This window comes from Meles meles, chromosome 14, assembly GCF_922984935.1.
Source record: "Meles meles chromosome 14, mMelMel3.1 paternal haplotype, whole genome shotgun sequence".
Lineage (NCBI taxonomy): Eukaryota > Metazoa > Chordata > Mammalia > Carnivora > Mustelidae > Meles > Meles meles.
This window is the reverse complement of record NC_060079.1, coordinates 20294208-20366296: the sequence shown is the minus strand read 5'-3', so window position 1 is coordinate 20366296 and position 72089 is coordinate 20294208. Positions and strand designations below refer to the sequence as shown.

General features: G+C 38.7%; 2 protein-coding genes and 1 non-coding gene across 4 annotated transcripts; 2 read left to right on the top strand and 1 right to left on the bottom strand.

Moving 5' to 3' along the window:
• Positions 1 to 22991: 22991 nt before the first annotated feature.
• On the bottom strand, positions 22992 to 33514 carry NHLRC3 (NHL repeat containing 3). Its single transcript, XM_045978189.1, has 7 exons — positions 33232 to 33514; positions 32642 to 32794; positions 32187 to 32334; positions 29833 to 30033; positions 27514 to 27605; positions 24121 to 24233; positions 22992 to 23391 (listed from the first exon to the last, which is right to left on the bottom strand). The coding sequence occupies exons 1-7, from the start codon at positions 33313 to 33315 to the stop codon at positions 23139 to 23141; spliced, it is 1044 nt and encodes a 347-aa protein (XP_045834145.1). The 5' UTR covers positions 33316 to 33514; the 3' UTR covers positions 22992 to 23138.
• Positions 33515 to 34581: 1067 nt separating this feature from the next.
• On the top strand, positions 34582 to 63651 carry PROSER1 (proline and serine rich 1). 2 transcript variants are annotated; one of them, XM_045978238.1, is made up of 14 exons: positions 34582 to 34709; positions 37371 to 37436; positions 39564 to 39632; positions 41625 to 41719; positions 42874 to 42967; positions 44906 to 45016; positions 46725 to 46808; positions 48176 to 48254; positions 48849 to 48944; positions 52989 to 53033; positions 56988 to 58773; positions 59241 to 59391; positions 60365 to 60473; positions 63232 to 63651. In XM_045978238.1, the coding sequence occupies exons 1-14, from the start codon at positions 34665 to 34667 to the stop codon at positions 63291 to 63293; spliced, it is 2892 nt and encodes a 963-aa protein (XP_045834194.1). In that variant the 5' UTR covers positions 34582 to 34664; the 3' UTR covers positions 63294 to 63651. The 2 variants fall into 2 exon arrangements, with proteins under 2 accessions (XP_045834194.1, XP_045834195.1); XM_045978239.1 differs by lacking the exon at positions 63232 to 63651 and having other exon boundaries at positions 60365 to 61730.
• On the top strand, positions 62993 to 63113 carry LOC123925397. The gene has a single exon (XR_006814992.1). It is a non-coding gene; the product is annotated as a small nucleolar RNA SNORA1 (small nucleolar RNA).
• Positions 63652 to 72089: the final 8438 nt, after the last annotated feature.

Sequence of the window (72089 nt, the reverse complement as noted above, 5' to 3'; positions counted from 1 at the left end):
CATCAGCCTGGTGGTGTGCCTTTTCCCAGCTGCACTCCCAGTCCTTGGTGTCTGGCTAGTTAGTACTCTTACAGCCAGTAAGGAGTTACTTTTCCCCAAGTCTATCTCTGTACTGATCTCTAGGGTATAAAGTGACAGACAATTCTGGCAGTTTGGGAGATCTGAGAAAAGCAGATTTTTCTTTCACTCTGTGTTTCTGATGAGACTCCAGGAGCTGGCTATAAAACCAATATAATATAGTTTCTGTAGAAATTCCTGTCCTATGAAAGGGGCCTTGCATCATTTAACAGGGGAGGTTTACAGAGCTAACAGACACCATTAGCAGATATCACAGTTACAATCTCAATCTAGATCTGCTGGGTCCAAATACCCTCTTCTGGGTACTTTTTTACTTCCTGTGATTCGTGGTTTCTATTTTTATGCATTGTTTATGTTTTCCATGCTTTGTGTGACTGCCTTTATGCCTTCCAAAATGATACCAGCAGAGGTGTTTCTGAATAATTTTACACAAAGGAAGGGTGTTATTTAATTGTTTATGAAACCCTAATGCCTAAAGGCTCTGCAGGCACAGAAAATAAAACTTCCACGCAGCAAGAGCACATTTTTTTTTTCCATAGTAATCTGTCACTTCACTAAAAAAAATGAGAGAAAGATGAAGAATTGGACCAAATATTAATCTTTCCAGTCCCACTTGATTAATAAACTGACAGTACAGGGATAGACTCCACCCCCTTTTCTGAAGTACCTAATTGAATACTCACAGGGATCACAAGAAGAGCTATAATATCTTGGGAACTGAACATCGCCAATTCTGTAATACAACAAAATCCTAAGGATTCACTTTAATATAACTGAGTTAACAATAACTTCAATTCTACCGTGTTTGAGATCAAGTCAACGCAGCTTTGTGTGGTGTGAATGAGAGAGTTATACTAATCATCACTATGCCTTTTTTTTTTTTTTAAAGATTTCCTGTTTATTTATTTGAGAGAAGGAGAACGAGCAGGGAGAGGGAGAAGCAGACTCTTCACAGACCTGGGAACCTGTTGCCATGCTCAACTCCAGGACCCTAAGATCATGACCCAAGCCCAAAGCAGATGCTTAACCAACGGAGCCACCCAGGGGCCCCTATACTTTTTATTTAGAACATTTTTCTGCCACAAAATCTCTGTGTCTATAAATGTACATTTCCTCAAAATCTTAAGGTAGTGCAAGGGGATGGGCTCATTGTAGAGAACGAGGTAGGAAGTTATGGGTAGAGAAGCAGGGGAGAAATGAATGTTTTCCCCTTCCTTTATGGTATGCTCTCTCTTACTTTCTCAATTTGGTAGAAGGAGCTTAAAGGATAAGAAAATCTAGGACAAACTCCACTGCCCATTCTGTGGTCCCCCATCCCTTCCTGTGTCAACTATCCCTTCTTTCCAGTTTTTAAATTCTAGTCTCCCCTCAGCAAATATTTACAGTTCTCTCCAGTCTTAAAACCAGATACAAAAATGCATTAAATCCTGGATCCTTCCTAGTTAGCTACCACTCTATTTCTCCCCTACTCTTCTCAGGCAAGCTTCTTGAAAAATTGTACTCTTCATCTCTCCTTCTTCATCTCCAATTGATTTCTCAGCCCACAGCAAATTGGTTCCAATTTTTCCTACTTGCTTAACGGAAATTGCTGTTAGCAGTTACTGAGAACCTCCTCTTGGCTCAACCCAATGGTCATGTCATTGTTTGACCTGTCTCTAACAAGTTTCAAGTACTGACCACATCTTCTTAAAATTATTCTGCTGCTGCTGTAAATTCTGACGCATTAGTCTCCTCTGGATTTCCTCCCATTCTTCTGGTTGCTCCTTCTCAGTGTCCTTAGCTAACTCTTCTCACTGACTCTCCTCTTAAAACTTGTTGGCTTGAGACTTCCTCAGTCTTCTATTGGTCTTTCCACTCTGTGCGATCTCACCTGTTGGCTTGTTTCCATTGCTGCCTAAGCAAAGATGTCTCCCAAATCCCCATCTCAGCCCAGACATTTTGCAGAGCTCCAGGCTGGGATATCCAACTGCCTGTAAGAAATCTAATGTTAAATATACCATAAGCATCTCAACTTCAAACCATGTCCCAAATTAAGTTCTTTGCTTTTTCCTCAGAATCTGTTGAGATTCTTTAGCTTCCTTTTCCAAAAATCTCAAGCTAGAAATCTGGAGTCATTCTTAACTCCTTAGTGTCCCTCGCTCTCCTCATCTAGTTCTAGGGAATCCCAGTACCATAGACTCTAAGGTCATATGATTCCTCACTTCTCTTTCTTCCTTTATACCAGACTGCTGGAGGAGGTCATGGAAAGGATGTGACCACCTGCTGGACCCTTGAGCTGAACCTGGGCAATTGGAGGCTCCTCACTTCCTCTCCCATCCCTGAAAACATTCTGCCCACCATTTTCATACAGGAAGTTGCCACAGGGATGCAGTCTTGAGAGAGTACAGTGTTATTGAGACTACCTGGACTATACATAGGACTGAACCCCATTAAGACCTCTATATGAATTCTTTAAGATTCTTGAGGGCAGTTATGGAGATCTATTCATTTTGTGGCCACCCAAGACAAGCCTCATATGTCATTTCCCTTGTTTATTAAAACTGTTACATACCAATCTGGAATGGTTTCTTTCTTTGGTCTCTCCTTGCCTTCCATGTACAGGGGCCAGTTTCAGATTATACCTGGGACTTCTAAGGTTGTGAACCAAAACCGATTGCCGTAGATCCCTTCATACCTGACCTCTATTACTTCAAGGACTTGGAGAATCCTCGCTATTGGTCATCTGTGCCCTTTATCTTCCTTCCCAAATATCCTCCCCAAGGTAACCACTGTGACTTTCCCAAAGAGTAAATTTTACCTTGATGTTATACTTCTGTTGGATACCTATCAATGTCTTCCCACATCAACAGTCCCTAAACATGCATTCAGAGATCAGTGCTGGGCTGTATTCATTAACTTAATTTGAGGGATAGCACGGAGGAGAAAGAGAAATATGTTTGTCTTTTTAAATTTTATTTATTTATTTATTTATTTATTTATTTATTTATGTATTTGAGAGAGAGAATGTGAGCCGGGGGAGGTGCAGAGGGAGAGGGAGAATCTCAAGCAAACTCCTCACTGAGCACAGTGCCTGATGTGGGTCTTGTCCTTTAGGACCCTGAGATCATGACCTAAGCTGAAATCAAGAGCCAGACATTCAACCAATTGAGCCACCCAGGTGGCCTGAGAAAATGTATTTTTTAAAAGCTGCCCCCAGAGTATTCTAATGCATAGACAAGTTTAAAATTCTCAGAGGAAGAAGCTGACTCAGAATCACATGGCTGAAAGGAGATTAACCATTTTGGATGAGCCACTCATGCTAAGGGGATCATGAACCAAGCGGTACACTGGATACTCAGGACTGTTGAGGTAGAATCAAATCAAAACTCACCTGGTACAGAGCATGCCCTATGACCTGGCCCCTGTCTTAATTCTCTGTGCAATCACCCACCTTCCCCAAGAATCCTTTGTTCCAACAACATCAAGCTATCTGTAGCTTTCTGAGGCTTTCATGCTATTTTGTATCTATCTATTTGCAGATGCTTTCCCTAGTTCTGGAACATCTTTCTTCTGCTTTTCTACCCAGAAAACTCCTACGCATCCTTTAGACTGCCTTTAAGCTTCATTGTTAAATCTTTCTACACTCAGAAAATCAGAGCAAATCACTTCCCATTGATGTCCATATTCTTCCTTGGACATATTTCCATCATTGCATTTACATTACATTTAACTTTTTGCTTATATGCCCATGCTACTTATTAGCCTGTGATATCCTTAAAGACAGAGATAATATCTTAGACATATTTAAGGCATTGGGACCTGAAACAATACGTAATCTACATATATTTGTTGAATGAATGAATTCCTTCAAAGGGGGTCTTTCTAAAGTATCAACTGCCCAAATATTAGAAAATGAAGCTAAATGGCAATAATTAGCCTTTGATCTAAATTAGTTCCAATAAGTGAAGAGCTTGATGACATCAGTCACCAGGATCTTTTAGTTCCTAATCTTTACTTTTCCATCTGATGCTCTGATCCGTGGGTCATTTTCTAAGGGGTATAGCAGACCCTGGAGAGCTTAGTGTTTAGAGTACTTATTTATCCAGGGATGAAACAAACAAAAAATTTGTTTGTGATTTCCATCAAGGATCAACTATTCTCTCTTGAGAACCCTAATACAAGCCAGGGATTGTACCTGCCATTGAGCATACAAAGATTAAATACAGTGGAGTTATGCCCAAAATCTAATGGGGCACAAAAATGTATTTGATTAATTTCTGCCTAAAAGATTATACCCAGTGTGTGATTTCACAGAATATTAGTTTATAGAAACTAAAAGGTGATTTTTATTTTATTTTTATTTATTTTTTTCATATATTTTTATTTATTTATTTGACACAGAGAGAGATCACAAGTGGGTAGAGAGGCAGGCAGGAAGCAGGCTCCCTGCTGACCTGAGAGCCCAATGCGGGGCTCGATCCCAGGACCCTGAGATCATGACCTGAGCTGAAGGCAGAGGCTTTAACCCACTGAGCCACCCAGGCACCCCGAAACTAAAACGTGATTTTTAAAGATAAATGGTTATTGTTCACAACAGAACTTGTACAAACAACATGAAAATAATGCATTTATAATAGCTGCCTGGATGGGACGGGGCAGGATGGGAGCCCAAGCTGTGTTAGATACCCAAAGTGGCTACAGCAGACTGTAATGATGAATTATCCAGTGGAGACACTGGAGTAGTTGTTTATTAATAGGCTTAATTATTTTTTAGATCAAGGAGAGCCCTATGCCTTAATTATATTTGGCAATGGGTAAAACTATTGACTGACCCTGCATTCTGGTTGTGTAAGTAGAAATCACAATGTAGGCTCTTCATCACTGGGTCATGTCAACTTTAAGGAAGGCAGGATTTCATATAATCTTATTTTCTTGGAAAAAAGAAAGCCCATTATTTTATACAAAAGGAAACTGAAACCCCAGAGAGATTTCAATAAATGATTCAAAGGAACATACTGGCAGCTGATTTCATTTTAGACTCCAAGCCCACTCTCTTTCCACTGCACCCAAAATTGGATTACCATAAATAATGGGCTGGATTTACAACACAAGTGTAAACTGTCACTGAATTTACTTAACTGATCATTTCTGTTCCAAATATGCTGTGGCCCAGAAAACGGTGCACCAAATATGAAAAGGGTACATTCCATCAACACTCTCATGTCTGAAGCCTCTTATTAGATGTAATACATGAGTAACTCAGGAGAAACTGTAATTTTTTCAAGAGTACCGGGAGACAAAAGTTATGGTTTAAAATTTCAGGCAGCTTCAAGAGGAATCAAGTCAGTGAAATTTCTCATTCTGATTTCCGTCTTCATGTGGTAGAGCTTATGACCTAAAAGATGAAAAACATGTCAAGAATTCTGCTTATTAGGCACATACTGGCCAGTAGTGGGAATAGCCAGGCTATAGAGGCAGTCAGATCTTGAAACCTGGCTTGGTCACTTCTATCCTTATAACCTCAGCATTTGGCTTTGTTATATAAGTGCTAATGCTACCAGCTGCCTTGAAAGGTAGTTGTCGGAGTAGAGGAAGGAACGTAAGAAAAGGAAATTGGTATGGAATGTTCTTAGTGAAGCTTAGTGTCCTTTTTTGTGTGTAACCCCAGGATTATTTCTCAGGCTCCAGTTGGTTCCCCCAGCCCTTCCCTTCCTCCCCAAATTGGGAGTAGGATGAGGTGAATGAGGCACTCAGCTCAGGCATAAAATTTAAGGGGTTTCCAAAAGTGCAGTCACGAAGATAAAGAAATACATAAATGCAGTATTTCTAACACTCATCTTGCATGACTTGGCCTCAATTGCTTCCCCTGATAACATCCTTGTCAGATCCTGTCTTTACTTAAAAGTTTGACATTTTCTTCTTCATGGGTTTCTTTTTCTGCCTTTTTAAAAAATTTTCAAAAGTATCTTATTAAAATATTATTTATCTTGATTACTGAGTATTTTGGTGAACCTTCAATTGTATATCCAAGCCAAATGGCTCTCTTGCCTCCTCCTAATCCTAAACCCAGCTCTTCTTTCTCTCCAGTCACAGGTCCCAGCAGCCTTTCCATTCTCAAAAGCCAACATTCTAGCCTTAGGGCTCCTTAATTCTAGACTGGTGGTGCAGTGGGAGGCAGGCTTTTCAATGCTCCCCTTCTCTTGACTCCCAGAGGCAAGAAAAGAGACTTTTGGTCTCATGACCCACTTTGAAGAGAGGAGGGAGAAAACATGTAAAACTTAGAAGGTCATTTTACCTATTAGGAGTCATGGCACAGAGCCTCAAACCAATTGAGCCTGGTGGGTACAATAGTAGAAAGAATGAGAGCATGGTGTTAGACCAGCTGCGTTCTGTGACCTGGGGAAGGTACTTAATCTCTGCCCCTTACTAGCTTTGCCATCTGGAGAAGTTACGTGAGGTCTGCCAGTTATCAGTTGTGCCCCTTTAGACAAATTCCTTTAGCTCTATCCCTTCCCAAATTTGTCATCTTCGTCAAGTAACTTGAGCTCTGTCCTTACTAGTTGTGCCATCTTTGGCACTTGCTCAAGCTCTACTCATCACCAGTCACGTCATGTTCAATGTACGTGAGCTCTGCTCCTTACTAGCTATGCCATCATGGGAAGTTGCTTAGGCTCTCTGTGCCTTGGTTATTCTCACCTGTAAAATGGAGGCAATAGAGGTACTATCTTGTTTTTTTTTTTAAATATTTTATTTATTTATTTGACAGACAGGGATCACAAGTAGGCAGAGAGGCAGGCAGAGAGAGAGAGGAAGGGAAACAGACTCCCCGCTGAGCAGAGAGCCTGATGTGGGGCTTGATCCCAGGACCCTGGGATCATGACCTGAGCCGAAGGCAGAGGCTTTAACCCACTGAGCCACGCAGGCGCCCCAATAGAGGTACTATCTTGTGGTTATTGTGTTGATTAAATAAGTTAAGGCTCATAATGTTTACGATACAATATCTGGTGGGCATTAAGCACTCAATACATAGCAGCAATTATTTGAAAAATGTTTCAGACTTTAAAAAAGTGTTCAAAATAAGAAAAATGTCAGTAGTAAAATTATACATATTTTCAAAAATGTTATAACAATTCCATTTACTTGAGAATTGTTTAAGATGATGTGTCTTGAGGCACCTGGGTTTAGTTGGTTAAGCATCTATCTTCAGCTCAGGTCATGATCTTGGGGTCCTGGGATCAAGCCCCCATCAGGCTCCCTGCTCAACAGGGACTCTGTTTCTCCCTCTCCTTCTGCCCTACCCCCAGCTTGTTCTCTCTCTCTCTCTCTCTCTCATCTCTTGCTCTCTCTCAAATAAATAATATCTTAATAAAACAAAAAAGATGGTATGTGTTGGGGGTCTTCCAAATAAGAGGCATGCAGTTCTTTCAAGCTCCTACAACTGACTTGAATTCCAGGAAGTTACAAAGTTTGTTTCAAGTTCTTCAAGTGCAGTATTTCAATGAATCCTCATGACAACCTTGTGAAGCAGGAACCATTGTCGTGATCACAATTTAGAGGAGGAGAGCGGTCCAGAGAGCTTGAGTGACTTGCCTGAGATCACACTGCAAGAGGAGGGTGGAAAGAGGGCCACCATTCACTGCTTTTCCAAATTCCTTCATTTTAAGGTGAAGGACTCTGAGACCATGTTGCTGATTCCTACGCAGAGGTAATATGACTATTCTGTGGATGTACGTTGTTAAAACGAAAATGTTTACTTCAGTGTATCCCCAAATACAGAGATAGCCATTTTCAAAAGATTCTTCTCATTTTGGAGAAGTGCCTTTAGGGCATTTCCTTTTCTTTCCTTTTTTTTTCCCCTTAAGATTTATTTATTTAAAAGAGAGAGTGCACACACCTGTGCATGAGCAGGAGGAGGAGAAGAGGGAGAATTAGGAGAGAATCTCCTGCAGACTCCCTGCCAAGTGTAGAGCCCATCACAGGGCTCAATCCCATGACCCTGAGACCATGACCTGAGCTGAAACCAAGGGTCAGACACTTAGCCAACCAAACCACCCAGACAACCCCCACTTTGGGCATTTCCTGCTCTATATCTGTGTGCCTGGAATATATCTGTATGACTGGAAATTTATTCAATATGCACGGACATTATGCAATTCAAAGGTATAGAGGAGCGACTTGGAAGAAGGCAGATGACATATCCAGTAGGACATTACATCTGGGAATTCCTCACTTCACCACTGCATCCCATAATTCACTGTATTAGGTGGCAGCATTCCAGGTTCTGGAGGTCCACTGATAGAGAAGAGAATATAGGTGAGCAGCTCATGCTATTGTCAATTTTCAATTTTCTCCTGATGAGAAAGGTTAAGGTTTTTTACCCTTGTATATTCACATAGGGGAAAAAATGTTAACCTGTTTAAGGTTTTGTTTCTGACTTGACAACAAAGGGCTCCTTTAGACCTAACAAGTGGCTCCTTAGGTTTTGGAGGAAGAGCCCTTCCTTCTTCCTATGCTTGCACCAGCCACAGTGAGAGACTCTCCATTGATATGCCATTGTTGTTCTTGACTCGGCTCTGATACTAGAAATCCTGCGCAACAGCTCTCCTATTCTCCCCATTGAAGGATCTTGGAATACAGGTATGATTGTATTAATTGAGCATTTATTATGTGCATTATGGGTGAGGCATTACAGAAGATAACAAAATTCCATTCTTTATTATTTTGCAAGCTTCATGGAGGTCAAGGCATATAGAAGCAACTGAGAACAAGACATTTAAGTACAAAACTGCTATATAAACAATAAATACTTTAAGAATTGAAAGGGGAGAGGCCAGTCCAAGAGGGGAGTCTTCAAGAAAGATTTCAAAAGCTATTAAAAAATTAGTCATGATCTTGATAGCTGATGTCATGTCAAATGTTCCTTTTGACAATTCTTTTGTTTCAAACTTGCCTTTTCTATGCTCCTAGCCAGGAAAAGTAGTGGTTATTGTTATTATTATTATTATTAATTATAAGCTGTCATTTCTACATAGACACTCAGAGGTCTGACATACCCAATTGGTGCAGGTAATAATCTTTGTGTGCACTTTTCAAATTAATTTACGATTGAGTTTAAATTTAATCTCCAACCATTTCTTGAGGAGTCAGATGCTTTATTGATGAGCTGTAATCTCTTTGTCCTCTTTTTCTTGGTAGAAATCATCCATCATCAGCCCTATTAAGGCCCTGGGAGGCTAAAGCCATTTTAGTCCATTTTTTGTCTACAGCGAACTTGTCTTCTGCTTTTAGGAGTTGTAACTTAGAGCATGCCCTGCATTACAGACTGTAAAACCCGCAACATGCTGAGAGACTGGGCATAGAGTAATTCTTGAAAGAAATATGTCATGGAGAGGATGTGAAGGAGGATGTGAAATACTTTACTGTCAAAGCTACAAGTTGGTAAGTATGATGTCCACTGAAATTATTCTCTACAGAAAGGAGAGGGACTTTTTATAAGTCAGTCTGGTAAAGGTGTTTTATATTTTCAAAAGCCTCAGCTTAAACAATTTGGAAAGCTTATGTTGCATTATGTATCAACTAATCATAGAAAGTAATTTTTCTTAGTCCAAATTAGTCTTACCTTTCACCTATCCTATCTTTCACACATGCTCAACCTCCTCTTCATAACTTACTCCTACTCCTTAAACTATGTAGCCCTATCTAGGTTGCTTTTCCTAACACTGTGTACTTACTGGCCATATGTGCTCTGCAATTCCTAATCCTCAGTAATGCCTACTCACTGCTCTCTGGAGGCTGCAAATCATGCCTAAAGAAACTAAAGGAAATGAAAATACCTGACATTCAATATTCTTGCTCTCTGGTTTCAGCTGGCAATGAATTTGCTCATTTTGTGTTTCCTGGCATCTGCTATTCAACAGCTGTTCACATTCTTTTTAACCTCTCCTTACACCTAATCACTTTCTCTCACTCACCAAATGTACTGGGGGGTCAAGGTTATCGAATAGGTATTCTCTCACATATCATTCTTCCATCTGAAAGTCTCTTTCCTGTTGCTTTCATTCTCCACTTTCCCATCTTCTGTTTGTTTGCATTCTCTAATCTTCTGTTTTATTTTTTTAATCAAATCTATCGAGGTTTCATTTACATTCATACAACACACCCATTTAAGTGTACAGTTTGAAGAATTTTGACAGATATATAATACCTATGAAACTACCACCAAAACGCAGATGTAGTTTTTCCATTATATGAAAACAGTTGCCTCATACCACTCATAGTTAATCACCAACACCCATCATGGCTTCAGACAAACACTGATCTGTTTTCTGTCACTATAGACTACTTTTGCCTTCTCTAGGATTTCAGATAAATGAAACGATACAGTATGTATTCTTTTATTTCTTGCTTTTTTGTGCTCAACATGATCTTTTTCAAATTCATCCACATCCATGATTGTGTAATTTTTATAAATAAAGTTTTGTTTAAACACATCAACACCCATTTATTTACACATTGTCCATGAGTATGTGAAAAGACCACATGGCCCATGAAGCCTAAAATATTTATCGTCTGGCCTTTCATAGGAAAAGTTTGCCAACTCTTGATCTAAGTGGCAAAATTTCATGGTATGGAGTTTTTAAAATTTCTTTATTATTCTTTTAATGTCTATAGGATCTGTAGTAATAAAACTACTTTCATTCCTGATATTGGTAATTTGGTTTTTTTTTCTTGATCAGTATAGCTAGAGGTTTATAAATTTCATTGATTGCTTCTAGTGTCTACTTTTATTTCATTGTTTTCTGCTCGATTGATTTCTATTTGTTTTCTTCACTAATCTTTGGTTTAATTTGCTTTTCTATTTCTTTTCAAGGTGGAATCACAGACCAGTAATTTTAGATTTTCTTCTTTCCTCACATACATATTTAAAATTTCAAGTGTATTTCTAAGCACTGCTTTAAATACATTTCTTATATTCTGACCTGTATTTTTACTTAGTATTTTTTATTCTTTCTGTGATTTTTTCAGTGATATGTTACTTATAAAAATAACATTTACTTTTCAAATATTTGATGATTTTTCAGGAGAAAATATGTTATGATTACAAACTGATTGAATATATTAAGACTTGGTTTATTGTCTAGCATGTGGTTTACCTTAGTGTCTGTCCCCTGTGCATTTAAAAGGAACGTGTATCCTGCGGTTGTTGTACATAGTATTCTATAAATATCCATTTGGTAAACTTGATAGTATTATTCAGATCATCTATATCATTGGTTTTTTTGTGTGTTTTTGGTTTTTTTCTGTGTCTAGTTTTTCTATCAGTTGCTGAGAGATAGGTTTTAAAATTTTCAACTTTGAAAAAAATTTTTCAGCTTTGATGGTGGATTTCTCTATTTCTGTTTTATTGTTAATTTCCCCTTTAATCAATTTCCAAAATGTTACTATTAATCATATATTCATTTTGACTTTTAGCTCACCCTGACAAAAACAGATCTTTTTGTCATTATAAGCTTTCTTATCTGTGTTGATATTTCTTATTCTGAAGACTACTTTGACAGTAATATAGCTACTTCAGCCTTCTTATAATACTGTTTATAATGGAATCATCCTTTCACTTTGAATTATCTTGTCTTCATATATAAAGCTTATCTCTTGCATATTTTTATTCAGTCTGCCAATCACTGAATATTAACTGGAGTATTTAAGCCATTTACACTTAATGTATTATCTAATTATGACAGGGTTTAAATCTACCATCATGCTGCTTTCGAATTTGTCCCATTTGTTTTGTTCCATTTCCTTCTTTTTCAGGCTTCTTTTAGAACTGTCTATTTGTATAGCCTTTTACCTTTTTCTACTGGCTATTACATATGCAGTTGTTTCATTTTGGGTTACACTAAAAGTTACAATACTCTTCTCTACATTGTCAGACTCTATTTTCAAATGACATTGCATCATTTCTCATATTCTTACAATAGTATGTTTTCATTGCCTCATCTCATCCTTTATATTTTTATCATCTTTATACTTCTACATGTCATACAAATTCATCAACACACGTTATTAGTTTTGCTTTAAACAGTTTTCTTTAAAATAAACTTTTTTAAAGAAAAAAAAGGCCTTTATATTTAGCCACAAATTCTTCAGTTCAAGCCCTTTTTATTCCTTTGTGTTGATACAAGTTTTCAAATGGTATCATTTTCTTTTGGACTGAAGATCTTCGTTTAATATTTCTTATAGTATAGACTTGATGGCAATGAATATTCCAGCTTTTGTTTGCTTGAAATATCTTTATTTTTCTTCAATTTTCAAAGAAACACTTGTTGGATACAGAATTCTAGATTGACCTTGTTTTTTTTTTTTTCAGCAATGTAAAGATATTCCATTGTTTTATGATTTGTAGCCATTCTTACATTTGTTCCCACTATATAATACATATCCCCCTCCTCCAGTTTCTAAAAACATGTTCCTCATTTTCTTCTGAGGCTTTACTAGCAACACTTTTAAAATTCAAATTTCTGCTAACAATCTGTTTACAATATACACATTCTCTAAGATGATATAGGCTTTCACCACTGTGCTCAGTTTCTTCTGAGCCTTCAGCAGTTAACTTTGTCATACTTCTACCAGCAGTCTAAAACAATCTAAGCTTTTTTTTTTTTAAATCATACTCTCCAAATTTTTTCCAGCCTCTACCTATTGTCCATTTCTATGCTATATTTCTACATTTTTAAAGTATACTTTGCAGCATGACCCCCTTTCCAGGTAGCAAATCAGTATTAGTATCCTGGAGCTGCTGTAAAAAATTATCACCAACTTAGTGGCTTTAAACAACAGAAATTCACATTCTTTCACAATATTGAAGGATAAAATCAGTATCACTAGGCTAAAATCAAGATCCAGGCAGGGTCATGTCCCCTCTGGAAGTAGTAGAGAAAAATCTACTCCCTGCCTCTTCCAACTTCTGGTGGCTGCTGGCATTCCTTGGCTTGTGGCTGCATCACCAAGCTCCACCTTCATGGTCACATTGACTTCACTTCTATATGTCAAATCTTCCTTTTCCTACCTCTTACAAGGAAACATATGATTATATAAGGGTCTACCCAGATAATCTAGGATAACCACATCTCAAAATCCTAATGTAGTTACATCTGCAATGTCTTTGTATTTTGCATGTAAGGTAACATTCACAAGTTCTAGAGATCAGGACCTGGATATACTGGGGATAGTGTGGGGTGGGGGGCATTTTTCAAACCACCTGTTTTTTTCACAGGAAATGTCATCCCAGCTTCACTGAATGTCAGTTGGATATATAAAATTCAGCAGTTGTGAGGAAATAACCTTCAAAAGTAGATTTATGGGGAGAAACAACAGAAGAGCAGGTTAGAGATATCTGTGTAAAATGTAATATAGAATACAGAATATTTCTGAAGTTTCTTTTAAAAGTCACAGTGTTAAAATATAGTGTTTCAGTATCTAGGAAAAGACAAAAACTTCTTGTATATAACTGAATGATGAAGAAGAGGAAGATAGCATAATAGTCATACCTTTGCAGAGAAAAATAACTAATAAAGATATCAATAATAGTTTATGGTTATAAGGTAATGCAAGCCATTCATTTAGTCAACACTTGACATGTATTTGACCACCTACTATGTGCCAGGCACACAGAACACAGCAAAGTCATCCCAGCCTTGTATTAAAGCTTATATTCCAGTGAGGGGAAACAGTGAAAAATTAAATGAGCAGTATCAGAGAATTACGAAAGCTACAAAGAAAATAAACAGTGTAAGAGAATAGAGAATGACAGGAATAGATGCTTATTTAGAACAAACAATCAGGATATACCTCTTTAAAGAGGTGGTATTTGAGTAGAACCTCAAAGAATATAAAGTTTGAGCCAAATAAAGATCTGGAGTAAGTGTATTCCAGATAGATGGGAGAGTAGCTCAATAAATAAATGGCTGTATTAGCTCATCTGAGAGTGGGAGAAAGGGAACAAGTATCCATTTTGGATCTGTTAAGTCTGAAATAGCTGTTACATGTCTAAGTGGAAATGTCAAGGAAGCAATTGGGAATGCAAGTCTCTAGCACAGAAGAGTACTTTGAACCAGAGGTGTTAATTTGGGCATGACAAAGGTACATACCACTACCTAGGGAAATCTTGCCACAAAAATAACCAAATCTTTATCTGACGAAGCCTCTGGAACTAACTACCAATTTATAGAACTACAGAAGACAGAATAACATGTTTAATGAATCCACAAGGATGAAATCAACAAAATCCAGACTCTGGGAAACTGGAACTGATGACTGCTTTCTTCAACAAATACCTTATAAGGGAAGAGAAAGCAAGACCCAGAGCTGGAACCACAGAGAGCAAGAAAAAGAGGAAGAGAAAGAAACTCCAGATTAAATTTAAGAAACAAATAAAAAAACAGAATTTATTTCAACTCTGGAAATTTAAAAAATATGTGAGATACTGAGGTAAAATCAGAACAAGGACAATGTTTAATGGTATTAAGGGACTACTAATGTTAAAGGTGGTTATGTTAAAAAAATTATCATTACATTACAGGAAACATGCTGACTTAGTCAAAGAAATAATATGATGTTGGAGATAATACAAAGTAATCAAAGGGAAGAGGGTAAATATACAAGGGTATCAATAAGATGACATTGTCTACAAGTTGATAACTGTTGAAATATTTCACTAAAGTTAAAAAAAATGGTAGTAGAATTATTTAGAATTTTATTATCTAAGCTTTAAAATACAAATAAAGATGGAAACTAATGCAGTCATTAGTAAAGATGTAATAATTCAACTTTACCAGTAATGAAGCTATGATTGCATTTTATTACCTTTCAACTTGATTTTTAGGATGTCTGAAACAATTACGGCAAATACCTCTGTGGGACACATAAAAAATCTACATGAGAAGTTTCCATTGAAACGTTAGCTGCAGCATGTGAAAATGGTTTCAAGTAAAAAAAAAAAAAATGATAGAAAAACAGGTATGTTCCCAGAGATGAACTGATAAATAAATACACACAAACATAAATACTTAAAACCTTTGTAACAACCATTTTCCTTCCTTCTTCACAGACTAACTTCGCTATCATTTGGAAAATATTTAACAGAAGATTCAACAATTTAATATTTTGATGTGCATGAAAATGTTTAATCTTTGAGTTAGGTGGAATTATTAGAAACACTGCCAAAAGGTCACACTACAAAGAAATCAAATTATATAAGTGAACAATGAAATGGAATAAAAACAAATTGTTGGGGCAGCCTGGGTGGCTCAGTGGGTTAAAGCCTCTGCCTTCAGCTCAGGTCATGATCCTAGGGTCCTGGGATCGAGCCCCACGTCGGGCTCTCTGCTCAAGTGGGGAGCCTGCTTCCTCCTCTCTCTCTCTGCCTGCCTCTCTGCCTACTTGTGATCTCTCTCTGTCAAATAAATAAATAAAATCTTTAAAAAAAAAAAAAACAAAAAAAACAAATTGTTGGTCATTCTTATGAAAACCTAGTCACCTGCTATGTTGTCTAATACAGTAGCCAATAGCCACCTGTAATAATTTAAATTTAATTAATTAAAAATAAAGCTGAAAGGGGCGCCTGGGTGACTCAGTCATTAAGCTCCTGCATCTGACTCAGGTCATGATCCCAGAATCCTGGGATTGAGCCCTGCATCGGGCTCCCTGCTTGGCGGGAGGCCTGCTTCTCCCTCTCCTACTCCCCCTGTTTGCGTTCCCTCTCTCACTGTGTCTCTCTCTGTCAAATAAATAAATAAATAAATAATCTTAAAAAAAAAAAAAAAAAAAACCGAAAATTCAGTTCCTTAGACATACAACCTAGATTTCAAGTGCTCAATGGCCCATGTGCTCGGGGCTACCATGTTGGACAGCAGAAATTCAGAACATTACCACCATCATTTCTATCAAACCCTGACAAAGACTGTGCATTCAATCAGTGGTGTATACACCAAATAAGAATACTTAACATTTATTGAGCTACTGGATTAAAGACCCTATCCCTTTCTCACACCTTCCTTGATTACATTTTGAGAAGTTTCTTCGTGTTACTTTTTTAGTCGAAAATATATTGTTTCATTTCACCTATAAAGATCCATGCAATGAAGAAGGAATCTATTTCATTTTATCCAATGAAAATTAAATATGCACATTTCCTTCTTTGCCATGGCTATCAGAAAACTCAGAAGTAAGTTAATACTTAATTGCCATAACTATTAATCCAGGTTTTGAATAAGTGTATTTTCACACCCCTCTATGCAATTTTTGATATTACTCTATTTTAATGTATTATAAAAACTTTATTGTAAAGAGGCTCAAATTCCTTTTGGAGATGGGCGGAACCTAGTCAATAAATTCTACATAATGGCACTCTACTGCCCTCTTTCTTTCAAGAATAAAAGTTCCAAGCAAGAAATCATTAGCAAGTAAAGTTTTTCCAACAATAACCATAAGGAAAAAACCTTTAATTAATCAACATATCGATGCCAAAAGCTATTATAAAATTAAGTAGTAATTATTAATAAAATTCTGAGATTAAAAAAACTACTTAAATATGAAAATTACCAAAACTCAATAGCAAACATCATATAATTGGTAAAGTACCAATATTTCCATTAAAATCAGAAATAAGACAAAGATCCTAGATATACTATCATTTAACATTGTTTTGAACAATGTAGCTAATGGATTAAAATTTTAAAAAGCAAAGAAGCAATAAATAATTAAAAGATGCATAGTTACCTTTATTTTCACAATGGTATACCTAGAAAATCTGAAATCTATAATAGCTAATAAAAATTAGTAAGAGTTGGGGCACCTGGGTGGCTCAGTGGGTTAAAGCCTCTGCCTATGGCTCAGGTCATGATTTCAGTGTCCTGAGATCAAACCAGCAGGCATCAGGCTCCCTGCTCAGCAGGGAGCCTGCTTCCCCCCCACCCCCCACCTCTCTGCCTGCCTCTCTGTGATCTCTCTCTCTGCGTCAAATAAATAAATAAAATCTTCTTTAAAAATAAATAAAAGTAAAATAAAATTAGTAAGAGTTTATTAAGGTGAATAGAAATGACATACATAAAAGGACTGATACCTTTTCTCTATGCCACCAATAACTAATTTGAAGTGGGGAAAAAGGGGTACCTAGGTGGCTCAGTTGGTTAAGCATCCAACTCTTGACTTCGGCTCAGACCATGATCCCAGGGTCATGAGACCCCCAAGTTACACTCTGAGCTGAATGTATAACATCTCTTCCTCTCCCTCTTCCCAACCCCCACCCCACTCCATGCTCTCTTTCTCTCACAAAAAGAGGGCAGGGAAATCCTACCCTAATAGCTACAATGAATAAATGCAAAGGATACATTTGACATAGGAACCTAAATGTGACTCAAAAGAAAGGCACAGAATCTAAATTGAAAAAATAAATAAATAAAATCTTATCAGAGGACAGAAGATAAGACATAAAAGCAGAGTAACTTATTTTCCTGGTTATAAAATCTTAAAACTATAAAAAAAAATCCATCCCAAACTAATGCAGGTTAATTTAATATTGAATTTCTTAGGAATGTTTTTTATCTACAAGAAGACACCTAACTCAAACAGTGGCTTAAGTAACTAAAACATTCAACTATCTCACATAAAATATCTGGAGAAAGTAATTACCAAGCCAGTACAGTGGTTCCCCAATCATAAAAATCCAGCCTCCTTCAATCTGCCTGCCTTCTTTAAGAATGTTACGTTTGTTGCTTTACAGTACCACAATGGCTGCGGCAACTACAGGCATCACACTCAAGTTCAAGTCAGTCAAGAAAGGAGAATGCAATGGTGCTAAGTATACCTACCTTTTTTTTTTTTTAATAAAAAAAAAGCAAATGATTCTCCAGAAATCTCCCAGTAGACTTCCATTTATGTTGTATTGGCCAGAACCACATCATGTGACTACCCCTAATGCTAGCACCTCACTCTTCCAATCTTCAAGGTGGTGTAAGATAAGAGGAGTCTTCTCTTCTCTTACCTTATCCTTACCTTACCTTATTCTACAGGAGTCTTTACCTTGCTCACCACTATATTCCTGATAGCTAAGGTATCTGTTGGATGACTAAATAGCTTTAGTGCCAACTGAAAATTTGTTTTTTTAAAAGTAGCCATTTCTAGGGGCACCTGGGTGGCTCAGTGGGTTAAGCCTCTGCCTTCGGCTCAGGTCATGGTCCCCGGGTCAGCTCCGCATCGGGCTCTCTGCTCAGCAGGAAGCCTGCTTCCTCCTCTCTCTCTCTCTCTGCCTGCCTCTCCAACTACTTGAGATCTGTCTGTCAAATAAATAAGATTTTAAAAAAAATTAAAAGTAGCCATTTCTAAATGATAGATGACTTAGTGTATCACAACTCTATCTTTAGTTTCCAATAGTGGGACTAAACACAGACTCATAGAACAGGGAGGGTCAATCTGGTTGCATCATTCTCCCGGAGTTAAGAATTTGAGCCCAAAGGTGTCACCACTGCCCATCTCTGGCGTACATACCACAAAAAAGGCATGGTGAGTGTCTACTATGTCAGGACCTAGGTGTAATGCTCTACATGCATGACTTCATTTCTATTCACAATGATCCCATGAGGAACATACTATCATTTCCACTTCATAAAAGAGGAAAATGAGGCAGTCTCAAAATAACACAGCAAGTAAGTGGCAGGGCCTGGGTCAGAACCCCGGCCAACCTAACTCTAGACTTCAAGTTCTGACTCACTGAACTTTACCACTTTCAATATGAACACAGTCTGTCCCACTGTTACACAGCTCTTTGCTAGAATGTTCTTTCACTAAGCTGGACCAACTGGCCACACTGTTATTTCTACTCTTTATCTTCATTCTGGAGGAAAGCTCAGTAAGTCTGTTCATGCTACTATATGACCCTTTGAAGGTCTCAGAATTCGTTTCAAACCTTGTTATTTTGGTCAACTGTTTTTGGATTAGAGTCTGTAGGATTCTCTCTTAAATGTAGTGTCCAAAAGGAAACTCAATACCACAAATCTGTTTACCAAGGTCATAGACTATTGTAGGGGCTAAAAACAAGCTGCTCCAAGATGGGCCACTTTGGCCTAAATTACATACAAGCAGAATTAAATCATAACAATACCGTTGGGCGGCTGGGTGGCTCAATTGGTTAAGCAGCTGCCTTTGGCTCAGCTACTGATCCCAGGGGCCTTGGATCGAGCCCTGCATCAGGCTCCCTCCTCAGCGGAAAGCCTGCTTCTCCCTCTCCCTCTGCCTGGCGCTCTGCCTATTTGTGCTCTCTCTCCACCAAATAAATAAGTAAAAGCTTTAAAATAAGTCAACGAATGAATGAATATATCTTAATAATATCCTTTCATTGTTTACAATGGAAGAAATGAAAGTTTCAAAAAGTGCTATTTCTCACTGCTCAAATTCCACTCAGTTCTTACATACAAAGGGAGTATTTACATGTCATTAAATATCTAAAGGATTAACTTACCCTATAAACTTATGGATTCTACAGGTGAAGTGTCTGGTGGAGAAATTACTGGGCCTCTCTGTACATACTCAGTTTTTCTTATTTATAAAAGAGTCAGCAACCACAAGGCAAAATTGTTTAAAACAAACCAAAAAGTCTAGTAAGGATAAAAGGAATAATTTTCTGTTAATGTGAATGCATTTTCTATTGTACTAAACTCAAATCCAAGTTATAGCTTAAAATGAGTTATTCACTTCTGGCTGTTAGGTTTTTATTGAAAATTTGTTTTTTTTTAAACATGGAAATGTTCAATTAAACAGCAAGTTTCCAATAACCCTTGGAAAATATGTCACTTTTAAGCTAACTTCCTCAAGATATACAAGCTAAAGAAAAAGAAAAATTAAAAGTATGGTTAACCTCAATTTTTTTTTGAAAAATCAAAGTATAAAGAAGGCCATAGCTGGGTTCCAGAAATGCTCATAAGCAGGACTCTACTGCCCTCTCTTGTATCGAGAATGTACCACAATGCAAGTGCCTAATATGGCACCTCCCAGGATGAAGTGTTCTGTGGGCTTGTTTTTCCAGATGGATGGTCAACTACCAGGGCAGAGTCCATTTCCCTAAGTGCCTTCACACGTTTGTTGTTTCGTATGTTTTTGCTGAATAAATGAGTGTGAGTTGTTCTGCCTTTTCTAAAAAGTTTTTTGTGTGTTTACTGCTGAAATTTTAGATTCAAGAGTAAAATAAAGTCATACATACATTCAAGATTTTTTTTTTTTAAATAATTCTAATGGATTTGGTGAGTCACAGGAGCAAAAAATCTGACAGCTTCCAGTTGTCCTGTGGCCTCTCCCAATCTATCCTGCTTTCAAATCCAGTGTTTAAAAACCAACAAAACCGAAACAAAGTTGGGACTTGAGTGCCTTTGTTTAGCCCGACAGCCACATTGCTTGAAGCAGTCTTTGAATCTGTTAAGTGACGGAAGCACAAATTATATGGGTTTTCTAAACTGACCATCAGACTGCACACAGGTCTTCTCTGAGGACACAAACATTCCACTGTAGAGACCTGATGTCACAGTGGAGGCTGGGAAGATACCTCCAGCCTTCCTTCGGTTTTCCAATTTAGAAGCCACCCTACCCCTAACCACCCCCACCCCATCCCACCACACACACCCCTCAATAGATTTCGAAAGTGGAGGCACAAAGCGGTTCCATTTCCAGTGCAAAAATATGTGGAGTTAGCTAGTAACACTATCATTTGTACCCAGCCCCCATCTCAGCCAGGCTGTTTTTGCCAAGACTTCCATGGGACCTCTAACAAAACGCACTCAGCCTACACTTTACATACGAATGAAGGAGGATATTCTCTTGGTGCCAGCCTGTGACTCAGGGTTGCTGAAACTCTTCAGCCGGGTAATAAGTTATAAACTGCTTTTATAACAATAGAATTCAACATTAATAGAGAGCCAGAGAATATTGCCTTTTCTTTCCAAAAAAATTTAATTTGTATCTTTTAAATGACAAGAGAAGACATTTTCTCATTTAGTTAATTAATCCAAAGGAAAAAAGTGAAATACTATGATTACAGGAATACTGTCATATGTCAAGCAAGACATATGGCAACAAAATTTTCAGCAAGTTTTATAAGCCACCGGTATAAAACATGGTTAAATATAACATTTTTAAAAGGACAAGATCAGCTAACCTAACCTGCATTCCTAAGAGACATTTGGATTTCTTGTCCTTGCTTAAAGACAAAACAAAACAAAACCCTCAAATCACTTTCTTTTATACAAGTAAATTTACTACAATGGTTAAGCTGCATTAAGTTCAGGAGAATAAATTCTGAAAAAAACCAATAAACGCAAAATTAAGGCAGACTTGATAGTTGGTATCAGGTAAATGGCACATTTAGAAGGAATTCTTAACTTTGTTAAGAATTTCGAAGCTATTATTTCGGAGTATATATATAGTCTGTATTTCAGAGTACTCTACTCTGAAGTACTCGAAGCTATATATTTCAAAGGGCACATTTGTCTCTGTTGTACATCTGATCCTAACAGCATTCCTGGAGGAGGAATTTTTACTAAAAACGAAGATGACTCATTTAAGATCATACAGCTTGATCAGTGGCACAAACATACTTATCAAAGGCCTTGGAACATGGAAAAGTTTCCTGTTGGCTGATTTACCTCCCTAATTGCACCAAGATATGATCCAAGCATCTAAACAGTCTGAATTCCCTGCGGTCTGCAAAACAGACAGCAGCCATAATGAGTGATGGGAAAGACAGCTCGGGATTTCTCATATGCTTTATGACTTGCAGGCAAGATCAGGATAAAAAGGGAGATGGATAAAAGACACTGGGAGGAATGACCCAAAAAATCATATCGCGAGTTTCATCCAAAACCGAGAACAAACGAGAAAAAAACTGAAAAGATGGTCTTCGCTGGGGAGCAAATATTAAAACCAAAGGGGCAGAAAGGTAAGAAATTATTCACCTTAATAGTGTTAGGTATTCAGTACACATTCCCATATAAATAATTCCAAAACTTCTTTGAGGTAGACAGATGTCAGGAATGAACTGAGTACATGTTTAACAAAAAGAAAAGAAAAAGAAATAAAAAGAAAAATGGAAAGAGACACTGAAGACAGGCCCTATTTTTAATGCTACCTTTAATAAAAAAATAAAATAAAATAAAATTGCAGTAAGTACTTGTAAAGATCCCTTTCAGTAAAGTGCTTAAATGCCTGTTGTTTTATTCCGACATTAAGAGGTTGAGATTAAGTATCTCACAGCTAAAGGACAAAAGCCAAGATGGGCTTTTAGAAGAAAGCCTACCAAAAGCTCCCAGCAAGTCTGCAACTTTTTAAGACTCCTCCACTTGGCCCACCTTGTTTTCCCCTCTTCAGTTTCTCAAGTTGGATGGAGCTCAAATGGACTTTCCTGGCAAAATCTCCAAGATTTCCTCAGTCAGAAGTAATATTCCTACTCCCAAAAGTCCTGCCACACTTAAGCCTTGCTGTCACTGTTAGAGCAGTTTGCACCCTTGTCTCCCCACTGGACTATGAGCTTTCGGAAAAGGCACACAAATCTAACCCTGCTGCTTCATCTCTGCATCTTTAGGAGCTAGCATCCTGCGGGTCCTCGTTAATCAAGAACCCATCGGACTCGATCTCTCAAAATGTACATTTTGTATAAGGTGAACAAATTGGAGGTCTGCAGTTCTTCACATGAAATTCAATATATCCTACAAAACCCGTTTTTATTTCTTTCCCTCTTCCCCTCAGGGAAAATAAGTCTCCCAGGGCAAATACCCAGGTTACAACCTCAGTCCTTCTTTTTTACCTCATTTTTTTAGTGTTACATTTCCTTCGTTAAAACATCCTTATGCACTTAGAAGTAAAACCAAGTCACAAGAAGAGCAACAAAACATGTCTTCATGATATAAAAACAAATTTTTCTCATCGCCAGGTCACAGAAAAATAAAGAAACACATTCTTATGCTTGAACATTATTTGTAAGGATTTAACAATGAATTTGAGAATCTGAACTTCCACTTGAAAGATCTCCACGAAAGGAAACATTATGAACCGAATGAAGGAAAATAGCTATTCAGAGGGACGTATTTTTGTACTTGTTTTGCTCCAATTTCTGCTACATAGATTGCTCCTGTCTTTCCACTGACATCTAAGAGATGCGGTAAAACCTGATCTGCTAGTTGGATTGTGCTGATCACAGAACAGTTGCCAATGCTTCCCACTGGAGGCGCCGCTGCCAGTAAAAGCCTGCTAAGGTTCAGCTGGGCTACAATCACGTACTTTCCATCAGGAGTAAATCTAAGGAAAAAGACATTTACGGAATAAATGTATGCAAAACCAATTAAAATGTTGACTTTCTCAAAGTTTTTATCCCCTGTGGCGCTAAACAACACTAGACTCCTCTACTTGGTGAAAGATGCTTTCAACGAGAACTTACAGATTTGTGATAGAAAACACAGCCAATGAGCAGTTCCAACAAACAAAAAACAATACCCGAGAACTGCCCAAAATGAAATTAATGGAGAGTCTGTGCTAGGCTGGCACTCCAGACTCAAGATGTCTATTTTCATTCTATGTTTAAAAAATCATCACACGTATCTCAAGGGTGAAGGCTGTAGGAGGTCCAGCATATGCTATCTCTGAGACCTGGATCCCACAGTGCATGGGGAGCTGAACCTCTTTGGCTCTGCTTGGGATTTAAAATACCATTACATGTTCTCCGCGTTGGTTCTGCCCCCTTTTCACCTGTTGAAAATTCATAGTATTTTGAACTTTCAGCTAGCTCTTCAAAGAAATGAACATAAACCAAACAAAACAAGCTTTTTTTTTTCCTTTCGAGATTTTATTTGAATTGTAGTTAGTTAACATATAGTGTAGTATTAGCTTCTGGGGGAGAATTTAGTGATCCATCACTTGCATATTAACACCCAGTGCTCATCACAAATGTCCTCCTTAATGCCCACCCCTCTTTTAGCCCATCCCCCACCCACCTAATAAAAGAATTTTTAAAGGAAAAAAAAAATTTACCTGACTGAAGAAGGTCCCTCTTCTGTGAAACAATTATCCCATGCTCCTAACCACTCCCCGGTGTCCTTATCAAATACTTGAATTCTTTTATTTCCTCGGTCAGCAACCCACACCTGAGAACCCAAAAAAAGTGTTTCTTGGAAAAGATCCATATCATAAATGAGAAAGAAAACAGAAGGGGAGAGAGAGGTATGGGAAGGATGTTTATTTCCATTAGTTTCACATACATCATTTCATTTAGTTCTCAGAGGACCCTAAAAGAGAAGGTACTGAAAGTCCCGTCTTTAGACGGGAAACTGTAGTTCAAAGTGAGTTTATAGTAAGTAGGAGAGCCACTTTCAGCCACCTGTCTTAACCCAAAGCCCACACTTAATGCTGTTTGCTCTACTAAACATCCCAGTAACTAAAAAAACTGGAGTCTTCTCTTGTGATGCAGAGGATTAACACAGTATTGAGAAGCAAGAGAATTCACTCATTTCTCCAACAGGAATTCTCTGTCCCGCTGAGTTCTGCCATTCCATTCCTAAGAAGACAAAGCAATGCAGCCTTGTTCCTCAGGAGCTGGGGGGGAGGGGGCCGAGGGGGTGGGGAGGTGCGGGGATGGGGGGGTGATAGGTATTCATTCCTACTGCAGTATCACTGAACGTCTACCTGCTATCTACCAAGGAATGTCCAAAGTGCCAAACCACCCACCGAAAGAGGGTGCTTAGAAGATTTTAGTAGCATCCAAGAATGCCAGGAAGCTAACAACAGGTTTAATTTTGTTTTGCTGTAGGCTGGAATGAGTTATTAAGCAAACTGTTGTTATGAGACAAGAAAGTAGATACACCCTAAATGACATTTCATGCACCATATTTGACGTATGCAACCTACCGCACACATACAGCGAAATGATTTTATGACATGAGGCTAGGATTGTAGAGGGGTATGTAAGAATGGACTGGAGGTGTGGGCCAGCCCTGCTGACCTCCACGTCGTCCTCTGAGGATTTTTGGATTTCTTGGGTTCATGGATTCAGGGACTATTTCTTCAGGGTAACCCTGACTATGTATCTGTCAATGCCTGTTTTAGTAGCCACTAAATTCATCTACAACAAGAAACAAATAAAGACTCACTGTATCACTTTAGAAAAGGTGTTGATCCCTAAGTAAGGTAATTTCTCAAGATCTTTCCCTGATTCATGATTCTTTAATAAGGATGGATTTCCTTAAAAGATTTTGGGATTATGCCTTAGACGAGTAACCAAAGAAGAAATATAGTTTAGACCCTAGGATTGAATATTTTAGATGGTTAGCATTATCTTTCCTACTGAACAGATTTTGATCATGAGAAATCTTGCTTAAGAAACAATAGGAGCGCCTGGGTGGCTCATGTGGTTAAGTCCCCAACTTGAGATTTCGGCTCAGGTCATGATCCACAGGGCTGTGAGATCAAACGCTGTACCGGGCTCCGTACTCAGCAGGGAGTCTGCTTGAGATTTTCTTTCTCCCTCTCCCTCTGTCCCTACCCCAACTAGCACATGCACACACTTTCTGTTGCTCAAATAAATAAATAAATAATCTTTAAAAAACAAAAGAAAACAAAAACAGCAGCAAGTTCAGCTCTGGAGCTAATTAACATTTCATATAGGACTGGGGTGATGACTAAATGAGTTGATCATGTAAAATGCTCTGAATGGCGATGACTGTTGTTAAAACACAGTGTGTGGAAATGAACACCGTCGCTTTCCATCATTCAGTAATGCCAGAGTATCCCCATCAAATGTTCTCCAAGCTCTCAAAAGGGCACTTACCACCATGGAGAATTCACCTGGGTCTAGGTCCTGTCTGCTCAGAAACTTGATCATATTCTTCCTTCAAGAAGGAAGTATTTAACCAGGCGCAGGAGGGTAATGTGTTTAACCCAGAATTCCAACTTTCTACCTCCCCATTCAGAGACAAAATTCACAGGTTCAGCTATCTTCCTATTTACAATGGGAAATACTTGAAGATTTTATGACCAAAACAATCTCACTTTGTCTACATGTAAGCCAATCACAATCAAAAGGTTGTGTGCTCAGGACCCCTGGGTGACTCAGTGGGTTAAAGCCTCTGCCTTTGGCTCAGGTCATGATCCCAGGGTTCTGGGATCGAGCCCCACATTGGGCTCTCTGCCAGGCGGAGCCTGCTTCCCCCTCTCTCTCTGCCTGCCTACTTGTGATCTCTGTTTGCCAAATAAATAAATAAAATCTTAAAAAAAAAAAAAAAGTTGTGTGCTCATACAGAATCAGAAGTATAAATGGATTAAATTTCTAAAGGAATAAAGTCAAGATAGTCTGATACATCCATCCTACAACAAGACATTTAGTCACATAACAGTTACTCATAAGAAGACTACTATGTGCCAAGCACCGAGATATAAAGCAAGAGATTCAGTATATGCCCTCCTACAGCCTACATTCTGTTAAGGGAGACAATGATTGATTATATTATAGTGTGATTATTACTGTAATGGGGAAGTATAGGCTGCGATAGGAAAACAGAAGGAGAAACTAATATAAAACATTTTGGGAGGGGGTTTGGTCATAGGAAAGTAACCCCAAAGAAGTGATATGTATGCTTAAAGGTAATCAAAAGCAAAGGAGGTAGTAGTGGATAGGATGGGGAAAAAGAAATGGGCTGAAATGTGTCAGTTCAAGCTTTCTGTTCCCCAGAATGGAGCTAGTCAAAGTTACCTGGGTAGCTACCATTTTCAAGCCTCCAAGATTAATCTCTCCCATCTCCCTTTTGATCAACATATTCTAGAATTACTTGAATTCTAAAATTAAAATTATATTCAAACACTCCTAGTTTTTTGTTGTTGTTGTTGAAGATTTTATTTATTTAACAGAGAGCGAGAGATCACAAGTAGGCAGAGAGGCAGACAGAGGGAAAGGGGAAAGTGGGCTCTCTGCTGAGTAGAGAGCCCGATTTGGGGATCGATCCCAGGATCCTGAGATCATGACCTGAGCTGAAGGCAGAGGCTTTAACCCACTGAGCCACCCAGGTGCCCCTCCTAGTAGTTTTCTTAGTAGGAGGGCAACTCTTTCCTTTTTCAGGTAATTTATGTTCTACTCCATTATTTGTTCCTTCTACCTTAAAGTGACACAGGAAACCTATTTTGTCCATTTCTAAATAATTTGGGAACTCTCCTCATTATGGGACTAGACATTTTTAAGAGTATGTGGGTATACCCAGCCCCAGAAGAAATGCCCAGACCCACCCAGGTACGGATAACCACAAACATTCATAGTCAGATGACCAGACACACACGTGCACCAAGATCCATAAACAGGTGTGTACACACACACACACACACACACACACACACACTCTCAGACACACAGTTCCATACACAATGACAGTGTATTTTTACCCGACCAGATGAATCAAGAGTAACACTGTGAGGTATGTTGAACTTAGCGGGCCCCGTCCCACGTTCTCCATGTAGCCAAAGCATCATAAAATCTGACAATGGCAAATACAGTTGGTCAGAGCAACATATACAATACCTTGTACATTTGTGTGCTATAGCTTACATCTTAAGTTACAAATAACTATTCAAATTATACCCCCAACTGATTATGCTTTTTTGGCTTTCTGTGTATAGAGCAGTTTGCCTAATTCTTATGCTTTATGTCCCCTGCCAAAATTCCATTTCAAGCAATTAACCAACTTCTTTACTATCTCCACTTGAGTGTTTCATCACTCAAAACCACTGTGTGTAATTCACATCAGTGTCTCCCTTCCCAACTATTCTGTTACTTGGTATTATAATTCCTGTGAGCTTAAAAATCCACATTACGTTTTTATAGTCTATCTCCCTTATTACCCCTGTTGTAGGCTGAATTGTATGTCTACCCCAAAAGATATATCCAACTCACAGGTACTTCTGTACCTGTGAATGTGACTTTATTGGTCATTGACTTTTGCAGACATATTAAGTTATGGATCTTGTGATGAGACAGATCCTAAATTTAGATGGACCCTAAGTCCAATGTCTAATGTTCTTTTAAGAGAAAGAAGAGGGAGTTTTGAGACACAGAGACACATAGAAGGCTGCCATCTGAAGATGGGGTAGAGACTAGATATGCTGCCACAAGCCAAGGAATGTCTAAAACCATGGGAAGCTGGAAGAAGCAAGGAGGATTCTCCCCAAGTGCCATTAGAGGGTGTAGGGCCAGACCTGTAGATTTCAGCCTGGGTGGCTCAGTGGGTTAAGCCTCTGCCTTCGGTTGAGGTCATGATCTCAGGGTCCTGGGATTGAGCCCCACATTGGGTTCTCTGCTCAGCGGGAAGCCTGCTTCCCCCCCCCACCCCCCGCCACCCCGGCCTGCTGCTCTGCCTGCTTGTGATCTCTTTGTGTCAAATAAATAAATAAAATCTTATCTTAAAAAAAAAAAAAAAAGATTTCAGACTTCTGAATTCCAAAAATACGAGAATAAATTTCTATTTAAGCTATCCAGTTTGTGGCAATTTTTTATAGCAGCCACAAGAAACCAATATACCTGTATTCAACCTGCCTCCTGAGTTTGGTTGTTTCTTTAATCATTTTTCTGATTCTTGCTTTATCCACACTTCACCTTCCTTTAACTATCACCAACCAAACTTAATTACTAGGTAGTAAATTGACTACATAACCTCCATGTATGAATCTATGCTCTGTCCAAACGACAAAGCTTACTGCAAATACACCCTGATACAAGTAATGAGTCTTATAAAAACTCTGCTTCTATGACATCACTTTCCTAAAAAAAAAAAACCTCAAGACATTTTAAAAGCAAAATTATGGCTTTAAAATTCTTAGGTAAACCTCCAAGAACATTCCAAATCTTATTTTTTGCTCTTCCAAAATTACATCCTAATCTCCCTTCCTAGAAGACTTGTTAATTACCTGTAGACCTTGTGTGATAGAGCCTTGTAAATGTTCCTCCCCCACCTCTTCTCTTCCCACCAAAACCAGTTTAGTTCAAGAACTACTTGCTTTATGAACACTTGCCCTACTTCTCTAGTCAATAGTATTTCCTCCTTCTCCTAATCTTATTTTACTTTAACAATCAATACCATAGATTAGCATTTAGCCGTTTCAACTGAAATAGACCTGCACTTAGAATACCAGTGAGGACACAGAGCAATAAATACAATGAAACTTTAGCTGATCAATCAAACTGAAGGGTATCTCAGCTCTGGGATGCTGGGTTCCTAAACTTCTCTTTCTTAACTGGATAGAATAAACACTTACTTCTTCAGCCCACCATAAATTCCCAAACTGCCTCCAGTTTAATTCAAAGGAAACACCTAGCTTTTGAAAAACAAGCAAGCTTATTATCAGAATCATTTATTATTGGCCATTCCACACATCCCACTCAAGCCCATTACACACAGCTTCATATACAATACAATATACAATAGTTGTAGGGGCATCTGAGTGGCCCAGTTAAACGTCCAGCTACATTTTGGCTCAGGTCATGATCTCAAGGGTCATGAGATGGAGCCCTGTGTCAGGCTCCTTGCTGGGCATGGAGCCTACTGAAGATTCTCTCTCTCCCTCTCCCCCTGCCCTCCCCAATTCCCCGATCACACTCTCTCTTAAAAAAATACACACATATATTACAATATTATACCAAGTATTGAACAAATTAAACGCATTCAACTTATTAAATAACATTCTTATGATACCATGGAAGCCATGTACCTTGGGATAATTTGATCAATCTGTTATTCAATCCTCCATCTCCATCCACAATGTAAATATCTCCTGTGTTGTCTACATATAATTCTGCAGGATTATCAAATTGCAGGGGATTCAAACTGGTGCCTTTTTTGCCTGGGGTACCCAAGACTTGAACAAGATCACCAAAGGAATTGTATTTTTTAATAGTATGACCATAAGATCCTTTAAAGAAAAACATGCACATGTCACAAATATAACCACTGTCCAAATATTCACGTTTTTCAAGTTAAGCACAGAGCAAGAATTTAGTGAATTAAACAGTAATAAAAAGTTAATAGGCTCAGATCATTAAATACTGTATTTCACAAGCAATAAATCTTCTTCATTAGTTACAACCAAATCTGTCATGATTAAAATTCAGGTACTCCAAAATAAGCACATTCTAAATTCAAATAAAACCAAAAAACCTGACTCCTTATGCAGAAAGCTCATGATGTTAAATTATAGGTACATCATTTTCTTTTGTAATCATAACTACAACAGTATGACCTTGAATAAACATTCCTTGTAAAAAGAAACTAAGAAGGAACTAGAAAAGGAGCTTGTGTTTGGAAATCATTATTTCAGTCAATCATGTGCAGATCTCAAATTTTCGTAGGTCAACAAAAAAGTTCACTACAACATATATTTTTTAAAACTATACTTTCTCATAGTAGAAACAAGTTCAAAACTCGACCCATTAACTTTTTTTCCTAAGAGATGAAATCTTTCCAAATCACTAATATCATTTTTTCTCACTTATATCAAGACTTTTGTAAGTTAAAATTAGCTCACAAGCAAAAATATAAGGTACAATATTAATAATCAAGAAAAAACCATAATGTGGTTAACAGAAATCAACTTGAAGGCATACCAAAGCCAAACTAACTGATAGGCATGTAAAAGATACATTGGATACACTGAACCCACTGGAAATAAAGTGAATCAACCTGCATTACAGCTCCATCTTTAAAAAGATTTATTGTCACACCTGATTTGAATGCTTGAGATAATTTGTAGCAATAGGAGAACAAAATATTATTAAAGAAAACAACCTTCAAAGTTTCTAAAGAGTTGGCAAAAGACACAGAAGACCAGTATATAACATTGTTCTGTTTTGTTTTTAAGGCTCATTTACCGCCATATTTTTATTAAAGGGAATGTATTTCTTCAAAAACTGGGAAGGAATATAAATTCAGATCTGTGCATGAAAAACCCTTTAATGGAAAGAATGAAGAAGTCATGTGTGTTCTATTTCTGGGAATCAAAGAAGTAATTTACAAAAAAACGATCACATGAATGGAATAAATTAAAAAGTAAAGGCCTTTAACAGTGAGTCCTGGGGAAAAAGGAAGTCAAAATAGTCGTATTTCATTATAGCATTACAAGGAACTCAGAGGTAATCTCGATTTTTTGTTTAACTGGAATTTTATCACCCAAAATACATCTTGAAAGTAATGAATCAGGTGAGGCTCAGAAATCTCTTGGGTTCTGAGAAAAACTGGTAATGGCACTTCTAACAAAAACTGAGAGCTCACTGACTCCAAAATGTTATCTGAATTAGCCAGAAATGAAGAAACAGATGTCCTTCAAGCCTTGACTGTAAGTGGGCCAAAGAAAGACTAGAAAGACTGTCTTTATGATCCCATTCATTCCTGAGTCCTGGGATAATAATGCCAGGTTATCTCTGGTACTGTCTTAAGCCACAAGAATATGCAAACAACTATCTCTGAAAATATCCAGAGCTATAAACCCAGATGTCCCTACTTTGATTTGCAACACATTCTATTAAAACTATTTGGTGGAAGAAGATTTCGGACATGCTGCAGTAGGTAGGATTTCAGAAACATTAACATCAGCAGTTTCTGCAAATCTTGCATTTTGGGCAACAAAGCAGTTCTGGTTTCTTAGTAGAATTTCTTTTGAAAGAAAAAGGGTAAAGGAAAATAAGACAAGAACTCCATTCATTAACTTTCAGAGATTGCTATTTTGGGGCTTCAGAGAAGAAATTTAGAATTTTAACCTGGGAAGAGCAACCGATGCTTTAACAAATTATAAAAATGATCCTCGAAAGTATGGTGTTACAACTGATGCTTTAAAGAGGAAAAGTCCCTTGACAAGTAAAACTAAAAACCGTAATAATTATAGTCTCCCTGTCAAATATCTTGACTCTACAAAAGTATAATATAGAGGTTGTTAGAAACAAGTGATTTGATAAATCTAAAGAAATTACAATTAGATGTAGCAACTCTTGATTTTAAAGCGTACAAGCAAGAACATGGGCAAAAATATGATTTCTAGCAAGAGAATATTTTAATAGATATTACTACACATACCACTTCCTACATCCGTGATCCAGACAGACTGTTCATGTAGTGTACTGGCTGCAAATATACCATGAGGTGTGTCAACTGTGTAATTCCAGGATCGTAGGAAATATCCATCCTCTGTGAACACTAATACCTTTGGGATGTTATCCCCTCTCTGAAGGCATATAAAAATAACTGCTTAGATAGGATCAGTTTTTAGAAAGTAATCTTTACTTTGGTAGAGAGAAACAAAAATTGATGGTTAATCGAGAAATTCATTGCTTAAAAAAAGAGCTTCAAAACCTAACAATATTAATATCTACTACATTCAAAACCGGAGTATTTATTTAAAACCAACTCAAAAAAACAAACTTCACAATTAACATAATATAAAAACATATGGTTACTTAGTACAGCAAAGCAAGAAAAAACTGCTTCGTTTGTGTTCATATTTTTTTCTTCTAAATTCCAATTTTACTAACCTGGGCTATGTAAACCAATCCACTGAGGGAGTCAATTGCAACACAAAATGTTGCTCCAGTAAAATACTCTGAATGTTTAGGCCAACCCACATCCAGCCGGTAAGGAATTTCCTTGGTTCTCCAGGAAATTTGAAACGCAAATTTCCTTAAAACCTTTAAAAAAAAATTCAGAACATTAAGATTCACTTTACCCCCTACGTTAAGAAAAGGAAGAAAAAAAAGTCTTATATTTAAGCATGCCTTGATAGCTGGCACAGAGGTGTTGAGACTGCTGGACAGAAATGATTCGGAAGAAATGGGTTTATTGGTCTAAAGACCAAAGCGATCACAATAGAAATCTGCAAATTACTGGAAGATGTAGTGGGATCTAGGGAAAGAAAGAAAACGGGGAAATGGCGAGATCGCATATACAAACTTTTTAACCCTAAGAGACAAAACAAGACATCGGCAGTTCCGCCTCCGGGGCAGCTTTTGGAAAGACGAGCTAGTGCGGGAGCCAGGGCCCGCCACCTCCATCCCACGACAGCGGCGTCGCCTCTCAATAGTGCTATTCACATACCCGACAGGTATTTCTTCACTGCTCAACTCACCTGGGAGCCACAAAAACGCGAATGCAAAACCAGAAATCCAAGAAAGAAGCCCGCGCCGGCCAGGCAGACCCAGAATCTCGCCATGACGAAACCGTAGGGTCTGCAGGCAGCTGGGCCACCAGACTGCCTCAGGTCCACGCGGTTCTTCGCTGTACGGCGTCCGCCCACCCCCAAGCCGAAGGACCTATCCCCAACTCCGTCTTTCTGGTTGTGCGGGGCTTGAGAAGCAGACCCAGGTGAAAGGAAGTCAGAACTCGGGTAGCGGTTTCCTGGAGCTTTCCCTGGTCTACGCCCCCAGGTCACGTGGCTCACGCTGACCCACTGACCACCCCCTTTTCCCCCCTTGGGGCGGTCCACGCGGCGGACTTCTCCGGTCCGCCAAAAATAAGGGCATCCGTAGATATGCCTTAGCCACTCGGAGTTCGTTTTTTTTTAAATTCAGATTGAGAAAGCAGAGTCCAGCATAATCGAACCCAAGACATAGAGATGTGGTGCTGAAAAAGTGACTTTTAAGCTCTGAGAAAGATTTAAGCTGCATCAGATACAGAGCCATCTAGGCATTCGCCATGAACACCTACGTTCCCACACCAGGACCCCCTCCATTGGCTTTCGGGAAAGAGAGGCCTAAGCTATCGGCGCAGAGTTGAGTTTACTGGGGCGCGACGGGTTTCGTTAAAGGCCCCCAGGAGCCGGTGGGAGCTGTAGGGGTAACCAGGCAAGGCTCTAGACGCTGTGGGCGCCGCGGTACTCAGGAGTCCCCCTACCGGAGAGCGTGCCCCCCTTCGCCCGGCTCCTGGTGCTCTCCGGCCGCCGGCCCGCTCCCGGAAGCCGTGGCAGCTGGTAACAAAGAGCCCGCCAGGCCGCCGCTGCCCGGGCTTCGGGACCCAGGAGCCGGCGCAACTGCTGGGGTTGAGCGCAAGTCGGGCCATGAGTCCAGGTTCGCGGCGGTGAGGGGCGGCGGCCGGCGGCCGAGGCGCTGGTGCGGGCCGAGAGGCGGGTGCCTCGTTCCTCGCCGCCCGCGGGAGCCGGGGTGCAGGTGCCTCTCATCTCCCACACAGGAGAGCGGTTTCACGACCTTTCCCCGTCGGCTCCTGGCCTTCAGCTGCAGGAGATCGAAGCTCAGCCCCGGCTGCCAAACCCTGGATTTCTCTGCAGGACTCAGAGAGGACCGGGTTCTTACCCGCGGTGTCCTGAAGCTTTGTGTGAAGAAGCTGAGGAAACCCGGCTTTTGCTTTTAATAAAAAGTTTTTATAAGTGTGCATTTTTAGAGAATTTTGCAGAGTTTGGAGTACTCTCTACCTCTTCGCACCCTTTTTCTTGCTCCTGGAGTCTTTCCTCCTCAACTATAAACATTTCTACTATTGGAGCAGACCAGGGATGAACATTTTGTAATTGAAAGTGTAGCTTAAAACCACGTCGAGACTGTAGTCAAGATGGACAAAAAGTCCTTTGAAACGGTGTTGGATGAAATTAGAAAGGTAATTTCACTTAATTGCTTAAACCAACCTATGAACTACAAATTCTCGGAGTTAATCCTTTTTGAGGGACTGCGTGCATTTTGTGCAAAATATGGGTCTTAGGATTGCGAAATAGATGGAATTTTAACGTACAGTATGGGAGCTTGTAGCTTGATACATTTCACTATACAAATGGAAATTAAGTTATGTTAATGCTAAACTTGACTCTTAGTGCGGTATTGTGGAAATTATATTCAGAGGGTTCTCAGTCCCACGCAGGCTCTACAAATCATTAAAAGCTCTGTGCTTGTGGAGTGGTTTAGTATTTCTGAAGTGATCACCTCATCTTTCAGTGACCTAAAGACTGAAAACTGGAGGTAATACGTATAAAATTTCTTTAATGGTAGTTATTATGGCAAGTTTTCCAAATCTGAACATAGGCAGACTATGCGTTGCCTGGATGGACAAAATTAATGTCCAAAAGGCCTTAGGTTTAAAGTCACCTTTAGGAGTGGGCTTCACTAATTTGAATTTCAAAACTTTTTCTTCCTGCTTTCTAAATTTTTGCTTCGTTTCGAGACCGTTGTATGTAACCTACCTTCCAGAATGAGTCAGATAGCAAAAAAAGAAAAAAAAAAATTTGGAATTAGCCTAAAAATACCTAAAGCACAAAAGTAGGAAGTTTACCTAATTAAAAGTGGAAGGACTTTCTGAACCATTCTTATGCTAATACAGGGTGCTTTGCTTAGAATTTCAGGGTATCTTGCCATTTCCTCACCTTTAAGACCCTTGGCTGACAGGGAAGGATTTACTTTATGCTTCAGCTTATGAAATTATTAATAAAATTGCCTGTGGGGGCCCCTCCGTGGCTCAGTCGGTTCAGCATCTGTCTTCATCTCCATGTTCCTGGGATTGGGTCCCACATCCGGCTCCCTGCTCAGCGGGAAGCCTGCTTCTCCCTCTAAGCTTCCCCCCTGCTCGTGATCTCTCTCACTCTTTCTTTCAAATAAAATCTTTTTAAAAACCAACTTCAAAAAAGTTGCATTTGTACATGCTGTTTTTCTGCGTTGTCTACAAAACAAAATGTTTTTCTTCATCCTTCATAAGACTGTTTTTTTCAAATTCATGTTAAATTTACACGTTTGACGATATTGAATGTTCTTTTTGAACATAACTTGTGCTTTTGCAGGTCCAGTTTGTGTAATTAAGATTTGTACTAAAATGTCAGCTTGCCAAATATATGTTTAAAATTTGTAACAAAGTGTTCATGAGCTGATACTTAACTATTACTTATGAGGAAATAGACCAGTAGATTTCTACTTTTGGAAGCTATAGGATGCAATTTGCATACGTTCTCCCTTTGTAGTAAATACTAGTGAGGGATGTAGGATATTTTCCAGAAATGAAAATCATATATGAGACAGCAATTTGCCTTCTCATTTAAGTCCTTATTTCTGGTCTGTAGGCTAAATATCTTTTGCTGTCTGTGCCAAATAATTAGATTCATCACCATTGTCTTAGTGTATTAAAATGGGATTAAAATGTAGACGCATGTAAGTGAGAATTAGTATGGGTTTTTTAAAAAATTGCTCTCAGACTTTGTAAGTTTAAGTTGGTTTAAACCAGGTAATCACTTCCTGACGTTACATCTCAACAGTACATTCTCTAGAGTACGTTATCAGAAATGCCATTCTCGCCCCCTCACCTACCTTTTCAGTGAAAACTATACTATTAAACTACTGGGCAACCTGGATGGTTCTTTCAGTTAACTGGTCATGATAGTTTCTCCTAGCAAAGTGAGGTTTATGCCAAGTACAAATATTGTTTTGTAGCAAAAGTAAAGGGATCAGTTGGTTTTTTAATGATTAGTAGTTACCAAATTATGATTGTTTTCATCTCTAAGCTCTGCAAACAGTTGCAAGGAAAGCATATATGATTTCAGCTGGCTCTAGATAGTGCTGGGTCAAGGCCTCTGTACTTCTCTCTGACCTTCCCATTGATAGGGGCCTTGTAAGGAAAGGAACCATCATTTACTGAGCAATACTGAGCATAATTTACTGAGCAATAGCAATACTATTGATATGTCTCATCTTGACTATTTTAATCTTAAGGTGTGTAGTGAATGGTGTTCCCCTTTTATGGGTAAAAAGATTCTCAGGGTACTTAAAATGCCTTTCAAAGGCCACACTGCATGCACACAGATTGCATTGAAGGCCCTCTTTGGCTCCTTGGGTTCTTATATCCCCGTGGAAATACTTGTCATTCACATTTCTCTATTAGCACATAACAGCAGCTCAGTAACTGTTGAATGAAAATGCCTGATATAATAGTCTTAAAAATGACAATTTGGTTGAAATTGGGATGTAAATTACATTTACAGGAATTCTGTTTGTTATTTGTAGTAATGTCAGATCTTGTCTATTACAGTTCTGTTCCTTTTCGTTGTAGGAGTGAGTAGGGAGGCCCAGAGGGTTTCCTGCTGTCTCAGTGTATCCCTTAACAGCATGGAACCTGGAAAGGTAGAATGTCATGTCACCATAGTGACTTTAGCTGCCTCTTTGTACTGGGCTGAAGAAGGTCTGCCATGTTTGAGTTGCTTAGGTAGTTTTGATAATATGCATATTACTGTTTTGCTTACATGTATTAATGCTGTTTTTCTGTGTGTTTTGTTTTTTTTTTTAGGCTGTTCTGACAGAGTACAAATTAAAAGCAATTGAATATGTGCATGGATATTTCTCTAGTGAACAGGTATTTCTTGTATTTGTTTAAGCAAAAGTTTTTTTTGTTTTTTGTTTTTTTACTCTGATAATTCTGTTTAAAGTCTATTTACCTGCTGGTCAGGTTCAGAATTGCTTTTACTTTGTTGCTGTATTTATTTAGAAATATTAGAAGCTTTCAAAATGATAGACAACTTCGCAGAATTTATAGTTTGAGTATTTTATAAACATAGCTACTTTCACTGATTTTTAAAATGTGGTGTCCAAGAAAAGCATATTTATCATTCTGGGCACAATATCATAAATTTATAAACTTCTAATGGTAAGCATACCCAAATTTGTACGGAATTTATAAATCAGTAATAACAAAATTCACTACATGTTAAAAAGAAAACTTGAACAAATGGTGAATTATAGTTCTTATATGAAGCCACTACATAAAAATTTTAACCATAAGGAAAGAAAATACAGGGTCTAATAAGTAGTTTCTGTCACTGCCAGCAGAGTAATATTTTAAAGTTTAGTTGAAAACTCACCCAGCTCCAGGGGGAGTTTGATAATTAAAAAAAAATATGCATGCATGTACATGTGTACATACATACATAGAGAAACCAGATTTCTGAGGAATACTTAGAAAATATTTGATAGAGAAATAGGGCAGAAAGAGAAATGTGCATTGGGAGAAGAGTTCTGGGAAAGGGGGGGAATGTGGAGAGGGTAGACAGTGTATCAGTCTGTTTTGGAGTTAGTAAATACTCCAAATTTTCATCTGTTTCTCAAGACTTTCAAAACTTGAACTTTGAATAACTTTAAGCCTGTTGAAGTTCTGACTGCTAAATCCTTAAAAGCTACTCTATGATTTGCATGTCTTGCTGCCTATTTAATGGGTGTTTTTCAGCTGTCCCATTACTTTTAAAAAAATCACCTCATGCTGAATTTAAATGTTTTTGGAAAGGTTTATAATGTCTCAAAGGTAACTTTTCTTTCCTTCTCTTGAATGTGTTTATGTGTGTGAAATTTTATAGAAAACTTCCCTTAGTGGTTATTCCACTTTGCTAAAGTCACTGAAAACTTAAAAAATCTAAAAGCTACTTGCTAGGTATGACCTGCTAGGCCTACTTACTGTATTGAAGGTTTTTCTTTCTATATCAGGCATATGATTGTTGGCAACTTTTTTTGGTTGATTAAGTGGCAGGTAGCATTTACTGTAAGGAAAACCATTATTCCCATGAAAATGAGGAAAGTACGCATAATTCCCATTTGTGATTTGGGCATCACATTATAAGGAGTAAAAAGTATTTTTACTCTTTTTCATATACTATTCCAGCCTCTAGCATTAATTTTGCTTTGTAGAATAATTGAAACCTTAACCCATTTTCAGGAAGTTATGGTAAAAGAAATCATTAATCCAGATTTCATTACCCTCTCTTCTTTGAGTCGTTTCTCTTTTTACTTTTGGAGTTCCCTTGGAATCAGCGAACAGGGTGGTGGTGACTACACAGGGACTTCACTGCTGTGACCTTGATGCCCTCCTCACCTCCTACTGGCTATCTCACATTATCTCCCTCTTTCATTTGAAGTTGGGTGGTGGTGATGGGAGAGCCCGGCTAACTGTGCTCTCAAAGTGACCTACTTACTGTTTAGAAGCTGCTAGAGTAAGTCATGGTAATTCTTACATTTTTAGGGGGAGATCTGTAGTGTAAATACGAGTACTGAGCCCCTGAGACTCAAGAAAAAGAGCAGGAGATGGTGGACCTACGCTAACCACACCCCTGAACACCCTTTTGTGACTGATCATAAATGTCACCCTGCTATATTTTTAAAGTTTTCCATTTGTAATATAGCTTTTTATTTCTAACCTGACATTTTATCTCCATCTAATACTTTTTCGATCTTCCTTTTCTTTAGGTACTTTTTCCTGTACTTTATACTTTCCGTTTATTTCTCTACCAGTGCTGCCCCAGACTCAGTGATGATGGAAGTGTTCTCTTTCTGCTCTGTCCATTGTGGTAGCTACCTACTTCTTACAGCTGTTGAGCACTTAAACTGTGGTTTGTGCCAGTAAGGAACTGAGTAGTATTTCAAAGTACTGAAACAAATCTTGTAGAAATATTTGCCAATGCATTTCATTAGAGCTAAAGTAATTCTTTGCTTTCAGGTGGTTGATTTACTGAGATACTTCTCCTGGGCTGAGCCTCAGTTAAAGGCAATGAAAGCATTACAGCATGTAAGTAACTTATTTTTCTTTAGAATGCAGAGTTTAAGTATTTTGAATTCTCCCCTAGTTTTCTCTAATTGACCTCAAGTTGTAATTTGTTTTCATTAGAAAAACGGACCCTAAATTTTATTATACTTGATTATATTTTTATAGTAATCAAATAATCACTAAAAAATTAAGAGTTCCCCAACTGAATTTAAATTGTATGTATTAAATTGTACACCATAGGATCCTAATTGGCAGATGGGAAGAGGAAATATTTATAGGCAAGCAAAGCATAGAATTTGAATTTTTAAGTGTTTTTATGCACTTCCTTTTCTATCTTTTGGTATCTTTATCCTCTTGTATTTAGTCTTAGAACAATAGTCAAATGAGTTTATATTCTTTAGACCAGCACTATCCAAATGGACTTTTAGCAATGATAGAAATGTTTTATATCTCTGCTATCCAGTATGGTAACCACTACCTACACATGGCTTTTGAGCATTTAAATGTGTCGAGTCTGCCTGTGGAACTGTATTTTTAATTTTATTTAATTTAAATTTAAACAGTGCTAGTGGCTACAGTACAGACAGCACAGCTCTAGAGCCGAAATTAACGGAGGCATTAAAGTCAAACACTATCTGGCTAGGTGGGAAGATTTTCCTTGGATTACAAGTGATGGCTAGTTTTAAGGGAATCTACAGATCCTTAGCTTCCTAAACTAATTAATTTGCTGAAAAAAAGGTGGCCGGATCTGTTAGTGCTTCTCCTCTTCAGCAATTAGTTTTTATCGACTCTTCAAAAAAAAAAGGTTATCTTACCCATCCACCCATCACCTGAGGGTAAAAATCTTTTGCCAGGGACCAAAGAGACCATGTAATCCCCTAAGAGGGAAGCAAAGCAGAGAGCTTCTGTAAGAAAGACTGATGGGGACCTCTCCTTACTTTATCTAGACAACAAACTCACGACAAAGCTCTGAGGCCTGCTTGCTTGTCCACCTGCTTTAGAATTAAAATTCAGAGGAGAGAAGGCTAGCACGGGCACAACTTATAAGTAGCCTTTGCTGACAAACTAAGTCTGATTTGGCTGTTTTCACACTGAAGACTAACCTCTACAATTAGGTTATACAATAGACATTTTCGTAAGTGAGATAAATGAATAGTTCCAAAGTTCTTACAAATACATAATAAACAATATAAATCAATTTTTTGTAAATATTTAAACTTGTGGTATAGTTTTTAGATGTCAGTTTAAAAACTTGAAAAGGAGTATATAGTTTTACCAATTATTTTGGTGCTACCTGAATGAAATTGTCTGAACAGCATTGCCCTAAGTTTTAGGAATCAACTGGGTGTTGATTCTAAATGATCTTCTTGCATTGACTTGGCTTTCGAATTTCCTCCACTGTTAACATAAATCTGTAAATTGACAGAACCTTATCTTCAAAAGCACAGGTACCCTAGTCAAATTATGTAACATTGCACACCATCTTCTAGTGTCACAGTTAATATTAATATAGGACTCTTAAGAAAATTCTACAGTAAAGAATCCTGTTTAACCATCTTCTCCCTACCTGAGTTGACTGTAGTACCCTTTTTTAGTAACTCTGTTCAGCACCGTGGACCTCACTTTAGGAAGCCCTGACTACAGAATGCTTAGCACTCTAAGGAATGTAATTTTTCCTAACTTCTCAAGCATTATATCTCCCAAATTATAAATACCCCCTTTTTTAGAACCTTTCTGAGGAAATTACTACCCGTAATTTTTTTTTTCTATAAATAAATATGTTGAGAGATGTGGATGGAAAAAGCACATGGGGGGACTTAGCTCTTCAACTAAAATAGTTACATTGAAAAAGTCTAAGTTTAATTCACGTAGTTGTTAGGGCTTACTTTTGAATAAGTAGTTTCACCTCAAATACTTAAATATTAAGAACATTTAATTATATTTTCCTCAAAATGGCAATGTCTGGCATGAAAATTTCTCATGTTGAAAATTAAATTATTTTTATATTAACAGAAAATGGTGGCTGTTCACCCAGCAGAAGTGGTGAATATACTCAATTGTTTCACCTTCAGTAAAGACAAGCTAGTTGCTCTTGAGCTGTTAGCTTCGTGAGTATTTCTTTTTCTTTTTACTTTATTGGAGAAAATTTGGAAGACTTTTGAAATGTCTTTTAACTCATTAGCGTGTATTAATGTCTCAGAATTATATTAGTAAATGGGATTCTAATGAAATCTGTGAAACGGTAGACTGAATTTTTGTATCTAAATATCTAGGGGCGCCTGGGCATCTTAGTTGGCTGGGCGTCCAGCTCTTGATTTCAGCTCAGGTCATGATATTAGGGTCGAGATCAAGCCCCGCCTGGGGCGCCGCTCTGAGTGTAGAGCTTGCTTAAAGATTTTCCCTCTCCCTCTTCCCATTCCCTTCTCCCTCCCCCCATTTGCACATGCTCTCTCTAAGGGAAAAATAAATAAATAATTAAATACCTAGCATGCTTATTACACATGTTTACAACTTAAAAATAATGGGGCATACTGAGATTATGATTTGGTTTGTCTTCATTTCTTGACTTCCATTGCCTTCCGACTCTGAGTAGTTTGAAAGGCTCATTGAGAAGGCCATAGGTTTTATAGTTAGGTTCTGTTACATGTACTTATTCTTTCTGGACCTTGTTTTCCTCAGTTGTAAAGTCAAGGATCTCACCTACGTAATAGCATATGTGAACTTTAAATCCTGGAAGATCTGTGCAAACACTAAGCATAGCATTTAATAATGATCATAATGAATGTGAGCTCCACCCTGCTCCTCTGCATGATGGAAGAGTCTGTAGATTGCTGTTCATTTAGAGCACATGCATTTTTAAGTCCCTTGTGTGTTTATAGATGTCCACAAAAATACAAAATTAAAGCAGAAGGTAAAACTTCATTTTTAGATCAACCATTATTTTTATGCATCTGGCACATGGATTTTTTTTCTATTGCCATAGATCTCCACTCATTGAGAGAGTATATTTTCAAGAATCCCAGTGATTTTAGTTCATAAATTACTTCATTGCTTTTAAGTAGCCAGATGAACCTCAGTTCATTTTATATTTATCATTTTTATTAAAATGTGGTTTACATTCACCAATTAAAAATAAATCACTTTCCTCCATATGTCCTGGGGGGGAAAGGTTACTCAGATATAGTTGGTTGGGAAAGGTTGTTGGTGTTAATATGTATGTCCAGGTTCTTAAATGAAAAGCTCAATTGCATTTCCTTGGTAGAAACATTGTCGATGCACAGAATTCTCGTCCCATCGAAGATTTATTCAGGATAAATATGTCTGAGAAGAAACGATGCAAGAGAGTACTGGAACAGGTAATTTTCTCAAGATTGCTATATAAATAGAACATTGGGTTTTTCTGAATTTTGATGGAGGAAAAAAGAACCAGTCTCATTCCTGTATGAACTGTGATGAATAACCTGACAGCCCTTTAGAATGGGTCAAGATGGCATCCCTTTGGTCCATGTACAGGACAGGAGCTGGGTGAAGGGGTTCCAGGGGATGAGGAAAGGGCTTGAGAGTGAGACGCCAGTTGGCTCCTCAGCTTTAGCCTCAGCAAGTGTTTATTCTCGGTCCTTTGGTAGCTTTGCCATGACTCTAAGCTTTTGTCTTTAACCTATGTGTTTAGGAACATAACGTTTTGAATTTGTTTTGTCATCAGTCTTACGTTATTCACATTTGTAATCACATTTGTAAGAGAAGGGTAATAAAGCAAAACTCCAGTTTATTAATTTAAGATCTCTCAGAATGGGAGGAGTAGCACGTACCTAAACCTACTTGACTTCAGTTGTCCGTTAAGGTAGTTATTTCTTAGGATTGTGATGGCTGGAAACAGAATTAATGATTTAAAAACCTGGTTGAGGAGGATGTGCACTAGTCTCCTAGGGCCTTATAGCCCAAGCATTTCTAACCCTTGCACCCTCTGCTAAGCTCAGGGGTAGCAGAGAACTTGGCCTACTCATGAGCTTTTTTTGTAGCAGAAGCAAGATCTGAGCCAAATTTCTTTAATAAGTTCTCCATTGGTTTTTCTTGACTAAATTTTTTAAGGCATGATGCATTTGCTGCTGTTGTTTTCTTCCTTATAAAGCGTCTGATCAGGTCAGAAATAATGTGGTCCTGAGTATTTTCCTTCTTAGAAATAATGTAGTCCTGAGTATTCTGTGGAATAGACTCTCTGGTCAGTGTAACTTAGTACAACTTTTCTGGAAGCTAAACTTGAAGAGCCTTAAAATGTTCATGCCTTTTGACCCAAAAAAATCTATTTCTAGGATTTATTCTAAGGAAAGAAAAAAGTAATTTGTATGTAAGGGTATTTACTATTTATAACAACCAAAAATGGAGATAATTTTTAGGGTTGGGGGTTTAGTAGGTGACTGGATTATATAGCTAATTATGTGTGTTTTGAATGAATTTATGAAACCAGTATCTCTCTATAACAAATGTGAATGAATTTATAAAACCAGTATATCCCTACAGTAAAATATGTGGCATCCTACATACTTGTAAAACGGTATATAGCTTCATATCCTTTATAGCATAATATATATGTATTAAAATGTATGTCACAATGTAGTGTTTTTTATCATTTAATATTTATTAAGTATGAACTCAGTATTAGTGTATCATTATAAAAGCTGAGAATGCAATAATAAATACGGTAGAATATCCCTTAATATGTTTCATGATTATGTAATGCTATGTTGAATATAGTATATGTAAATAACTCTTGCTTTTTCAACAGTACAGTTCTTTGGATACCCAGTGTCCCATGGTATTTGTTTGTGTTTTTCTTCATTAAGTTCTAAACTCCTTCAGAGCAGAGTCCATGTCTCTTTCATCTGCTGCTCTCCTTTTCTTGCTGTAACGTGAGTTTGGTGTTTGTACGGTTGGACGTTATTTCTTGGTTTGGAGAAACGGGACATACTAAATAGTAAATGAACTTGTTTGCACACAGTTTGCAACATGTGCTGTGGAGATATCTTTGTATAGGAGTCTATTAGTTGTGGCTAATAGAAAACTAATTAAAAACATGTTACCTCTATAATAATACCATTTAAATAAAGTGATTTTACTTATGAATTCTGGTCATGTTCACTACTGTAATTGCTGATGAATGCATGAACAGATTAATGTGATACTCTTCCTAATTCGTATTTTTAACAGGGCGTCCAAATATCCAGAATACTTAACCTGTGAGTAAATTTGGTTATTTATTTATTTATTTTTTACCACTATCCTGTTTTTTGTTACAGGCTTTTAAGGGGGGCTGCAAAGCTCCTCATGCTATGATATCTTCTTGTGGAACGATCCCAGGAAATCCATATCCCAAAGGAAAACCTAGCCGCATAAATGGAATTTTCCCAGTAAGCATATGTTTGTGGATATGAGAAACTTGTAGCTAACTATGAAGTTTAGTATAATTATGATATTTAAAGAAAATGCCAGTTGATGATCCTTCCACCAGGGAAAGGAATTTTATTAGGTCAGCAGCTTAATTCATGGATTCACCGCTGATTGAAAGTTCATGTATTACTCCATTAAAGTATTTGTGTGAAATGTACAGAAGAACAAGACAAACAAAAGAGGATGATTTTGTTTTGCTTTTCCCAGTATTTTAGAAGCACTGCTTTGCATTTAGTAAAGGAGCATTACTCAAATTCTCAGTGTTCCTCAGATGGTTTTACAGTTGAGTATGTTTGAGAAATTATATGCAATGTTTCCTTCTTGGACAGTCACATTGCATGATAAAGGCTCTGAGAAGTCCAATAAGAAAGAAACCTGTTTTTATACCATCTCCAGTGTTCTTCAGATGTCTTTGTAAAATGATCTTTGCAAAGAGTGCTATATTTTGATTGCAGTGTAAGAAGTAACCCTGAAACTCAGTGTTTTTTTTTTTTTTTAAAGATTTTATTTATTTGACAGACAGAGATCACAAGTAGGCAGAGAGGCAGGCAGAGAGAGAGGAGGAAGCAGGCTCCCCGCTGAGCAGAGAGCCTGATGCGGGGCTCGATCCCAGGACCCTGGGATCATGACCTGAGCCGAAGGCAGAGGCTTTAACCCACTGAGCCACCAAGGCGCCCCGAAACTCAGTGGTTTAAAACTGAAGATTATCTTACACAGTTTCTGTGAATCTGGAACTTGGGAGTGGCTTACGTTGGTTTTGGCTCAGGGTTTCTCATGAGACTACAGTCTTCTGGGAGCTTGAGTAGAGCTTGAGACTATGCTCTGAAGGGGGCTCAGGTACATGTCAGGCCAAGTTGGTGTCAGTGGTTGGAAGGGTGTCTTCATTCCTCACCGTAAGGCCCTGCCCATAGTGCTGCTTGAATACCTCATGACATGGCAGCTGACTTCCACAGGAGCAAATAGTCCAGGGGAAGGCAAGTGCAAGCTGTGTTATCTCTTGTGACTTAGTCTTGGAAGTCAAATGCCACCATTTCTGGAATATCCTATTTATTATGTAGGTCAGTCCTGTTCATTCTGGAAGGGGACTTCACAAGGGCATGTAGGAGGTGAGGACATCTGGGGGCCATCTTGGAAGTTGGATTCCCTACTTGTATGTGCTATTTAGGTACACGCTCTTAGGAGGACACATTATGGCAGTCTGTCAACTTCTTCTGATCTGTTACCTACAGCAGTTTTGAATGAGGTCTCATCACTTAATGCTTATAGAGACCATCATTTTTTGTCATCTATTTTTAACTGTAATACAGGTACTCTTTTTGATTCTTTGACCATTATACATACTGGCACGTTGGAAGTGGTCACTCCTATTATGCAGGGGAAAAATTAAAACCTACATTATCCTGCTCTTCTGCCATACCCTTATGAGTGGTATACTTGTTTCTGAGTGTCTCTGTACTTGTTGTGAGGCTTCTCTGGCAGAGGAAGGTTGAGGACCTTAGCAGGGTCTTACAGCCAAGGCAGGACTGGATCTGGAATCCAGGTCCTTAAACTCCTACCAAATTAAGTCCTCTTCAGTGTAATACAGTGAGGGTTTTGTTTCTCCTTTGGTTTTGTTTTTTTTTAAAGTCTCAATTATCTTTCTTTGTATTTTTTAATTTATTTAAATAGGGAACCCCCTTGAAAAAAGATGGTGAAGAATGTACTAATGAAGGCAAAGGAATAGCTGCACGGATTCTTGGACCGTCCAAACCGGTATGTTCAGAGAATATATGATGACACAGGCCTTAACTCATACATGTAGTTTTCTGTCTGTTCACAGCACACGGCATCAGTTCTGTTTTTGTGTTGTGAAATTCACAGTATACTAGAAACTCAAGGAAAGTGAGTGGTCTAGGGAACTATAGCATAATTAATTAACAGTGTTCAGGGCCCTTCTGAAGTTTCTTGTTTTATTTCAAAGTGAAACCAGTCCAGCTGTTTTGTTTTGTTTTCCCCATCCCTATTCAGCTGCTCCCTTGAAGGGAATGGAGTGTGCAGTATGCTTTGAGGTTGTGGTTTGGCCAAATTAGTATTAATAGTAGTGAATCAAGAGTGGAGCCCGAAGGTTGAGAGTATTTTTAAGGGAGTGATCATGATTGCTTAGGGTATCAACTGAACCTAAAGACAGCCCTGTAGATTAAAGGGATTGTTCCAGCTGAAGTAGGAGAGGCCTTTTTATAGCTGTCTTGCATCCTGCTTGTTTGCCTGACAGGAGCTCCAGTGACAGCTGTTCATAGCATAACAGCCACAGATCCTAGGCCTTGCACAAGGCTCGTGCATCTTACAGGCCACCATGTATGAGACCTACAGAGAATCTAGGTCCTTTACTGCCACCAGATCCCCTCTGCAGGAGTGCCAACTCCCCCGAGCAGGGTCTCTCTCTCTCTCTCTCTCTCTCTCTCTCACTGGAGTTAGAAGTACAGCAAGCTTAGCTCTGGATACCTCTGGTTCTCTAGAGACCAATTCCTGGGATGCTTTTGTTACATAGTTCTCTCAACTACAAAATAAAAGATCCATGGATTTCAAAGGCAAAAAGACTAAAATACTGAATTCATAATCCCAGTTTACATTTTACTCGAGTTGTCAAAGTGCTGAATGCTGAAGAATATAGGACTTTGTTCTTCCAAGGAGAAAAGAGGGTAAGAATGGTAAGAGGAATCGCTGATGAATTTGGGAAGATGTTGGAAGTTCTTGGGTAGCCAAGGTTCCTAAACCTAGTGGGTTTCTTGTGTTACAGAGGAGGAGATAAACATTCTTGAATTAACTTCGGCTCAGTCAGAGGAATTTGCTGTTTAGGATAAGGTCTGACCCTTCATTGGAGATGATTTAATCCTGAAATAAAAAATAAACCCATCCACAGCAGTCTTTGGCAGGCTCTGCCTTTGAAATTTATAGGAACCACATTTGGTAAAGCAAAGAAATTTCCCTCATTTGTGCTGTGTATTAGGCCAGTAGCAGTTGATATGCTGGAGCTTTGTTAGCCTCTTACAACTAAATGTTTTAAAGACAAGTTGTATTTTGTTTGCAGGAAGCCCGCTGACTTAGTTTTCTTCTAACCGCTCTACTTCCCCCTCATCTAGCCTCCTTCAACGTACAATCCACATAAGCCTGTTCCTTATCCGATACCTCCATGCCGGCCGCACGCAACCATTGCACCAAGTAAGCAGTTCAATTTGTGCTTTACTTTGTTTCTTTTTGCCTTTTATTAAGTGGAAGGTAAATGTTGGTATATCTACTTGGGAAAATTGGAACATTTGTGAAATATACTGTGCTGAATTTAATTCTGCCCATGGTGGGCTACACAGATTCTTGGTCTACAGCAGTGCAGCAGACAGAGTTCAGGACATTTGCCTTTCGATAAGTTCCTTATAGATTCTTTTTAATCATTATTATGGGTTTTCACTTTGGTAAATCACCGTGAATCCCTTTTCAGTAGTTGTGTTCAGAAGTATCCTCAGTACATCTGACTTTAAAAGGTCAACTGTACGTGCTTGACAGAAAAGGCAGGTAATTGAAGTATGGCAGGCCCGGCCATTCAGCGAGCTGATGTCTGGAATGAGCATGCAGTGGGAAGTCAGATCTCCAGCTGTGTCGTTTGAGCTCAGCTTTGTCCTTAACCCAGACCCAAACCTCTGTGTAAAATGCAACTCATATTATATGAGCAGTTTTAAAAATTAGATAGCTATGTTAATATGCTTTGAACTCTTGGCCACTGAACGAGACTAAATTTTTTTTCCTATGATTTCATTTTAGGTGCTTATAACAATGCAGGTCTCGTCCCATTAGCCAACGTCATAGCTCCGGGTGTACCCCCTCCACCTCCATATACTCCTAATCCAGTGGGAACAGGTAAAGTCATGTTGTTAAGGGGTGCTAAAAGTAACACTTAAACACAGATTACACGCGGAGGGGCCAGTTGTTTGACATGGTGTGTGCTGGCGGGGGAAGGAGCTCACAAGCATGATGAGTGGATTTGAGTGGGATATACAGGCTCTGCTGGAGCGGCCTTGGCCCACCTGTGTGAACAGGAGCAGGCTGTAGACAAAAGAACCATTTCTCACGAGCGAGAAACTCTGGCAGGCTATGGAAAAGTACGGTTGACTTGATGAGTATTACCATTAGGGGGCATTACTTCTGTGGGGAGGAAAGGCCTGTAAGGAGGTGCTCCGAGGGGCTTACCCTTTCCCCTGCACTTTTCAGTTCAGCATTTTCCTTTGGGTCTTTTGGGAACGTGGGATTAACTTACATTTTCATTTGTGTCTTACAAAAATTTAATTTTTATTTCAGTTAGGTATTGTTTGTTTGACCCTTCTGAGTTTAAGTCTTCCCTAGGAAACCCTTCCCTATCCTGGCAGGATGAAAATGTCATCTGTATCCTCTAACTACTTTTACAGGGATTCTTTTTTAATGTGTAACTTTTATCTATTTCTAGATATGTGCAGGGTAGGGATAGAACTTAACTTTTTTTTTTTTTTCTGCCCTTCCCACAGATCAGAGTTACTTGATAACATTTATTCACAAATTCTTTTTTACTAGCCAGAGTGGTTCTGTTGTTTGCAGCTGGGTACTCCGATGAGAGTTGCTAAACAATTTGCCCCAAAATTATCGTTTTATTTCTTAACCCTTGTTTACGGTATCTTTAGCCCTTAAGAGTTTTACATTTTTGCATAGAGAAAGAGAAGCTATGAAAGAAAAGCTGGAACTATTTTATCTTGTTTCAGGTCTTAGCCCTTAACCCTAGGGAGTCCTGGTGGCTTGGGTCTTAAAAGACCTTACTGCATCTGGAATTTATTTTCATACAGGGCTGAAATAGAGGGTCATCCTGATTTTTTTCCAGATGGTAGCCTGCCATGCCAGCACCACTTACTAACTTATCTGCTTTTCCCACTGATCTGAAAGCCGCATTTAAGTTTTCATATATACACATGGTTATAATTCTGGGTTCTTTATTCTATTCAGTCTACTTATTTCATGTTATGATGATATATTGATTTGACTAGCAGATTTATTCTATGTTCTGATATCTAGTAAGGCTTAGCTTTTTCCTCTTACTATGGTTTTTACTTTTCTTATTATATTTGGAAATTTTTTTCTATCTGAACTTCAAGATTATTTTACGTAGTTAAAACAGTTGAATTTATGTGTGCATGTATGTAACATACAAAATATATCAAAACCATGTTATATAATTATATATTACATTAATATTATATGATTATAACAATATATAATAATTATATGTAGTTACATATATTAATCTGGGGAGATGTGATGTTCTTACAATACTAAGTCTTACTCTTCAGTCATACGTCTGCTTTATATTATGTCAGGTGGTAGTGTTTTTCCTCCAGGGCTTGTTTTATCTCTTTTAAGAAGATTTTATAGTTTTCTTTATGTATGTTCTTTGCCTTCGGATTGTCTCTAGAGACTTTAGAGGTATTTTTCATCAAAATTATAAATGGAGCATTTCATTTCTAGGTGCTTGTTACTAATTAGTTATTCTACTTTCTTTTTCTTGAAAGTCTCAAGTTTTCTAAGTATAAAAAAAAGTCAGCTGAGTTATACTTTATTTCTTTTTTGCCTGGCCTTATTGGGTATTAATATTGTCCTCACCTTTTTGTAAGTATTTTGCTTTTATCTTTACTTTCAGTTTTTATTTTAGAGTTTTATTTATTTGGTAGGTTAGTTGGGTTTATAGATAATATATAGCTGGATTTTGAGTTTTAAATGGGGTGGAGAGGACTGTGGGAGAGACTTAATGGAATTTTCAGCCATCATAAAAATTGCATATTTGTTCTTAGTGCTTCCATTTTATTTTTGTATTCATTACTATTCTCTTATCCCACTTTTTCGTTTTCCTTACTTTTAATTGTATTAGTCAAATTGCTGCTTTATTTTTAATAACTCTTCTCTCCTTGCCCCATCCCAACTTAGAAATGTTATCTTTAATATTGCTAAGGATTGCCTTCATAGTCTTTTTTTTTTTAACCATCATATTCTTAATGGTTGTCGTTACACAAAAACTAAAAAGTATTGTTCTGTACTCCAGTGACTTCCATTCTCACTCATCTTTTTGTCGATTAGTGTGTTTTTTCAGAATACCATTCATGTTTTATTCTGTGCCTCTCAACTTCCTGCTTCTTACACTTTCCTCTGTTCTTTGATACCCTGTCCTGATATGCTCATTCTCCTTTTCTTTGAAAAGAAAATTTCTCTAAGTAGTTTTTTAAAAGAGCACATATGCAGAGTTACAGATGAGAAACCCAATTCCACTTAATTTTCTTTTATTAGAACCTTGGTCTCTTCTATAAGCTTACAAAGAAAATATCTCTCTAGAATTTAGAAATGTCTTTAATCCTGGAGTTTGGCTATTTTACCAGGATGTCCAGGTGTGGATATTAGCATTAATCTTTTACGAAACTCTGTAAGCCCTTTGGTTATAAAAACTTAAGTCTTTAAAGCTCAGGAAAATTTTGTTTTTATTATTCCCTCAGTTACTGCTTTTTATGTGGTCTCTTTTCTACTTCTGGTACTCCTATTTTGCTCTATATTTGCCTTCTAAGTCTCTTACCTATGCATTTATGGTATCCTCTTTTTTTTTTTTTTTTACATTTTTGCCATTTTCATTGTGATTTTGTTGTTTCTTATTTCTAGCTAAGTAACTTAGCTTTCTTAGTGTTACTGCTAATCTTTACCATTCTTTGCATTTATTAATTTGGAGTCAGGTTTTTATATCTAAAGTCTTCATCTTCTTTGCTTGTATTTTCTTGTGTGTCATGTGTTCATATGTTCTTAATTTGCATTACAGGTTTTGAAACTTTTTTTTTTTCATTGAATCTTTGTTGATAGACAACATATGTTCTTGTTGTTTATTTGCACCAAGTTCCTTAGACAAGCTATGATCTCTCCCTATGTCAGGGCTTCTAGATTCTTTCCGCACCTTATACCCGTCCTTGTTGGTTTCTTGGGCAGTTACTATCAAGCCATGAGAGGTAATTTTTTCCCATTGTATCGTTGCCTACCGATCTAGTTAGGTGCCTTCTGTGGACGGTAGGGAGGAGTGTGCTTTTGGTGTCAGTGTCACAAGCTTCAAATCAGACTCTCCTGGGGTGGTTCTCAGCAGCTCCCAGCATAGGGTCTTTTCCAGAAACGACTGCAACGGGAAGGCTGGGCCCCTTTCTTTTTGCTTGGTTCATTGCATGGACTGCGAAGTGGGTACCGTAGGTGGCAGTGGGTTCTGCACTCAGCGTCCGCCTCCCACTTTCAAGTGTCCCTGCTGTTGAAGTGACTGTCAGGTTAGCTAGTAATGGTGATCCTCTGCATTCCAGCTGTAGACTGCACTTCGTCCTAGGGGCACACTCAGGCTGTCCTTTCCAGAAACTCTTTCTAAATATATCCGTAAAGTAACAATGCTTATTTAAAACCTAGTAAGTTGTGGCTTAGTTGATTGAGCTTCCACCTCTTGGTTTTGGCTCAGGTCATAATCTCATGGCTCATGAGATTGAACCCCATGTAGGACTAGTGTCTGTTTTCTTTTTCCTCCTTTTCCTCTGCCTCTTCCCCCTCATTGCATGCTTTCTCTCTAAAATAAATAAAATATTTTTAAAAGTAAAGTAAAAAATAAATATAATAAATAAAAAATAAATAAAATAAAACCTGGTAAGTTAAAGAGAAGGCAGGGTAGGGATCAGTTGCTCATAATGCTGTAATCTTTGTATAGTGCTACTTTTATCTTTATTTCCTTCCTCTTTCCATAAGCATACACTGTTTTTCCGGACATAGCATGTATACGAATCCTGAGTTTTTCTTTTTTTGATGCCAATCTTTTGATTATTATGGTGGTGATTAATTTGTATAAAACTTGAAATCAAACTTCTATTTATTTTCATATAGAAAATGAAGACCTTTCCAATCAGTCAAAACCAACACAGAATCAAAGTAAGTATCAGCTTTGCTCCAGATATAGCTGAAGTGCTCTGGTTGTCTGCTCTGTTATTCACTGAGAACAGTCTGAATTGAATGTATTTGGAATCTGTGCTTTGAAGAAAGTTCCTAAAGAATTTAATCAATACTTGCTAGAAGTGGCTTGATAATGGTACGTTATATACACACAGCATGAAATGCACATATTAACTGGATTTAAAATTAACGATACGCCTTTGTGTCTTGTATGAAAAATTTGTAATCTGAGTGGTCTATGGCATTACAGCCACTTTCACTTTACATTATGTGATACTAGCAGCCTCATTTCTGTTTTGATATAAACATAAAATCCCTTTCCCTAAATGCTATTTCAAATACTAGATTTAGATTTAATTATTTTCATAAATATTGGGGGTAGCGTAGCTTAATGTAGAGGAAAAAAAAAAATCAAGGGGTGCCAAAACAAAAGTGAAATTGAAAAAGGAAGATGAGAGGCACCTCGGTAAAGTGTCTGACTCTTGATTTCAGCTCAGAGCTTGATCTTAGGATCTTGTGTTCAAGCCCCATGCTGGGCTCCATTCCGGCCGTGGACCCTACTTTATTTTCTTTTGTTTATTTTATTTATTTATTTATTTTTGGCATAAAAGAATTGAAAGTATTTATTAGGACAGAGAAACAAAATTTGCCATAATTACTATCATCGGAATTATAAAGTAAATTAATACATACTTTAATAGCATAATAACAGTGATTTTTCATTAAGGTCTTCACACTCAGTAACACATTTAACAAACTTTGGAAAGACAGTGGCACAAAATTGTTTTTAAGCACTACACGTTAACCTGAAACTAACATAACACTGCATCCATATTCAAAACAGACAAAAGAAAACACCGACATGTTAGATTATCATTAACATTGTGCATAAGGACAAAGACAGCAGAATTCTTTAACCGTATCGTCATACTAGTGTCACACATGTTATCTGTCCGATTTTATTTGGGAAGTCCGCTCACTTCAATATCAGATTCTGTTTTACTGCAAAATGTCCAGTTTGGCGATTTTGAACTTTGTTGTAAAACTAAAAAAAAAGCAAAAATCCTTAGGAAAAATATGCTTTTCCTTTTTCAAGAAAAACGAAGTTGAGTCTAAGCAGTTAACAGTGTTCTCTTCAAATCTACTGAACAGAGGAACCTGTCAAAACACTCCTTTAAAAAAACCTACTTTAAAAACAAAAAAGAAAGAAGAAAAGGGAGGTGGGAGGTGGCGTCCGTAATGCCTGCAGATGGCAGCAGTATTTAACATTTTATTTTTCTTCTAGTTGAGGCTCTCTGTGGTCTGGAAGGAGAGGTGTGCTTTTGGATAGGAGACAAACCTGAGCTCAGTTCTTGTGTAGCGAAGTAGCACATCATTAGAGTGCTCGGTTAGGAGTCTCAGTGGGAATTCTCCTCCCTGAGCAGGGTGCCTGAACAGTGCTTTTTTGCTGGTGGTTTCTAAAGGAGGCAGTAAAATGGGCTGGAAAGAAAACTGAGGATGGCAGGACATCATTTTGTGACCCTCTAATTTAACTTCCGTGGAAAGGAGGTTGAGGAAGCTTGAGCCTTTATGCTCAGCTTCGTTAATCTGTTTCTGAAGGGAGTAACAGGTTAAGTGCCCTGAGAACCATCGTTAGGAATAGCATACTTTGTTTTCCTGTGCTGTGTTATGTTAGCATGATTGAGATTTTATTTTCCTTTTGAACCATGTCAAGAAACAAAAAGATAAAACTAGTACACTGGTTAAGGATATGGGTCCATCAGAACAGGGTTCAAATTTTGATTCTATTAATAATTACATGACCTTTTTAAAAATCATTATTGTGGTAAGATCTCAGTGAGATCTCACTTAATGAGATCTACCCTCTTAAATTTTTAAGTACACAATATAGAATTGTTAACTATAGATACAGTGTCATACAGCAGATCTCTGGAACTTACTTACCTTTCGTAACTGAAACTTGATTCCCTTTGAACATCCCCGAATAGCTGCATGATCTTCTAACAACTTGCTTTAACCGCACCAAGCCACACTGCCTATCTGTAAAACAGGGTTGTTTGTACCTCAGGGTTGTGTGTGGACAAATGAAGTGATGGGCATAAAGTACTTGGCGCAGCATCTGACAGATAATGTTTTACAGTTAACAACCAGATGACATGATAGGAAAGTCGTATTTATCGTGGTTTGTTTTGGGGTTTTTTCGATTTGTTGTTTTGTTGCATTTGAACTGCAGACACTGTGTATGGTTAGCAGTGTATGGCTTTTGCTTTATTATATAAGATCTTCAATAGAGACTGCTTATAAAGAATGGTTGAGGACAGTTTGGTCTGACCTTGTGATTTGTCATTCTACTACATGGTCTTCAGTGTGTAGTTACATAAGAGAGTGACTTCTCAAATATTTCCCAACCAGTGTTGACCTAAATAAATTTTTAGTACATTATTTACAAACACAAAACTAGGTATATAGTCCTTGTGTTTCTATTTTTTGTTAAACAAATGCAAACAAAAGTACAAATCCACTTTCATATGTCCTCTAAATTTAAAATATATAGTCTTATTTTCTTGAAACCAAATTATTGCTAATGACATGAATATTATCAGACTTTAGGCCTTTTGAGTTTGAAGTTCACGTATTTCTATATTACTATTTGTCAATTCTGCTATCTTTTTTTTCTAAACTACCATAAAATTTGTTCAGTCCAGTGTGGCACCTTTTGGGCATCTCTTAGTCCAAATAGATTATGTATATTGCTCTTTTCTTCCCTTTTATTCCTGTGGTCCCTTCCCCACCATGATTAACATTGTGCATTACTTTATTGATAGTGTCGGCTATTTTATGCAAAAGTCTTTATTATGCATAAGTTTAGAAACTTAAGTCTTAGCTCATGAAAATAATTTTCAGTTGATTATCACTGGGAAAGGAATATTCTGTTTACAAGTGCAGCACACTTTGATATGAGTGTGGCAGCAGATGACAGTTGTCATCATGACTTTAGCTACCTCAATCATGCTTTCCATTGGACATCAATAAGATTATCAAAGGCTAACATTGTCATTAAATTGATTCAGAAAGGAAACACAAATCATCCTCCCAAATACTTACAGTATTTGGTAATTACAGTAGTTATTCACAGGGCTTATGAGAATAAAAATATTATAGCAAACTCTAGTGGAATTCTTGAGAGTAAGTCTTTACATGGGTTTGGTAACTATAGTTAAGGTCATGGTGATAATATATCAAGTGTGGCAAACACTAAATACACAGGTGCCATGCACATGCTAGGTGCTGAGGCTCTAAAGAGGATTAGACATGGCTTTTGCCCCTAAGGGAGCGCCTCGGACAAGGCAAATAGCCTTAGAGGTTGAGATCGTGTAGAGGAGGCAGTATGGGAAAATGCTTGGAGGAGAAAGCTATATAGATTATAAACTGTAATATCAAGTTCAACTTACAAGAGTGGCCAGTGCAGAAGTTGGCATGAATCCTGGGATGCCTGCTGTGACCTAAAAGGAAAGTGATGTCTGGAAGCTCTTAAGAGGGGGAAATGACTTGTTTTATTACTCTAGAGAAGTGGTTTGAGAGAGTGAAAGCTAAAGTCAGTACACCAGCACTAATCACAATTAAATTTTTAATTTTTTTAAATTGGGAAAATACGAAAGGAAAGTTTATTTGCAAACTTTTCAAGACTTCCTCACTGTGCATGGGAGTGCTCTTCTGGCAGAGTCTAGAAGACAGCTGGCTCTACCTGAGGCTACGGAAAATCCAGATCATGGAATCTAGCAAGGTGGCCACTGCAGTAGCCTACCATACCTGGGTTGCTGGTTTTCTTCATGTTCCTCAGATGTTACAAAAATGTTGACGTTTCTTTTGGGTTAAAATGTAACATTTCAGATGGTGATATTCTTGCCTCTTTCTGCTCCCCACCCCCTATAGCGTTTTCTACCCCAGCAAGTCAGCTCTTCTCTCCTCATGGTTCCAATCCTTCAACGCCTGCTGTGACTCCCGTCCCCACGGTGTCCCCGGTGAAGGCAGTAAACCATCCATCAGCATCAGTAACTGCGACCGTTTCCGGGCTGAACATGGCGAATACCGTCCTTCCCGTGTTCCCAGGGCAGGTCTCCTCGGCCATTCATACGCCTCAGCCATCAACACCAAATCCAACGGTTATCAGAACCCCTTCCTTGCCTGCGGCGCCTGTTACCTCTGTCCACAGTACAACATCAGCTCCTGTCCCGTCGGTTTTTTCTGGCCTGGTGCCCCTGCCAGGTCCTTCCGCTCCTCCTGTCCCAGCCGCTCAGGCTACGTCCACACCTCGGGCCACTCCTGCTTCCAATGAAACATTTGCTTCGACTTCTGCCCCTTTCACTGGCCTCCCTTTTCCTGCCACCTCTACTGCTGCTTCTACCAACAATGCCAGTTCTGCTTCGCTGTCGTCAGTGTTTGCAGGGCTGCCCTTGCCCTTAACGCCGACATCCCAAGGGGCGTCCAACCCGGCTCCCTCTGTCATTGCCGGGGGCTCCACTCCCAGTGTGGCCCGTCCGCTCGCTGTAAATAATCCTCTTCTGTCTGCTTTGAAAGGCTTTCTGACCTCGAATGATACCAACTTAATCAACTCCTCCGCTCTGTCCTCTGCTGTCACAAGCGGACTGGCTTCCCTGTCTTCTCTCACTAACCAGAACTCCGATTCACCGGCTTCAGGCTCCAACAAGTGCTATGCCCCCTCGGCCGTTCCCGCCCCGCCGAGGTCCTCCACGCCCGGGCTGGCCATGTTCCCCAGCCTGCCCTCGACCGCGGCCAACTCCGCTTCCACCCCCTCGACTTTGCCCGCACCCTCTCCGCTGGTGACGCCCACGTCGTGCTCCCCGGCGCCGGCCAGCTGTGGCTCCTCTGCTGTGCTCTTGCAGGGCCCCCACCCGAGTAACTCAGAGCTGCACGTGGCGTCTGCCCCCGCTGTCACAACCCTCCCGGTCATGATCAAAAAGGAGCCCACCAGCCCCACCCCCTCGGCCTTCAAAGGCCCCGCCCACTCCGGGAACCCCGCGCCCGGCACCCTAGGTCTGTCAGGGACGCTGGGCCGCGCCTACACGTCAGCATCGGTGCCCATCAGTTTGTCCAGCTGCCTTAATCCTGCGCTGTCAGGCCTGTCCGGTTTGACGACTCCCTTGAACGTGTCCAACCCCCTCTCCTCCATCTCCCTGCCACCGCACGCTTCCTCCGCTCCCATCACGCCGGTGTTCACTGCGCTTCCTCCGTTTACTTCTCTGACCAATAGTTTCCCTTTAGCTGGCAACCCGCCTCTCAACCCGTCAGTGTCTCTTCCAGGCTCCTTGATAGCCACCTCGTCTGCCGCGGTCACGTCCGCACCGGTCCCTCCGCCGCCGAGTTCCAGCGCGGCCGTTCTCTCAGGGCTCTCTGCCTCGGTGCCCGTCTCGGCGGCGCCTTTCCCCCTCAACCTGTCGGCCGGCGTCCCCTCCCTCTTCTCCGTCACGCAGGGACCCCTGCCGTCTTCCAACCCCTCCTACCCCGGCTTTTCTGTCTCCAACACCCCCAGCATCGCCCCTGCTCTGCCCTCGTTCCCGGGGCTGCAGGCGCCGTCCACGGTGGCGGCCGTCACACCGCTGCCCGTCGCGGCCACCACCCCGTCGCCAGCTCCAGTGCTCCCGGGATTCGCTTCAGCTTTTAGCTCCAATTTCAACTCTGCTCTCGTTGCACAAGCCGGGTAGGTGCATGTGGATGCTTTGGGGAGAGGGTATGGGCTATGGTCGTTTAGTCTACCCTGTAGTTCGTAGTTTTACTTTTAAGTCGTTCCAAGGAGCCTAATCTGATTGTTGGGCGGTGCTAAATTGTAGTCTTCTGCACTGAAACTTCAAAACTCAAAAAACACATACAGCTCTTCAGCCATGTTAAGTATATATAATGCTAATATCTGCTCAGATTATTTCAGTATTCGTAATTTATCTTTGTATAGAACAGCAGAAAGTAGTACAGGCAGAACATAGATTTACTAAATGCCGAATAGTACACTTTAGAATAGAAAGTAAATTTTATATTAGTGAGTGGCTGACTTTTATGGTACCTTCTAGCTGGGGAGTTTAAAAGTTTGTTTTACATTCAAGGTAGTTTTTGACAAATACAGAAGCAATAGGTTTTGTCTTATCTGCGTTTTCACCTGTTCTATTGTTTTAGCTTATCATCTGGCCTTCAAGCTGCAGGCAGTTCTGTGTTTCCTGGCCTTCTGTCCCTCCCAGGTATCCCGGGTTTCTCCCAGAACCCTTCACAGTCCTCCTTGCAAGAATTACAGCATAATGCCGCTGCACAGTCAGCCTTGTTACAGCAGGTAAGCGAGAACGGTGGGGCAGAAATTAAACAGTAACATACATGCATAGCTTCTTTCCTGATAACCCTGTAATGCCAATGATGATATCCCAACATTGGCAAAAATTCTTACAAGAATGTCTGGAGATGTTATGATTGATCTTCCCAAATCTGCAAGTTATTGTTGTCTTCAGAAGGGTAACAGAGGTAATGGAATACATTCATCTATATGAAATGTTTTTCCTACTTCAGACTTTCAAATCTTAGTTTGAAGATTTTACAAATGGAATCTTTATATGTGACATTTATATTTGAACTTTTTTAAAAAATAAGCTAAAATAATGGCCATTAAAGCATGTTTTCTCTAGAAAACCTATTAACCTTTTTTGAAAGAATAATTAAGTATTTTAATGGCATTTCTCTTGATCTCCACCATCTGAAGAATTTTGAATGTTTCTTAAAATTTTCAGGAGCGGCACCTGGGTGACTCAGTGGGTTAAAGCCTCTGCCTTTGGCTCAGGTCATGATCCCGGGGTCCTGGGTTCGAGCCTGAGCAGAGAGCCTGCTTCCTCCTCTCTCTCTGCCTGCCTCTCTGCCTACTTGTGATCTCTGTCTGTAAAATAAATAAATAAATAAAATTTTTTTTTAATATTTATTTGACAGAGAGAAATCACAACTAGGCAGAGAGGCAGGCAGAGAGTGAGGAGGAAGCAGGCTCCATGTGGAGCAGAGAGCCTGATGCGGGGCCTGATCCCAGGACCCTGGGATCACGACCTGAGCCAAAGGCAGAGGCCTTAACCCACTGAGCCACCCAGGCGCCCCAATAAAATCTTTTTAAAAAAAATTTTTTTTTCAGGAGACTAAGCAGAGTTATCTTGCCCCAATGTTCTCTCTTTCTTTCCTATTTTAAATATCTGTAGTGTGATATAGGCAAAAGCAGGTACCAACTTGATTAAATGGCACTCCACTAACCTGCATGTTCTTCTTTTTATCAGGTCCACTCAGCTTCGGCTCTGGAAAGCTATTCAGCTCAGCCAGATGGGTTTCCTAGTTACCCTTCAACACCAGGAACACCGTTTTCTTTGCAACCAGGCTTATCCCAAAGTGGGTGGCAGTGAATAAATTTTAATTTGTATTCTCCTTTGGAGCAACATCAGAAATGCCTAAGGACTGCAGTGAACAATCTGACTAATGTCAAGTTAGCAAAAAGTCAGAGAATGAGAATAAGGATAATCCTAGGGAAATTAGGATAAGAGTTTAAAACATGACAATTGCATTTTTTAGTGGTTTTAAGTATGAACACTCCCCTATGTAAATAACTGATAATGAATTGTATGGAGGATAGTATTAAAAAGGTGTTTGGGGACTTTTCACCTCCCACCCTATGAAATTTTGAGTCGTGTATGTGATCTGTGTAGGAAAAATACTAAAGAGGAGGTTGAACTCTTTATAGCCGAATACAGCCTTAAATCTGCTTGTATAGCATCCACTGACAGAAGTAATAGTCGTGCCTCAGACTTCTGGGTTGCATTTGGCCCTAAGGGCATGACTGCCCTTGGTATGCACGAGTGGCTCCTGTTAGCATCTTTGGAACTCAGTAGTCCATATGTATCCACAGAAGGGAACTTGAGACCCACGGTTATTTCTAATTTCTAACATTTATGCTCATACATATACTGCTGAATTTAACTTAATATATTTCAGGTAAGTGAAAATGGTGCTTAATATATAGTCTTTAGAATGACTTTCAGGTGTTTTTGACTAAAAATATACCCAGAACTACTTTCTTACAGAAATGCAAGTAAGGCTTGTGATAATTTGCCTTCAAAACTCCTTTCTTAATCTCAGCAGTATCCAAATGAGTGAGGAACATTTGACTGACCCTTGGGCCACCTCTATTACTCATTGTACTCTGGAAGCTCTTGGTGAATGTTTACAATCATGGGATGTAGTATTTCTATTTGTACTTAAAGTCCAACGCTTCTCTGAAAGAATGACGTGACAACAAATAGAGAAGACTCACTCCGTTAGTAACCATGCAGTGTGTACTCTATTTAAGGATCTGTGGTAACATATAACATGATTGAGTGTCATTAATTAAGTCTAAGAACTGCCACATTCGGGGGAACGGGGAGTAGGAAGAATGACTTTCAATCCTGTGATTAAAAGTGTAAACTATAGAATCTACTGTAGTACATTTCAGCATCTAGAAGTTTTACTTTTATAAAGATGGTGTCTGGAAGATGTTGCTAATGTATTTTCCTTCAACACGGGGAACAAACTTTTTAAGTATATTAATAAATATTCCTGTATGGTTAGTTTTTAACAATTTTTTAAAATAAACTTTATGGATATGACAAATATCTTGTGTTAAGCGCTTCCATAGGCTTTTTAATTTTTTCACATATGCTAATACATAGAACGTTTTTGTCCAAATTCAGTCAAAACTCAGTTGCTCATTCCTTTTTATAATATCTTATGTGAAAGTTAAATCAGATGATTGATGCCTTTAATGAACTGCAAACACAGAATGTAACTGCATAGTTAATCAGATGCCAGTTGCTAGAAGTTGTCATTTTTCTAAGTCTGCACTTATAAAACCTTTTAAAGATTATATTGTGTATATGTATGTTGAGCATTCGCTCAAGAAAAATTGGTGAGTAATCTTTCTCTAGTGATGCTGATACAAGGTTTAGTTTTACTGTCCTGTAAGCCACTGTCATTATAGCAAAGGAACTATGTCCTGTTCATCTTTTAGATATATTTCTGGCATCTTGTATGTATCAGGCACTGAAAGGTTTACAGAAAAATGAAGAGAACATTTTTGGAGCACTTGCAATAATTACTGCGGACTGGTTTTATGTATCTCATAACCCTATGAGATAAGTACTAGCAACTTAATTAACCAGATAAATAACTCAAAAAGTAAGTCCCACAATAAAGTAAGTGGTAAATTTGAACTAAGCATTTCATACCAATACCAAGCTACTTGTACTACCAAGTGCTTTGAAAATACTCAAGAGAAAAAAAAAAAAAAGAAAGAAAGAAAATACTCAAGAGAGAACATGAGTACCTTTCTGCCTGAGGGAGTCCAGAAAGCCTCCGTGATGTTAAAGTCTTCGGATGAATAAGAAATAGCATCCTTTATAGAGGCACAAAGTGTGACAGACCAGCACAGAAAAACAATCCCATAACTGGGTGGGGTTTGGATGAAGGATGTAGTTTGGGGGATTTTCAAAAGCAAGGGACACATTGCAAAAGACCTTGTAAGCCATGCTGAGGACTGGGGCATTTGTTTTGAGTCAGCAATTTGAAATAGAAAGCACTTTGCAAAAGTCACACACGCTATAGATGGAAGTTGAATTAGAGGTAGTACACTGGGTGGTTTTTGCAGAAATCCAAAAATGAAGATGGTGAGGGTCTGCATTATGGAAAAGGATTAGAATGCACCTTTGCATTCTCTTTCCATAAAGCCCCATAGTCACACAGGATTTGCAAACACTTAATCATATAATTGATGATCCTCAATTTTAAGCCTTACCACTTGATTTGCTAGGAGAGTTTAGTCTGCATTTATAAAATATACTTAGTGTCACAATTTTAGAAAGGCTTCATTTACTCCAAGCCTCATTCTAGATGAAACTGAGCACGGTTTGTGGTGTCCACAGATGGTTAATGTGGCTATATTGAGAAACAGGTTATGCTTCCATCATTGCAGGGGCGACCATGAGACCTGTAACATTTCTTGTTAAAAGTAGATGGAACAAGACTTTCCAAAATTAGGAACAATTAAGGAATAATATATTTTTAAATCACTTGACAAAATAATAATCAATGAACTTTCTATAATTTTAACTTCTAGGGCCCTTAAATCAATTGCTTGAAGAAATTGGATTCCAAAGATTACAGGTGGGAACTTCTTGAAGTTTGTCCATATCCAAGAGAAGATTTAAAAAGTCCACCTGAGGGTCACCTGGGTGGCTCAGTCGGTTAAGCTTCAGACTCTTGATTTCGGCTCAGATTGTGATTATATGGTCATGAGATGGAGCCATGTGTCCTGCTTAAGAATCCAAAAAAAAAAAAAAAACGAAGCATTGGGAACTGACAATGACAACTGTGGATTGAGCAAAAGTTCTTTTTAAAAAGCCTGGAATGTTATGAAATTGCTTAAATATAAATTTATTGACCTCAAAAAAAGGCTTCACTCCAAATTAAATTTAGTGAGCGTTTGTTGGTTCTAAAGGTGACACAGCACTAGTAAATAATTTGGGTCGGTTAAGTGATAAAATATTGGGCAACATTGGCAAGTCAGTTGGGAAGGGAGATCAAAATTAAAGTATCCACGTCTATTCAGGAGGGGCTTTTTGATCCTGACTAAATTTTTAAATTCCTAATTTATTTCTGGTAGAAGTCTTAGAGTTCAAAGTCATTGGTGTTCGGGGCTCCTGGGTGACTCAGTCAGTTAAGCTTCCAACTCTTGATTTCCACTCAAGTCATGATCTTGGCTCAGGTCATGATCTCAGGATCATGAGATTGAGCCTTGCCTCCTGCTCCAGACTCAGTGGGACGTCTTGAGGATTCTTTCTCTTCCTCTTCCTCATCCCTTCCCCCACCCCACTCCCACAAGCAGTCTGTCTCTCTCAAATAAACAAATCTTCAAAGTCATTAGTGTTTTTAACTCCTAAATGGTGGAGAGGGCAAATAGAATAAGAAAAAACAGAGAAGGCACAGAAAAGTGGAAGAAATAAGCACATAGTAAGATGTCATACTTGCCTGTATGTTGGTATCACGACACTTGTAAATGGAAAGGAAGCAGTAGGCTCAGAAGGCTTTTAAGGCTCATTCTACTGCACACACTCTTCCAAGAGAATAGACCAACTCATTCTTACAGCCCTATTTACCCTTGATACCAAAACTCAGACAAGCATAGTAGGAGAAAAAAATGCAAGTCAACCTGACCCAAGAAAATAGGGAAACATAAATTATTAGCAAGACAAAATTATTCTTAGGAAATGGTACACCATAACCAAAGTAGGTTTCTGTCAGGGATAAAAGATAGACTTATTAATAGTAAAGCAAGGATAAAATTAAATCTAAAATTGCAATCATCGCATGGAGAAAAACCCATTTTTTCAGTCTATAAAATATGGTTGATAAAAATCACCATAATGGGTAAAAAACACATTTAGCAAACTATGAAAAGAATAAAGCTTTAGTAGGTAAAGGAAATCTATAAAAGTATAGCACACATTATTCTTAATTATGGACTTCTAGAAATAGCCCTTTAAAAGTGGGCTGGTCAAGTAAAATGTAGTTCAGCCTTGGACTACAGATTCACTAATATGACAAGGTATAAAAAAGTAAAAGGCAAAAAGGTAAAAAAGAAGATATAAAGCTTAGTGAGATTTACAAATATATTCAAAAGTCAGTTGCATTTTCAAAATGAGCAACAGCAAAAAATTTCATTCAACAAAAGGAATACCAGGCAATGGAATACTATCTGGCACTAAACAAAGGAGCTACGAAGCTATAAAAAGACATGGTGGAACCCTAAATGCATATTACTAAGTGAAAGAAGACAATCTGGACAAAACTTCCACAGGATTCCAACTAAATGACATTCTGGAAAAGGTAGAACCATGGACACAGATGATCGCTGGTTGCTGGCGTTGTAGGGGAGGGGCAGAGAAAGATGAATAGGGGGGGCACGGGGTTTTCAGAGCAGGGACGGAGAGTATTTCTATGCTACTATAGGGATGGATGACATCATCGTAACATTATCATGACATGATACATTTGTGCAAGCCCATGGAATGCACGACTCCAAGAATGAATCCTAATGCAAACCACGGACTCTGGGTGATAATGATGCGTCAATGTAGGTTCATCCACTGCAACAAGTGTACCACGCTAGCGGAGGACTTTGATACTGGGGGAGCCTAGGCATGTGTGGGACAAAGAGGTGTATGGGAAGTCTTTACCTTCGTCTCAATTTGGCTGTGAACATATAAGTGCTCTAAAAAAATTTAAGTCTATAAAAAGAAAACAGTGACATACGACTTCGGAATAAATCCATCAAAAGATGAGTAACAACATCACGGAGAATTTTTTTTAACTTTATGACAATCATTAAAGAAGACTTATTTAAATGGAGGATACACAACTATCATGGTTACAAAGAATAGATATTCTTCTAAAGAAATGAAGAACCTGCTCTACCAAATACCAACACTAATGAAGGCACAGAAACGAAGACAATGTAGTATTCATTGGAGATAACCAAACTGATAGTGGAGTATAATAAGGAAACCATGAGCACTCACTCCGATGGGACCAATTTATAACAGCTGGCATGGCAGATCAGTTAAGGTATTGGACGGTTTGTTACAAAGTGCTCCGATAACTGGTTATTTATATGAAAGAAAATGAAAATGGATCCCTGCACTATACAATGCACAAAAAGCCACTGTAGGTGGATTAAACACTTAAAAGAAAAGAACTCTAAAAGCTTTCAAAGAAAATACAGAATATCCTGTCTTAAGGATATCTTGTCTTCCATAGAAAAGGATAGCTTTTTATGCAAGACATACAAGACAATAAGTATATTGAAGCTTCCCATATTTGATATCAAAGGCATCATTTAAAAGGTGAAAAGATAAGCCACATGGGAGAATTATATTTGCCCTTCATGTAACTGTCAAGCACATATGTATATATACACATATATATACATTATATATATAATATACATATTAAAAATAGATGCAAGTGTATATATAAAGACTATACACAATCATATAAAAAATAAAAAGTACAAAACACTTAGTGCAATATAGGGAGAAGAAAACGAATTGTAAACAGCCCTGTGAAAATTGCTCGGCTTTATTAAAATTCAGGAAAATCTAAATTCAGATTATAATGAAATACTATTTTACACCCACTCAGTTGTCAAATAGTAAAAGCTCTAACACTATCAAGCGGCTTCAAGGATGTGGAACACAGGCAATACTTGAGAGCCGTACAGGGCTAGTGGAAGATTCCATTGGTAATAAACTACTTGAAAACAATCAAAATCCTGTTTACAACAGTCTTGTAAAGTTGAACATAAATTCTGACAATTCCATTTCTGAACGTGCACACGTTAATTTTAGGTACTGAAGAACTCTTGCATATATTGCACAAGGACATATGAACAAAAAGATTCATGGTAGCATGATTTGTAATAGCAAAAACTTTTAAATATCCTAGAGAAGTCAGTGCATGGGGGCCTGTCTGTCATGTGTGAGGTACACTCAAAATGAGCAAACAGTGGCCTCAAGCAGCAACGTGGACGAACCTTAAAAACAATATGGAGCCGCAAAGGCAATCACAGGAGACTACATGTGTATTTTTGCATGGTCAAAGCAGATAAAGCTAAGTGATACATTGTTTCAAGATCTATACATACATTGTAGGGGCACCTGGGTGGCTCAGTTGGTTAAAGTCCGCCTGCCTTAGGCTCAGGTCATGATCCCAGGGGCCTGGGATGGAGTCCTGTGTGGGGCTGTCAGTTCAGTGGGGAGTCTGCTTCTCCCTCCCCCCCACCTCTTCCCCCTTGTTCTTGCTGTATCTCTGTCTCAAATAAATATATTAAATCTTTTAAAATAATTAATTAATTAATTTTTTAAAAGATACATACATTTATGATTTTTAAAAAAGCTGTTTTAAACGCCAGAGAATAATCAGCACAATGATGGATTGTGGTTGTGGAGAGGTACGATAAGGCTTGTGAAGGATACTCAAATAGCTTTAACGGTGTTGGTTTTATTCTAGTTCTGAGGTTAGATGGTATATGTATTGTTAATTTCATTCAATAAACACACACATTATATACTTATATGCATTGTATGTATTATTTCACATGCATCATCAAAATTTCCATAATAAAAATGTCTGTTTAATTGAATGTTTTCTAATGGACTGATTATTTCATTGATGGGGGATATACTTAGGTAGAGATATTTCATCAGCTTATAGTTGAAAATACTTATTATTCTGGAGTGGAGTCTAGGTCGAACTGGTAGTTTAGGGAGTTATCACTATAAATATCCATACAGATCTGTGGACTTAATTTGTTATTTAAGGAGGTGGAAATTCAAGAATTGGATAAATGAGAAGGAGTAAAATAGAATGGATGGTACACATCAGTGAAAAGTTAATGAAATCAGAGAACTTCATCATTTAAAGAAAAGGGAACGTTTTCCTAAGGTAGTAGCAAATGTCCTAGAATGTATGTGTGCATCCTAGCAAGAAATGAAATAATGGCGGATGACAGGTGGTGGGAGAGGTTTCCTGAAACCAGAAGCTTAGAGAAGGAGAAAGTTCTGAGGCTAGAACAAATTGTTTCAAGAAGTCACTGGTGCCCTAAGATGAACATTCAGGGCAAAGCAAACATACATCTTTAGGGACAACATCCTGTAGGTCGGGAGTGGGAATAGAATTAGAACTTCTAAAATCACAGTTATCCTAAAACAAACAAACAAAAACAAAAAAGCTGTCCTCATTTCTGAACCTTGCCCTAGTTCAGTCATTGCTGGAACGAAAATATAGAAACACAGAAAAACCTTTATTGGGAGCACATTCCAGCAATTGGTGATCTGCTTTATTTCCCCCATGACAGAGGGGAGAAAATTCCACTAACGTGGCTCACGGTGATTTCTATTTTAGACAAAGGAGGAGGAAAGGTTGCGAATGATCCCGTTTCATTCATTTCCTGAACCCCCCAGCTGTTCCAGGCATTCCGTCCTCGTTGAAAGCATTCTTGCTTTCTAGGCTGAGATGCTCAGGATATTTTGCAGGAAGAAGAAAAACAGTTGCTTAGTCATCTTCCACAGGGAGGCATTTGTGGCAAGTGCCCCAAAGGCTCTTGCCAGCCACCACCAGGGAACAATTATTGTTCGTTGTTTTGAACCTTTTGCCTAAGCAGTATCCGGCTAATATTAAGGGGACTTGTATCTAGAAATGAGCTAAAGCAGTACTTCCAGAACATTTTGCTGCATGACTGTGGAGGGTCATCCGATTCAGAGGAAAAAGGGGCTTCCTATTCTGGGCAAGGATTCTCTATGACCTTGTCCCAAGAAATGATGGACATGGGAAGTTTTCTTGTTGCTCTTTTCCATGCGAGGTTAGTCCCAAAGTTATACAAAGTTACCTGGTGCTCAAGCAGAGATCGTGCAGGAAGAAACAGAACAGAATGGAAGAACTACAGGACGGAAGCAGGAATGGCCCTCAAGTTTGCAAATTTGTAGGAAACTGGAGAGATGTTAGACAAAGGTGACGAATGTTTTGAAATACTGGACCAATCACTAATCCATCTTCCATGTGCTTGACACAAGGATGAAAAGAGACACAGTGTGAAAATTGACCCAACATTCTCATGTTAGAAAGAAGATCACTGAGTCCTGAGAAACACAGTTCAGCTCTCATTCACAGTAATCATGGTTACCATTTATTAATGTGGGTCACGATTCTGTGTACTTTACATGTAATGTTTCATATACTGCTCACTCAGACAACTCTGCTAGAGACTTCATCATGCCCATTTCACAGATTGAAAAAAAAGAACATGAAGAGGAACTAAGTAAGTTACATGATGTCTCACTATCGGCAGGCAGTGTGAACCCAGGACCTGTCTTCTTACCCACTATGCCCGTGGCACGGTTTCCACATTGAGCCATAGCCAAGGATGTACACCAACAATGCGGAGGGAAGTATTCTAAAGCAGACAATCCCTGACTCGATGCCTACACATGCATCTGTTTTGTTTTGTTTTTTTTTTAAGATTTTATTTTTTTGTTTGACAGACAGAGATCACAAGTAGGCAGAGAGGCAGACAGAGAGAGGAGGAAGCAGGCTCCCTGCGGAGCAGAGAGCCCGATGTGGGGCTCGATCCCAGGACCCTGGGATCATGACCCGAGCCGAAGGCAGAGGCTTTAATCCACTGAGCCACTCAGGCACCCCCACATTCATCTGTTTTAATCTGAGTTTCTGGTCCCCAGCCTCCTTTCCCAAAGTTCTAATATTCCATATTAATTCTTATAATTACAAACTGTGGATGACAGCCTTGGTTATTACTGTAATTTGAGTTTGTAGAGAATGCAGTTAAGAGTATCAATTAGTTGGCAGGTGTAACCCCCAATCTGGGAGGTTTTTAAAGATGAAGTTGATGAGAAGAAAGAGACAAAATGGTCGGGGGAAGAAAGACTGGCAAAGATAGGATGACCTGCTGAGTTGGCTTTGGGTTGTGTTGCTTCCACACCGAGGAAAACAAAGTATTATTTGGAATAGCGATAGGGGGAAGATGACCATCATTCAAGTAGAAGATTTGTCCTCTCCATGGTACAGTAACAGCTAAATGATCTTTGGCTAGAAGGGGTCTGATGAAAGAAGGACTCCTGGGAAAGGAGCCTGGGGATCTGGATTCGAGAAGGAGCTTTGCCACTTGTGAGCTGTTGTCTTTGACAAATCACGTATTCATTCATTCAACCAGTATCTTTTGGGCAGCAGAGATGAGCCTGTGTCGTTCTAATGCTGCAGGTGCCGTGGCGAAAACAGCACAACTAATCACGTCTCTTATGGAAGCTGTCACGTGTGTCAGGGCTCAGCAAATGCTTTCTGTAGGAGGATAGATAGAAAATATTTTAGGCGTGGCAGGCTGCATGGTCTTTATAGCAAGTGTTCAACTATGCAGGTGTGGTAGGGAAGTGACCACAGAAAACACAGAAACAAATGGCTAGGACTGCGTACCAGTGACACATTTACAAAGATAGGTGGCAGACCAGGTTCAGATAGCAGGCGGTAGTTAGCCAACTCCTTTTCTAGAGGAAGAAACAAACATTAACCAAATAATTATGCCTATGGTAACATGTGTCAAGGCCCTGTGGCACAGAGGACACAGATAGTTGTAGTGGTATTCATGGAAGGCCAACGGGGCTGTTGCTAAGTGAGTGAGGGGATTACCGTGTGAGTGGGACTGGAAAGGGACTAGCAGGGGCTCTGGGGACACTTCGGATTTTCCTCTTTGTCATGCTTTTGGGATTATTTTAAGCAGGATGGCTACATGATCAGATTCAAGTTTTAGAAGATTACTCACTACAGTGTGTAGATTGAATTGAATGAAATCTTGTCATCTGCAGCATAAGGATAGATATACTTGCTCTGTTCATTGTGGTGAACAAATCCCCCGTGTGATTTACAAAGTGAGTTATAAAATGTAAATGATGAGGGAATAATCTAGAGATATTTTATAGGAAACAATGCCATCAGAAGGTCATGTTCTTTTGAATTTTCTCTAGGAACAAAGGCAGTCTAAACTCATGAAAAAAAAAATCCTTTTGTTTATGTTAACAGGCTTCCTTCACCAGGGAAACTGCTCCTTGGGGTGCTCATGAAAGGAGAGGAACTTCTCTCACTTGCTCATTGCGTCTCTCTCCTTGTCCTCTCTCCTAAGCACCTGGAGCCCAGGCCTGGCTCCAAACCCATGAAAACTGCCCAAGTGTAAAAGCTTCTCAAGAATGAGATGGATCCTGGGGCGAATTCCCCTGAGAAGCAGGATAAAGAGAATTTAGTGGGTAAGTTCCTCTTCTCTGCCCTAAGTTTGTTTAGGTATATTAAGTGAAGCAAGAGCCCTGGCAATTCTGAGAGATGCAAAGTAGCCGTGAGGGGGATTAATCCATATTGGGATTGGCTTCATTTGGTTAAAGCCCAAGATTTTGGATTCATTGCTTTTTGTGGCTTTATTGGCTTCTTAAACAGCAATCTGTAATTTGCCCTTTTCTTCAGTGTTAGATAGAATTTGTATTTATTTTTACATTCTTTTTTTTTTTTGGTATTACATAGCAAAAACATGTTAAACAGGCTAAAATGTATCCATTTTCAAATATCATCGGATTATGCTATGATTAAAAAGAAAAGTTGACTTGAGCTGCATTATGTCTGATACCTGGAGAAGAGTTGAGGAAAATAAAACTTGTCCCATAAGTACTAACTACTACCTTAAATGGCATGTCTGGATTATGAAGCATTTTGCTTGTATTATGTTTTTAAATCTTACAATAATTCTGAGGTAAATTCTCACCTAATCTCATTTTATAAAGGAGAAAACTGAGTCTTGGAGGGTTTAAAAACTTGTTAAAATTCCAGAAAGTGATAATGATGATACTATGATAATGATTGATATCATTATCAATAAAGTGATAATGATACATGGGGGGAGGCGAGAGAGGTCTAACCCATGCTCTCTATTGTTTATGTTGGCAAAGAATTCACAGAGATAAAGAACACACTTGGCTATCAGTTTGTAAAAGAAAATGTATACATTTAGAGATATTTGTTTAAACCGATATGCGGGAAGCAGCAAATATCCCTCAGAAGTCTGAGTGGGAGGTCTCTCCAAAGTACCTTCCATTAGCTTTTTTTGTTTGTTTGTTTGTTTGTTTTGTTTTTTTGTTGTTCCATTAGCTTTTTAAATGAGGAGTTTCATGAGACATTTTAGCTTGCATTTAACAAGGGAAGAACTGACTGGACCTTTATCCGTGAGATAAACTGTCCATGGGGTTACTTGGTTTTGACTTTTTAATATAATAAAAAAAAAGCCTGTGCTACCACAGTACAAACAAAAATGGAACATAGTGGTTGCAACTTCTGATTTCATGTGGTTTTGGCAATTTCTGAGAGATACAG

Excerpts from the sequence above, each read along its gene's own strand:
- PROSER1 (XM_045978238.1), top strand. The coding sequence starts at position 34,665 with ATGGACAAAAAGTCCTTTGAAACGGTGTTGGATGAAATTAGAAAG. Across the intron at positions 48,255-48,848 it reads GCACGCAACCATTGCACCAA|GTGCTTATAACAATGCAGGT; the intron begins GTAAGCAGTTCA and ends ATTTCATTTTAG. Across the intron at positions 58,774-59,240 it reads GCTCTCGTTGCACAAGCCGG|CTTATCATCTGGCCTTCAAG; the intron begins GTAGGTGCATGT and ends CTATTGTTTTAG.
- NHLRC3 (XM_045978189.1), bottom strand. The coding sequence starts at position 33,315 with ATGGCGAGATTCTGGGTCTGCCTGGCCGGCGCGGGCTTCTTTCTTGGA. Across the intron at positions 30,034-32,186 it reads GATCACGGATGTAGGAAGTG|GATCTTATGGTCATACTATT; the intron begins GTATGTGTAGTA and ends TTTTCTTTAAAG. Across the intron at positions 24,234-27,513 it reads CTCTTGATTCATCTGGTCGG|GTGTGGGTTGCTGACCGAGG; the intron begins GTAAAAATACAC and ends TTGGGTTCTCAG.